Genomic DNA, 72,089 nt, shown 5'->3' on the forward strand with positions numbered 1-72,089 from the left:
GTTTGCATTCCCAATATTTATAGTACAATATCTGACAAATAGTAAGTGCTGGATAAATACTTGTTTATGTGACTTCATGACTTATGACACAAAGTGATTGTTTTCATTATTACAATAATTCTCAATCTTCATTTACTCCGAAGAGTGAATTTGGGGAGGAAAGAATTCTGTTTTGCATATAGTAAATTTAAGATGTCTCTGGAACAGAATTTAAACCAAAGAAAGACTGAATGTGGATGAATACATTTGAGTCAGCTAAATAGAGAAACTGATTCAACTTTTGGCATCTGCTGAATTAGATGAGAAAGTTTAGAGAAGGAAAAGAAAAGGACCTAGTGCAAACCTTGGGGGAATACTCACAGTTAGGAAAAGTGACATGAATGAAAAGTTCTCTAAAACAATTGAGAAAAACATGTATGTAGGTAGTAATAGAATCAGAAGAGAGTAGGGATGTGAATTTCCAGAGAGAGAGATTTCATGAATTTAGTCATTCTCTTTTTAATATTTTAAAATCCCACTTCCGGCCAAGAGGGTGGAGAGGGCACACATTGCTATTTAATCTCTGTCTTTGCTGTCAGAATTTATTTCATGACAAGGCCTCAGAATTAGTGCTTGACTGAAAAAAAAAACCCACAAATAATTACCAACAGAAGACATCTTTGAAATTCACCAGAAAAGGTTGTTTTCTGGGAGGGTTGTTAGCCCCGGCCCAGGCTGAGGGCAGCAACACAACACAGCAGACAGAGCATGGAGTTAACTGAGGGGGAGGTGGGGTGTGATCTCAGCTGTTTCTGCGGGGAGAGCTTTAACACAGTGTTGGCTACTTTGCCCTGACAGCAAGCCAATAGACAAACAGAGAAGCTAAAATCACAGGAGGTAAAGACTATAACCCTGAAAAGCCAGCATCTCTTGGGACCTGGCCACACCCACCCACAGTGTCTCAGTACTCTCTCACAGTCTCAGAGTCTCAAAGCACAGATGCAGCACAGTCATTACTGTCCTGCTAGTGCTTTACTGTTGTGCCCCCCCCCAGTCTGTAGAGGAAGCTAGGTAATACCATCCAGCCCCCCCTACCCCTCAAAAAAGCAGAATGCATTTTTTTTACTAGTTTGTTTCCTTTGATTCTTCTGTGACAAAATGAGCAAAAAATTAAAACGGACTCTAACCATTGATAGCTTCTATATGGATAGAGAGCAGACTTTAAACCCTGAGGACACTAAAAACAGACTGTCTCCAGTTGAATCCCTAAAGGGGGATATGATTTGGTGCTCAACAAAGAAGACTCTCATAGAAGAAATTTAAAAGGTTCTCACAAGAGAGTAGAAGAAAAATGGGAAAAGGAAAGGGAAGCTTGGCAAGAGAGTGTGGATAAGGCATCCCACTCATTTAAAGATAGAGTGATAAAGAAATAAAATCTTTGAAAAACAGAATTAATGAATTGGAAAAAGAAAATATCTCTGTAAAAATAAAAATGGAAAAATGAAAAAAATATTCCTTAGAACAAAACAATTCACTTAAAAACTCAATTGGACAATTAGAAAAAGATATAAAAAAGTGAGTGAAAAAAAATTCATTGAAAATCAGAATTGAACAAATGAAACTGAATGACTGGAGGAGACACCAAGAATCAGTTAAGCAAAACCAAAAAAAAAAAAAAAAAAAAAAAAAAAAGAAACAATGGGAAAAAAATATCAAATACCTTCTTGGGAAAACAACAGACCTGGAAAATAGATCCAGGAGAGACAATCTGAGAATTATTGGACTCCCTGAAAAATATGATGAAAAAAAAGAGCCTGGACACTATATTCCAGGAAATTATCAAAGAAAGCTGCCCAGAAATTATAGAAACAGAGGGTAAAATAGACATTGGAAGAATTCATCGATCACCTACTGAAAGGGACCCTAAAATCAAAACTCCAAGAAATATAGTGTCTAAATTCCAGAACTATCAAACAAAGGGAAAAAAATTTACAAGCTGCTAGAAAAAATAAATTCAAATATAGAGGAGCCACAATAAGGATTACCCAGGATCTAGCAGCGTCCACATTAAAAGATCAAAGGACCTGGAATCTGATATTCTGAACAGCTAAGGAACTTGGTATGCAGCCAAAAATAACTTACCCAGCAAAAATGAACATTTTTTCTATGGAAGAAGATGGACATTCAACGAGTTAAGTGAATTTCATCTATTTCTGATGAAGAAACCAGAACTAAACAAAAAATTTGATCTCCAAATATAGAACTCAAGAGAAACCTAAAAAGGTAAAAAGAAATCCTGGGAACAATATTTTTGTTAGAAACATATATAAAGAATATATGTATAATTTGTTCTAGAAACTAGAGATGGAAAGGAAATTGTACCAGAAAAAGAGTAACGTGGGGGTACTACATCTCAAGAAGAGGCAAAAATAAATCTCCATAAATCCTCAGCATTTTTATACATCACCAACAAAATCTAACACCAAGAAATACAAAGAGAAATTCTAGTCAAAATAACTGTTGATAGCATCAAATATTTGTAAATCTATCTACCAAAGGAAAGTCAGGAATTATATGAGCAAAATTACAAAATACTTTTCACACAAATTAAGTCAGATTTAAAGAGTTGGAAAATTCTTAAGTGCTTTTGGATAGGCTGAGCGATTACAATAAAGATGACAATACTCCCTAAACTAATCTATTTATTTAGTGCTATACTAATCAGACTCTCAAGAAACTTATTTTAATGACCTAGAAAAAATAACAACAAAATTCATATGGAAAAACAAAAGGTCGAGAATTTCAAGGGAATTAATGAAAAAAAAAAAACATCAAATGAAGGTGGCCTAACTGTACCTAATTTGAACCTATATTATAAAGCAGCAGTCACCAAAACCATTTGGTATTGGCTAAGAAGTAGATTAGTTGAGCAGGAATAGCTTAAGTTTGCAGAACAAAATATTCAATAACTATAACAATCCAGTGTTTGAAAAACCCAAAGATCCCAAATTTGGGGATAAGAATTCATTATTTGACAAAAACATGGGAAAACTGGAAATTAGTATGGCAGAAATTAGGCATGGACCCACACTTAACACCATATACCAAGATAAGATCAAAATGGGTCCATGATTTAGGCATAAAGGAAGAGATCATAAATAAGTTAGAGGAAAATAAGCTAGTTTACCTCCCAGACTTGTGGAGGAGGAAGGAATTTGTGACCAAAGAAGAACTAGAGATCATTATTGATCACAAAATAGAAAATTTTGATTACATCAAATTAAAAAGACTTTGTACAAACAAAACTAATGCAAACAAGATTAGAAGGGAAGCAACAAACTGGGCAAACATTTTTATAGTTAAAGGTTTTGATAAAAACATCATTTCCAATATATATAGAGAATTGACTCTAATTTATAAGAAATCAAGACATTCTCCAATTGATAAATGGTCAAAGGATATGAACAGACAATTTTCAGATGATGAAATTGAAACTATCTCTATTCATATGAGTGTTCCAAATCATTATTGATCAGAGAAATGCAAATTAAGACAACTCTGAGATACCAAATCATTATTGATCAGAGAAATGTAAATTAAGACAACTCTGAGATACCATTATACACCTGTCAGATTGGCTAAGGTGAAAGGAAAAACTAATAATGAATGTTGGGGGGGATGCGGGAAAATTGGAACATTGATTCATTGTTGGTAGAGTTGTGAACGAATCCAACCATTCTGGAGATCAATTTGGAATTATGCCAAAAAGTTATCAAACTGTGCATAACCTTTGATCCAGCAGTGTCACTACTGGGTTTATATCCCACAGAGATGCTAAAGAAGGGAAAGGGACCTATATGTGCAAGAATGTTTGTGGCAGCCCTTTTTGTAGTGGCTAGAAATTAGAAAATGAATGGATGCCCATCAATTGGAGAATGGTTGGGTAAATTGTGGTATATAAATGTTATGGAATATTATTATTCTCTAAGAAATTACCAGCAGGATGAATACAGAGAGGCTTGGAAATACTTATGTGAACTGTTGCTGAGTGAAATGAGCAGAACCAGGAGATCATTATATACTTCAACAATAATACTGTATGAGGATGTATTCTGATGGAAGTGGGTATCTTCGACAAAGAGAAGATCTAATTCAGTTCCAATTGATGAATGATGAACAGATTCAGCTACAGCCAGCGAAGGAACACTAGGAAATGAGTGTAAACTGTTTGTATTTTTGTTTTTCTTCCCAGGTTATTTTTACCTTCTGAATCCAATTCTTCCTGTGAAATAAGAGAACTGTTTAGTTCTGCACACATATATTATATCTAGGATATACTATAACTTATTTAACATGTATAAAACTGCCTATCATTTAGGGGAAGGGGTGGAGGGAGGGAAGAGAAAAATCAGAACAGAAGTGAGTGCAAGGGATAATGTAAAAAATTACCCATGCATATGTACTCTCAATAAAAAGTTATTACAAAAAGATTTTAAAATCTCTTTATGACTCAGTATATAGACATTGAGAATTATTGTAACAAGAAAAATAACCACTTTGGGTCATAAGTAATAAAGGTACATCAACAAGTATATCATGCATCTATCATTTGTCAAAAATTATTCTATAAATCCTGGAGATGTATTGCAAGGCAAAAAAGCTCAAGCCATAAAAATGCTTGTGATCTAATTGTCAAGTTTCTTTAAAATTGAACTGTATTGGTCCTTTGACAAGAGATAAAACAATATTTCATTGTTCTTGAAGCTGAAACCTCTATAACTGAAGAAAAAGTAAGATTTTGGGAGTTGGGTGGTTATATATGACTACCGGTACTGTCAAATCATATTGATCCTTGCTCTGCTTTCCATTTTGACATTCACACTTAACTATATTTTAAATAAGAGAATGTTAAGAGCTAATAAGATATGTTTATTAAGTAGTTTAAAAGACTAGTTCTAAAGAACATTTCATAATAGAAGTTTAGCAATGAATAATATTTAATTAAATTCCATTATGGTCCACTGTATGTTGTACCCATACAATGCTGTAGCTAGGTAGGAAAAACAAGGCCAAGAGATGAAAGAGTTTATTTACCAGTTCTAGCCATCATTATCTTGCCTAATTGTACTAGTAAGTTTATTATTTTTCTATAATTAACAGTCAAAATTAATTTTTTGTTCATTGTTTATGCTTTATCTTTTTTCAAATGACTTTTCTTCTAATCCTCATGTTCCATATTTGATAATCTCATCTTCTTTTTATCTGTTCTCCTAAATTTTTTTAGAGAAAAGGGGTCAAGTTGAAATATATGGTGATGACGTTTGTTTATCAAGTGCAACTCCCTCAGTAAATAACTATTCATTAATTTAAACTTTTATCTTATATATTAATTTTCAACTACAATGTGGTCCAAGTTATTTCCAGATGACAAAAATTGAAAAAAATTAACATGTAATGTAAAGAGAGGAAAATACTACTTTGTTTTTTCTCCTTAAAGTTGGTGTATACTTTATGAAAAGACAGATTTTCTATTTATTAAGTTTGTGAAATTCCTCCTTACAAGAGGTACTCCTAATAATAGAATTTGAGTTGTGGTATACAGAGTTTGGGATGGGGGGTGGTATTTATTTTTTTAAAGCACATGTATATTTATAGAAACAAGTTCCATTTCTCTAAGTATACATGAAAACTCTTTTGAAGCCTATTTTCTCTTAAGTATAGACTGCTTCCTGGGTGTAAAACCATTAAAAGTGAATTTAATTTCATCTTGTCTTTAAGCAAATAAATATTTACTTTCATATTAATCTATTTTTACTAAATTGGTGGTGTGTGGCCACTATCCCCAAAGCCATATGTATGGCCCTCTAAGAAAAAAAAAACTATAACTTTTGACATATTTTTACTAGTTATTTTTTTTTTTGTCAGAGACTGGTTAGTATTTTTTTTTTAAAAACTATAAAAGCTGATGATGTCCACATGCTTTTCAGCTCCACCTCATCTCTAACAAAAGCATGATTACTCTTTCAGAAGACATGCACAATCCCCCCAAAAATGACTTCAAATTGTGAAGGATACCTCATGTGCTTTTCAGTCAACATATGTTTAATTCTGTCCTTAGAGACATTACGTCATAGTCAGTGGAATAGTGACCCTGAAACTGACAAAGAAATCTCTGAGTTGTATTACTGGGGATGAGGATGTTTGCCACCAGAAGGCCTATGGTAAAACATTGACTAGGTCAACTCATACCATCTTGGCAAACATGAAACTAGGATTACATTCAAGTTCTATATCATGGCAGACAAGGGAAATTTGGAAAAAGACTATATCTTCCAGTTGACTAGGAACAAGTAAAAGTTGGTTAGAACATTGTTTTTGTAAGGGCAGGCTTTGATAACAATGGGGACCTTTTCCCAAATATTTCCATGGCCACATGCAAGATCCTCTAACATAAAAAGTGGAGGGAGGAGAATTGTCTATAAATTATTAATATTTATAACTGATTATCATGACAAGACAGAATGGATACATCAGGGAGATTAATCTCCATCTGTAGAAAAAAATAAAAAGTGCTTATTACATATGTAATGTCAGTCATAATATTATTGTACATGAAGGCTAGCATATTTGATAATCAATAATAATCAGTGATTAATTACAAGGAGAAAGTTATAGTAGGATCTTTTTATTTTAAACTTAAAGATATAGCTTGTATTGGGAAGAATAAAAAAAAATCAAGTAATAGGCAAATACAGTTTATTTTCCTCATGGAGATTTATTGCAATGTGTGTGGCCTAACTGATCAGTAACTATTCATTGAATAGGGAGGATATTTAACAGCTATGAGTTACAGCAGATAAAGAGCTGGACTTTGATTCAGAAAAAAAAGCCTATGTTTGAATCCTGCCTCAGGCTTTTTCTCTGTTGGTCCCCAACTATAAAATGGGGATACAAACAGTACATTCATAAACTTGTTATGTATGAAGTTGAAATAAGATAATATACAAAGGCATCATGTTAACTTTAGAATGCTTTGTGAATTCTAACTATTATTATTTTTATTATTAATCACTAAACTGTAAAAACTCTCATTTTAAAGATGAGAAAGTGAGTTTTATAATTTATAGTCTTTAGAGTCCCTTGACACAGCTAGCCTCATGATTAAGCCAAGGCTAAAATCCAGTTCTTGTTTTTAAGCAAGGTTGACTTTTAGTCTAAGTTTCAAGAAACTGAGAGAGTCCTCAGAATAAAGATTTCTTAGTTGCCATGCAACTGGAATAAGGGCTATGGTGATAGTAAGCAGGTATAAGTCTCACAATGTTCAATGCTACAAAACATCAAGAAACTTCCTCACAGATTATAGTTTATAGATTAAATAGAGGGGAATTTAGCTAAATAATAATTCCTATGTCATTATTTCTACCTTTTCTTTTGTAAATATGTTTTTCTAAACTGGGGGTGGGTAGTAAACTGTACTTAACCTTTGACTAGTGATATTAACATTTTCCCTTTTTATTTAGTCTTGTGATTTTATCTAGTTTGTTTTGCTCTGAACTATGAAATACATTTTTAAGGTACCTAAAATGAGGGTCAAGAGCAGTGGGGAGAATTATTGAATTTTTCTGTCACTGTTGTTTTAAAAGTGATTAGTTTTTGTATAGTTTTTTAAGTATTTTCCTTTCTTTCCCTTTTTTATTTGCTGGCTAAACAGTGGGCCATTGATATGATACCTCTAACATATAGAGCCATCTGAGTTTATTGAGGAGAGTGACAAGGTCAGGCTTGTACTTAAAGGAAATCATTTGGTCTGGCAAATTGCAAATTAGATTAGATGGAAGAAAGTGATTGGAATGGGAACAAGAAAAATAATTGCTTGAAAACTGAAAAAAAATAAAATTTAATTAAAATAAAAAGGACAGATTTTTTTTTAAAGCAAGATCTTTATTATAAAATAAGAAAAGCAAAGTATAAAGAGATAATTTTTAGATGTTTTCACAAATGGAAGGAAGAAGGAAGAATGACTATTTAAACAATAATAACATTGCTCTTTACAGTCTAGAGAAGCAACCCATTAGTAAGAATAATGGAATTGGAGTCAGACATACAGTTCTATAATCCCAGCTTGGAAATTTACTAGGTATGTGACCAAAGTTAAGTGACTTCTTTCTGAACCTCAGTTTATTCATCTGTAAATTGGCAATAATCTTACTGTTTACTTCTAAATCAGAACTAAAAAATAGAATGCAGTAGTTTTGAATTATCCTTTAGAGTATCAAAATAAGAGGCCTGCAAATTAAATGTGTAGAACTTAAACACACACATATATATACATATATTATGTAATGTATAAGATATAACTTTTTTCTAATTTAACAGCATTGATAAAAACACTTTATACTTAGATAAACTAATTAGTTAAAATAGCTAGCTACAAGATGAGGAGCTGCAGAATACTCCTCCCCAACCCTTTCCCACAATCCAAATGGAAATCTCTCTAGCAGTGGTCTCTTGATGACAAGTTTTGGGATGTCTCTGTTCCCTACCATGGGATGGTGTCCCATCCACTCCCACAAGTGAGAACATATTTTGTGCTGCTTGCCAAAAGTGTGGTTTCTGGCATTTGTACAATGGAGCAGAATACCTGTAGTTTGTGTTTTGAGGAGAGGGACAGAGAAAATTTTGAGGTACAGAAACATCTGACTATTCACAAATGGACAAATTTTATTTTTGATTAAGTTATGTCTCATTCTCATAACATCTTTTGAGATAAAACTTCCTAAGTGTATGTTTATTATTTTCTAAATGCTTTATTTAATTTAGCACACAAGCACTCATGAATGACATCCAATGACACATAAAATGCATTTGGCAGAAGGGAATGCCATTCCATGTATTTTTCATGAGAAAATGCAATAATATAAAGTAACTTGATGAATTTTACACTGAGCCAATATAATGTAAAGTTATGTTTAAATTTGTATAAGCAAAACGATTCTGATTTCCAGTTTTTTTTTTTAACTAGGCAGTCAACTCTTTGAATGTTGATTTTCTTTTTAATTCAGCACTATTATTGGAGCAACCTGCTAGTGGCTGCTGAATGTTATGGGAGCCACCTGACCGTGGCTTCTGGGGATCCAACTCAGACTAGTAGAATGACTCCCTTCATATGAGAGGATGATGATGATACAAGGAGACTGAGAGGCAGTTGCTTTCTCTGACCTCTCTCCTCTTCCTTCTTGCCTCCAATTTATTTAATTCCCAATCCACAGGAAACATCTGCGAAGGCCGCTTTGCAACTCATTCAAATGTTATGATCCACAACTGCAGAGACTCTCAGAGAACTGACCTGCCCCTTCACTTAAGCATGATCCTTTACACAGCACAAGTAAAGAATGTGCAAAAATCATAGATAATTAAACAACGTTGGTAATTAATAGCAAAATATACATTTTTACAACCCACACATTTGAGGACAGTTTGAGAAAAAAAATAGTTCTCTGGTGCTGGTATCAAACAAACAAACTATGGTATTAAGAAATGACTTCAAGAGCTTCCTTTCTTCTCTCTAAATCATTTTGCAACATATGGGACCAAATGATTTTCTTCAAGTGCAGGTCTAACCTTGATATTTTCCTCAATAAACTCAGGTGATCCCATATGTTAGAGGTGGTGAACCAATGGCTTACAGCCTGCAGTTTGCCCAAAAAAACTCTTGTTTGTCCTTAGGCATATCCAAATGTAATTAAGAAGTGTTTATCAAAATAAATAAAAATACAACATGGATAATGTTAATTTGTGCCTTTCTTAGTCAATATAGCTCCTGCTAGATATTAATTTTATCTGAGTTTGATCACTGATTTAAAGGTCTTTAAAATTTGTCCCTAAACTTCTTTTCCTTCTTTATTATGTATCATGCCCATTACATACCCTACTCTTTAACCAAATTGGCCTTTTTTTTCTTGCTTACACACGATACTCTATCTCTTATCTCCAAGGATAACTTTGAAGTGACTGTTCTGGATGCTTAGAATACACTTACACCTTTAAAATCCCTCCTTTTAAAATTCAACTCAAATACCAACTTTAATATAAAGTATTTTCTGAGTACTTATTTGCTAGTACCTTCTTCTAATCTCACCCTATTCATTTTGCATAATGCATTTGGTGCATTGCACCAAAATAAACCTCTTCCCTTTTAGATGTATATTCCTTGAGGACAGGAACTTTTATTTTTGATTTTGTATCCCCTTGCATAGTACTAAAGCTGTAGGTATTTGGTTAAATCATGTTTAGTCGTATCTGAATCTTCATGACTCCATTGGAATTTTATTGACAAAGCTATTATTTGGCCTTTCCTTTTCCAGATTATTTTATAGATGAGAAACTGAGGGAAAAAGCCTTAAGTATTTTACCAAAGATCACACAGTTACTAATTGATTAAGGCCAGATTTGAACTTAGATCCTACACACATCAGAGCTGGTACTTTACGCACTGTGCTTCCTAGATGCCCTTGTAGGTGTTTAGCAATTGCATAATGGTCAATTAATTGATTAATGTTATTTTGAACAAAGGTTCAGACTATACATATAAGAGAAAGGAACTATTTTCTTCACTAAGGCTGAAGAATGAGAGTAAAAGTAAAATAAAAGCTTCTTGACATCAAGGTATTATTTTCATTTTTTGTCTTTAATATCCTAAGGACATATAACACATGTCCATCAATATAATATTTTGGTGTCACTAGGCAACTCTAAAGCTATAAACTGTAGAAAAGAAGCTGACCCACATTGAACAAGTTTCCATATAGAAAATTCCCCATGACTGATAAAATCATAGTTCTAGATTATGACCCCTTCAGAAGAAAGGAGAAGAGGAGGAAAAAAGAGGTGAAGAAGAATGAGGAGGATGAAAAATGAGAATGTTGTAATATGTAGTGTGAGGAAAACTACATTTTTGCTAAATATTATTTTATTTTTTACTAATTACATGTAAAAATACTTTTTCACATTCATTTTTTTTTAAGATTTTAAGTTAAAAAATTTCTCTCTCCTCTTCCTTTCCCCCCTACCCAAGAAGACCAACAATCTGATACAGATTATACATGTGCAAGCATGGAAACATATTTCTATATTAGTTATGCTGCAAAAGAAGAAAAAGAACAAAAGGAAAAGCTCTGAAAATATTATGCATTGATATGTATTCAGACTCCAAAGTTCTTTCCTTGAATGTGGATAGCATGTTCTGTTATGTCTTTTGTAACTGTCTTGGAACATTGTTTTGTTGAGAAGAGCTACAGCAACCATCACTGAACATCACACAATATTGCTGCTACTGTAGAATATTCTCCTAGTTCTGCTCACTTTGTTTAGTATCAATTCATTTTTTTTTGGCAAGTCAGTTAGAATCAAATGCTTTGCCCAGTCATACAGCTAGTGAGTGTTAGGGCTGAATTTGAACTTAGTTGCTTATCGTATAACTGTCCCTGGCATTAGGTCATATAAGTCCTTCCTTGTTTTATTCTAAAATCTGCCTTTTCATCATTTCTTATTGCCCAATAATATTCCAGTATATTTATATACCACAACATTTAGCCATGACTTAATTGATGGAATTTCCATCAATTTCCACTTCTTTGCCAAAGAGTTATTATAATTTTTTTTGTATAAGCAGGTTTTTCCCTTTTCATGATCTCTTTGGGATATAGAGCCAATAGTGGTATTGCGGGATCAAAGAGTACATACACTTTGGATGCCCTCTGAGCTCTGTTCCAAATTGCTTTCCAGAATAGTCAGATTAGTTCACAATTCCACCAACATGCATTAATATCCCAATTTCCCCACATCTTCAATATTTATCATTTATCATTTTTCCTTTCTGTCACATTAATCATTCTGATAGATATGAAGTGGTACCTCAGAGTTCTTTCCATTTGCAATTCAGTAATCAAGTGATTTAGAGCATTGTTTTTTTATGTGATTATATGTAGTTTTAATTTCTTCATTTACAAACTTCCTGCCCACATCTTGTAATCATTTACTAATCTGGGAATGTCTTGTATCTTTAAGAATGTAAATCATTTCTCTATATACTTGGGAAATAAGGCCTTTATCAGAAAAAAAAAAAAAAAACTTTCTCTGAAAGTTGTTTCCCAGTTTTCTGCTTTCTTTCTAATCTTGGTTGTTTTGGCTTTGTGTGCAAGCTTTTAAATTTAATATAATTAGAATTATACATTTTGCATTTAATAATGTTCTTTATTTCTTTTTTAGCCATATTTTCCCCTTTCTCTGTAGATCTGATAGGCAAGCTATTTTTTGCTTTCTTAATTTGTTTATGGAATCAAACTTTATGTCCAAATAATGTATTGGTTTTGACCTTATCTTGGAATACAATGAGAGATGTTAGTCTAAGTTTCTGACATAATATTTTCCAATTTTTCCATTATTATTTCATAAAATAATTAATTCATATCCCAAGAACTGGAGTCTTTGGGTTTATCAAAAAGGAGTATTATTATAGTCATTTATTATGTGTCTTGTGTATCTAATCTAATCCATTCATCCACCTCTCTATTTCTTAAGCAGTATCTAATAGTTTTGATGACTATTTTAGTATATAGTTTTAGATTTGGTATGGTTAGATAACCTTCCTTTGCATTTTTTTCATTTATGTCTTGGACATTCTTGATCTTTTATTATTTGAGGTGAATTTTATGCTTTTTTATTTCTATAAAATATTTTTAGTGGCAAAACCAATTTAATATTACTTATGCTAACTGGTGAAATGGAAACACTACATTTTTCCATGCTAGCAATAAAATTATAAAAAAATCCATATGGATGTTTAATGAAATTAGAGTACAAAAACTGAAGTTGCAATGAAACTCTTAAATATACTCATTTTCATCTAATATAGAGTACAGCTGAGACAACTGTAGTTATTTATTCCTGAACTTTGTATACGGATTTTTTCTTTTTTTCCCTTAATTTTTATAAAGCTTTTTATTTTCAAAACATATGCACACATAGTTTGACTACATTGATCCTTGTATAGCTTTGTGTTTCAGATTTTCTCCTTCTTCCCCCCATCTCCTCCCCTAGATGGCAAGCAATGAAATATATGTTAAACATGTTAAAATATATGTTAAATCTAATATGTATAAATGTATTTATACAATTCTCTTGCTGCATAAGAAAATCAGATAAAAAAAGAAAGTAAATGAGTAAAAAACAAACAAACAACAAAAAAAAAGCAAGTGAACAACAATAAACAGAGTGAAAACATTATGTTGTGATCCATATTCAGTTCCCACAGTCCTCTCTCTGAATATAGATGGCTTTCTTCATCACAAGATCATTGGAAATGGCATCAATCATCTCATTGTCGGAAAGAGTCATGTTCATCAGAATTGATCGTCGCAAAATATTGATGTTGCTGTATACAATGATCTCCTGGTTCTGCTCATTTCATTTAGCATTAGTTTGTATAAGTCTCTGCAGGCTTCTCTAAAATCATTCTCCTGATCATTTCTTATACAATAATATTCCATAACATTCATATACCATAACTTATTCAGCCATTCTCCAACTGATTGGCATCCACTCAGTTGCCATGAACTTTGTATACATCTGCTTAGATTCTTTGCTACATTTTATGAATCTAGAATCTTATTTTCAATCAGCAATGTTGTTACAAATATAATGCTATTTTTAAATACAACGGTTCTGATAAGTCCTTGTTTCTAAAATATATAGAGAATTGACTCAAATTCATAAGAATTCAAGCCATTCTCCAATTGATAAATGGTCAAAGAATATGAATAAACATTATCAAATGAAAAAATTGAAACCATTTCTAATCATATGAAAAGGTGCTCTTCTAAATCACTATTGATCAGATAAATTAAATTTAGAGAACTCTGAGTTACAACTACACACCTCTCAGATTGACTAAGATGACAGAAAAAGGTAATGACAAATGTTGGAGGGGATATGGGAAAACTGGGACTCTAATACATTATTGGTGGAACTGTGAATGAATCTACCATTCTGGAGAGCAATTTGGAAATATGTCCAAAGGGTTATCAAACTCTGCATGCATACCCTTTGATCAAGCAATTTTTCTACTGGGCTTATATTCCAAAGAGATCTTGAAGGGGGGAAAGGGACCCACATGTGCAAAAATGTTTGTGGCAGCCCTTTTTTCATAGGGGCAAGAAACTGGAAACTGAATAAATGCCCTTCAGTTGGAGAATGGCTGAATAAGTTATGGTATATAAATGTTATAGAAATAAGAAACGATCAGCAGGATGATGTCAGAGAGGCCTGGAGAGACTTACACAAACCAATGCTCAATGAAATGAGCAGAACCAGGACATCATTCTTCACAGCAACAGCAAGATTATACGACAATCAGTTCTGATGGATGTGGCACTTCTCAACAATGTGATGATTTAGGCAAGTTCCAATGCTCTTTTGATAAAAAGAGCCATCTACACCCAGAGAGAGGACTGTGGGGACTGAATGGGGATCATAACATAGCATTTTTCACTTATTTTGTTGTTGTTTGCTTGAATTTTATTTTTTCTCATTTTTTCCTTTTTTGATATGCTTTTTTCCTGTGCAGCAAGATAATTGTATAAATATGTATACATACACTGAATTTAACATATTTTAGCATGATTAACATATATTGGATCACTTGCCATCTAGGGGAGTGTGGGGGAGATAGGGGAAGAAATTAGAATACAAGATTTTGCAAGGGTTAATGGTGAAATATTATCCTTGCATATGTTTTGAAAATAAAAAGCTTAAAAAAATAAAAACAAAAACAAAAAACAAATATAAAGGTAGTTTCATCCCTTTCATTTTTTACTGAGTTTCTTAGGTAGCTTCTGGTAATACACTGACTTTATCCTAAATAGCTCAGGTGCTCTGAAATGACAATACCAAACACAGTGAGAAAAATATCATGACTTTCCTTTTCAGGCTTTCCCAATATGGAACAGAGCTCATGTATGTCTAGAAATGTGAAGACACATTGCCCTAACAACAGTGACTTTTATTATTAATTTATTAGTCAAAAGATAAAAAAATACCCCATCCATACAGCAGTTGAACAAGGACAGCTGAAACTGCCATTATCACTTGTCAGCACACCTCTTTGAATCACATTTTCACCTGCATATATGGTGTTGGCTTCTAACTCGTGGTAAAGAGTTGGCTGAGTTTCAGAGAATTACAGCTTGAAAGCTATGTTATATGTATACTTACACATCATCTCTTCTACAAGTGGATTTTTCCATATCACTAGCTTTTTAACATTTGTCTAGTTTTATTTTTATTCCTTGAAATAATGTTGCTTGTCCTTCATTTTTGAAGAAAACCAATAACATTATAAGGTAATGTCTTGATTCCCACATGAATTGGCTTTAAGTGAGTAACAGCTGCACAAAGTCATCAGTCTTGTTCTTTCTTCCAATCTTAAAATTCTAGTAGGATGAGAAAAGTCAAGATGAGCTATCATGGCATGGAATGCAGTGCAGGATCTTGGCATCTTCAATGTCTTACTAAGATCTAAAAGCTGTAAAGCACCTGCTTCAGCCACCATAATGACCAATGGAACAAATTATTCTATCTACTTATAGCACCATAAAAAAATCACATGCTTGAAATAGACATTCTCACAACTCACCAATGTTTTGAGGTATGTTTGTTACCCTCAATCTGCTTTAACCTGTATGCCAAGATGGTTTAAACAAATGTGGCTTCTACACATGCTCTAGGTTCTTGGACCACAAGTGAGAGCTGAGTGGCAGGTGAACACCAAAGATGGATGAGCATCCCTGAACAGTTCTCAGCACGCCTTCACATCAAAGATATTAGTCCTTGCTGAACACATTATACGCCCCTGTATCTCGAAATGTATAACACAGGAAGGAAGGAAGGAAGGAATGGAGGGAGGGAGGGAGGGAAGAAAGAAAAAGAAAAGAGAGGAAGTAAGTGAGAAAAGAAGAAAAGAAAGGAAGAAGGGAAGGAGGAAGGAAGGAAGGAAGGGAGGAAGGAAGGAAGGGAGGGAGGAAGAAATTATGTTCTATTTGACTAAGAATCAATCTGATTCAGAATTATATATGAGGAGACTACTGCCGATGAAAGAGTATTTTAACTGAATAAATCAAAATGAATCAATGTCACCAAATACTAATTTCTATTTGGTTATAATTTTAGAATATTATTTAGCACAGGAGAAAGTCAGTAAGTCAAGCATTCAGAGAAGTGAGCATGAAAAACTGATTCTACCACAAATTATTGATATAGAATTAAGCAAGTCAGTTACACTCTCCAGGCCTTGGTATCCTCATCTGAAAATGAGGAGATGAGAGCAGATGACCTCTTATATTAAATACAATTTAAAATATCAACTTGATAATTTTATGTATGTCTGATTCTCTACTAAGAGTTTTTGTTTTCTTCCTTCTGTCTCTGACAAAAGCAATCCCTTTTGCCAACCTCCCTCCAACCTTCTCTCCAGTTCCCTCTTCCCACACACTGGAATACGCAACTTGTGGTGAAAAGTAGTTGATGCAATCAGTGAAAACAAGAGTACAAAATGTCTCCTGCTCCTTCAAAACAAAAATAAAAACTTCCCACATAAATATATTAGGAGTTTGTCTCTTTAAAAAGGTTTATAGCAAATGAATGGGAAGTAATTCTATCTCCATTGAGAAGTGAACCTACCTCACTATGGGTGGAGTTAGGTCACAGCAGTGAATACAGGCAGTCAAGGAAAGTGGACAACTTCAGGAAAGTACAAGGAGTACAGGGGAAAGGCTGATGCTGGATAACAGCCAAGTAAAACCTTGTTGAGGGAAAATAAATATCTCTGTTGGATGTTTTTCAGAGATACAGAGATTAGTGCTGGTGTTCCCCAACGTCTCTGTAATCCTGAAGATGAAAGTAACTTTGGTGCCTTAGCCAGTAAACCAAAACCACTTTCAAAACAACAACAACATGAACACTAATTTGTCTTTATATAAATAAGGCCCAGGTGCCTCATTAACTCTGTGAGTGCTGATATTCTGGGAGAAAAATGGTTTTGAAAGATTTCCCTCCCAAACTCTAGATTGTAGCTGATTATTTCTCACCTGAGCTGTCTTCAGTCTTTCCCGTCTTCAATCTCATTTTCCATAATGATGCCAAACTCATATAGTCCTTCTCAAAAAGCACTTATGCTCCTTCATTACTAACAGGATTAAAGGATGACTTCGCATACTGAACATCTGAAGTCCTTCACAATCTGGCTGTAAACTATTTTTCTATGCTATTGTTATTCTTTTCCACATTTTGTAGTAAAATGAAATTGGGATGGTCATAGATTCCCATATATTACATTACCTCTTCCACTCTATGACTTTGGTTTGTTTGTACTTTATATGCTAAATATGCTTCTTCCTCATTTTCATAACTTTCTTTAAAGCTAGGTGAAATGCCTCCTACATGAGACTTTTCCTGTGTTAGCGCCCTTTTCCCTCATATCACCATTACATTTATACACATTCTAATATTTGTTTCGCTATGTATATATTGTTCCCCCAATAATAAATAAGTTCTTTGAAGGCAGGGATTATTTCATTTTTTTCCTATCCTAAGTGCTTAACACAATGCCTAATTAATAAGAAATTAATAAATTCTTGTTAATTGATTGTTGGATTGATAAATTCCTTAAACAAATGAAAGAATCAATGGATCACATAAATCAAGAAAAAGAAACATCTGAAGGCACTTGAGTACATCAGTAGGATTTCATTGAAATAATAACATTGAGAAATTTTCATTGGAAAAATAAAATTTTATTCTCTAAAGCACAATTTCTTAAACTTTTTCCAATCACAATTCTTTTTTGCCCAAGAAAATTTTACATAGTACATAGGCATAACAATAAAATATTTACTACTAATAAACCATAATTTTATTACTCCTATCTTCATTTATTTGACCCCATAATGGGATAACTGTCAGCAGTTTAAGAAGTCTTATTCTAAAGGAAGAGCTTAAAAGGTGAAGATATAACCCAAATTATTATTCAATCATTTTTTAGTCATGTTGGACTCTTTATGAACCCATTTAAGATTTTCTTGGCAAACATACTAGAGCCTTTTGCCATTTCCTTGTCCAGCTCATTTCACAGAAGAGAAAAAAGAGACAAACATTTAAATGACTAATTAAGAGGCACAATAAGTAGCTGAAGTTGGATTTGAACTCATGCCTTCCTGATTTCAGGCCCAGTTCTTTATCCACTGTTTCACCCAGCTGTCCACACTGCTTTTGTTATAACAATCATTATATTTTAATAAATATTATATAATCATATAAATTTTGATCATTTATAATTTTATTTTTTATTATAACCAATTTATAAGTTCTTTAAATTTCTACTATATGCCTATTATGTATACACTATATATATATATATATATATATATATATATATATATATATACACCTATAGTTCTAGGGACCAATAATATATACTCTTCAAATAAGTGGGAATAAACAAGCAACTTACATTAAGCACTTTTTTTGGGGGAAAGGAAAATAAAGACAGTGGATACCAAAATGACCATATTTTAGTTCAATCTAAACTGTCCCACTAATGGATTCAAACTTTTCTTGCTCTCAGGAATAAATGTCCCTGTCAATTAAGGGCATGCGTGTGTGTGTGTGTGTGTGTGTGTGTGTGTGTGTGTATGTGTGTGTGTGTATGTATCAGCTCAAAATCTAATTAATGCCTAATCATGATTTTCAGAAGCTCAGTCTTCACACTTGTTAGAACAATTGGAAATAGGTCAACTTTACAGGTAGAGTAAAGAAGCCTCAGTTGGCAGTATTTGGCAGCCACCTGGGGCATTTGAGAATTTCAAAACAACAAAAAACAGTTTAAATCCAGGGCCTGCCTCAAAACATTGCAAAGGAATATCTTTTATCTCTCCTTGAGAACCCCAAAGCATTAAAAGAGAATTAAGTTCATTTCATTTCTGTATAATTGTACCCAAGAAATTGAAGTACATTAAATTTGTTTGTTTCCAAATAGTCATTTGATATAATGAAAGATGGTGGAGGAAGGACTCACCAGAGATCCCTAATTCACTTTCTGTCCTTGTCTCCATCTACTGATAAATGATTCATTTTAATGAAACCCTTGAAAAATTGATTTCTGGGGATAGCATTTGTTTTGGGATGGCATTTGTTTTGGTATGGTAACCATAGGTACAAGATGATCACAAAATAAATTAAATGAATAATTGGTGATCCATGATTTAAGTTTGTTTTACACTACATTGACTGATTGGTGAATTTTATATCATAAGCACCCACATGGTAACTGGAAAATAGGTGATAGGAGGTACTGGAAGTGCTGGAAGATTTAGTTAGATTTTTTCATCTATCCAAACAAGTGTTTCATTTTTTTTTTAAAGTAAGTAGGACATAATATTGGACTGTGTAAGATGACTGGCTGCTATATTTAACTCAGAAAAACACATAACAAATCATTATTCTGTAGTAAGGAGGCACACCTCATAGGCTCCTTTTTTCCCCTTATGGCCTGGATATAAGACCACAGTCAACCAAATAATCCTCCAGAAATAAACCAATGAAACAGTAAGACTGACAACAGACACTGCATTATACCTGCAGCTGGTAAATGTTTCCACAGTTGAACCACCTTTGAGTAAAAATTTTGTCCCAGGGGAAAGTCAGCAGCTAAGATTTTAACTGCCTTTTTTTTCAAGAGAGGGAAAAAAAAAGTTTGAAATATTTGGACCTTTTTGAATGTGACTATTTATAGCTTTTCCTCCTCTTTAGAGGATTTTCCCTCAACTTCTCATCAAGTAAATTAGAAGAATATATTAGGTACAGTCTGCCCTAACCTAACTGACTCTTTAATTGAGCTAATCCAACATAATTAACACAGTGTCTTGATGGGCATCATCCTAATGTGGCATTACAACAGATGGTTGTGTCATGTTTCCAAGCCATACACTCATTTAGAGACAAATCTATGAGGGTTGGGGGAGATGAAAAACAAAACAAAACAAAAAGAAAAACAAACAAACAAACAACAGCAACAAACTTCATTTTTTTTTAAACCAAATGCTCTTTGACCCATTAGGAGTCAAAACTGAGTCAAGAATTGCAAGGGAATTACTGAACAAAATGCAAATGAAAGTGTCTTTGCTATACCAGACCTAAAAATATATTGTAAAGCAATGGTCATTTAGTACTGGCTAATAGCTACCATTGGAAGAGGTTAGGCTTCAACACATAATAGTCAATGACTACATTAATCTAGCGTTTGATAAATCCAAAGACTACAGTTAAGAATAAGAGCTCACTATTTGACAAAAATTTCTGGGAAACTTGGAAAATAGTATGGCAGAAATTAAGCACTGACCAACACCTAATACCTTGTACCAAGGTAAGATTGAGATGGGTTCGTGATTTAGATATAAAGAGTGATAGATAGTATAAGCAAATTAGAACAAGGGATAGTCTACCTCTCATATCTGTGGAGAAGGAAGAAATTTATGGCCACAGAAGAATTAGAGAACGTTATTAAATGAAACATTATATAAAATTAAAAAGTTTTTGTACAAACAAAATCAATGAAGCTAATATTAGAAGAAAAGCCAAAAACTAGGGAATTTTTTTCATTCAAGAGTTCTGAAAAAGACCACATTTCTAAAATATATTAAGAATTGAATCAGATTTATAAGAATACAAGCCATTTTCTAACTGATAAATTACCAAAGGATATGAACACACAATTTTCAGACAAAAAACTAAACACATTTCTAGTCATACGAAAAAATGTTTTAAATTATTATTGATTAGAGAAATGCAAATTAAGACATCCCTGAGGTAATACTGCATACTTCTCAGATTGGCTAAGATGACAGAAAAAGATAATGATAAATGTTAAAGGAGATATGGGAAAGCTGGGACACTAATAATTTGTTGGTGGAGTTGTGAAATGATCCATCCATTCTGGAAAGCAATTTGGAGTTAAGCCTAAATGGCTATCATACCCTTTGATCCAGCAGTGTTTATACCGGGTCTTCCCCGCCCTCAAAAAAAAATAGATCATAAAAATGGAAAAGGACACACATATCTAAAAATGTAGCAGCCTTTTTTGTAGTGGCAAGCAACTGAAAAATGATGTCCATCGGTTGGGGAAGGGCTGAAAAAGTTATGTTATATGAATGTTATAGAATATTGCTGTTTTATAAGAAAAGATCTACAAAAATATTTCAGAAAGGCCTGGAGAGACTTACATGAACAGATATTAAATGAAGGTGATATCACTAAGAGCACATCATATATAGCAACAACACAATTAATCAATTCTGATAGATGTGACTCTTCTCAACAAAGCAGTGAATTAGGCCAATTCCAATAGACCTGTGATAGAAAGAGCCATCTGCATCTAGAAAGAGGACTATGCAGACTGAATGTGGATCACAAGATAATATTTTCACTTTTTTGTTGTTTGCTTGTTTTTATTTTCTATCTCATTTTTTTCTCTTTTTGATCTGATTTTTCTTGTGCAGTATGATAAATTTGGAAATATATTTAGAAGAATTACACATGTTTAACATATATTGGATCACTTGCTCTATTGGGAAGGAGATGGGGGAAGAAAAGCAGAAAAAAATTGTAAAACAAAGTTTTGCAAAGAGGAATATTGAAAATTATCTTTGCATATATTTTGAAAATAAAAAGCTATTTTAAAAATAATAAAGGATTAGAAAATATGAAATTTTTCTTTTAGCAAAAGGATAACAATTAGAATCCTTACAAAGTGATAAGTCAGTTGCCTAATTTAGCATGGTACTTAGCAAATTCTCTAGCTCATTAATGTATTTAAGTACTCATTGGAGTTCACATTTTTGGGAGATTCACAAATCAGAAACCCACAATCCCACTCTCTAAGAGGAGGAATCAACCTTTGAGTTCACTCCTCTAGAAGAGCATGAAAAGGAGCTGAGTTAGTGAAGTGAGTCAATTCAGAAGAAGCCCACTCTCGGAAACAGAACCAGATTCATTCATACCATCTCACACCATTGTGGTGGCAGGCTCTCCTTCACTTCTCCACTGAAAGATAGGCCTCTAAATAAGCTACTCAGGACCAAGGAAAGAGACAAGACTTGGAAGGAGAAAATAAACGTTTGGATTTTATCAGCTGGATGTATTTGAAGTGATTATTACTCTGAACCGAAACTAAGGCTGCCTCCAGAAAACCTCCGCAAGAAACCTGATCCCAGAGAGAACCATTATATTATACAAAAGAAGAGAACACCACAGATAATTATGAAAATAATCATTATATGGAGGAGTAAAAAGAGGCAATGTGGTCCAGTGGAAAGAATTCTGATATGAAATCAGAGGACTTATATTTGAATTAATTCATTGCAATTGTCTGAGGGGCTTCAAATAAATTATTTAATCTTTCTGAGATTCCTATTCCTAACTTCTAAAATGAGATTGTGGATTAGGTAACGTTCAAAATTCATTCAACCTCAAAGATAATAAGAGAATAATTCTTTACTTACCAAACAAAATTCTTCTTTAATTTCTTCAAGACTTGCCCTTTAAAAAAGGAAGTCTCTGGACTTCTGGGGGAGGAGCCAAGATATAGTAAAATAAAGAAGCTGCATGAGCTCTCCCAGTCTCTCTCTCAAAAAACAAACAAACAAACAACAACATGAAGCCAACTTTCTGAACAGAGACTGATGATAATAAACCATTCTCCAACACAAGATATACCAGAAAAACTTTAAGAAAGGACAATTTCCAGATGTGATGCTTTTCAACTATGAGGTGATCCAGGTCAGTTCCAGTGATCTTTTGATGAAGAAAGTCATCTGCCCCCAGGCAGAGGACTATGGAGACTGAGTGTGAATCAGACCATAGTATTTTCACATTTTTAGTTGTTATTTCCTTGCATTTTGTTTTCTTTCTCATTTTTTCCATTATTGATTTGATTTTTCTTGTGCAGCATGATGATTGTGGAAATTTGTATAAAAGAATTGCATATTTTTTGTCTTGTTTTTTATTATAACTTTTTTATTGACAGAACCCATGCCTGGGTAATTTTTTTTACAACATTATCCCTTGCACTCACTTCTGTTCCGACTTTTCCCCTCCCTCCCTTCACCCCCTCTCCCAGATGGCAAGCCATTTTATACATGTTGAATATGTCACCATATATCCTAGACACAATATATGTGTGCATAACGGAATAGTTCTCTTGTTGCACAGGAAGAATTGGATTCAGAAGGTAGAAAATAACCTGGGAAGAAAAACAAAAATGCAAACAGTTTACATTCATTTCCCAGTGTTCTTTCTTTGGGTGTAGCTGCTTCTGTCCATCATCGATCAATTGAAACTGAGTTAGATCTCTTTGTCAAAGAAATCCACTTCTATCAGAATACATCCTCATATAGTATTGCTGTTGAGGTATATAATGATCTCCTGGTTCTGCTTATTTCACTTAGCATCAATTCATGTAAGTCTCTCCAAGCCTTTCTGTATTCATCCTGCTGGTCATTTCTTACAGAACAATAATATTCCATAACATTCATATTCCACAATTTACCCAATCATTCTCCAATTGATGGGCATCCATTCATTTTCCAGTTTCTAGACACTACAAACAGGACTGCCACAAACATTTTGGCACATACAGGTCCCTTTCCCTTCTTTAGTATCTCTTGGAATATAAGCACAGTAGAAACACTGCTGGATCAAAGGTTATGCACAGTTTGATAACTTTTTTAGCATAGTTCCAAATTGCTCTCCAGAATGGCTGGATGTATTTACAATTCCACCAACAATGTATTAGTGTCCCTGTTTTTCCACATCTCTTCCAACATTCTGCATTACCTTTCCCTGTCATTCTAGATAATGTAATAGGTATGTAGTGGTATCTCAGAATTGTCTTAATTTGCATTTCTCTGATTAATAATGACTTGGAGCATCTTTTCATATGGCTAGAAATAGTTTCAATTTCTTCATCTGAGAATTGTCTGTTCATATCCTTTGACCATTTATCAATTGGAGAATAGCTTGATTTCTTATAAATTACAGTCAATTCTCTATATATTTTGGAAATGAGACCTTTATCAGAACTTTTGACTGTAAAAATGTTTTCCCAGTTTATTGTTTCTCTTCTAATCTTGTCTGCATTAGTTTTGTTTGTACAAAAAATTTTCAATTTGATATAATCAAATTTTTCTATTTTGTAATCACTAATGATCTCTAGTTCTTCTTTGGTCATAAATTCCTTCCTCTTTCACAGGTCTGAGAGGTAAAATATCCTATGCTTTTCCAATTTATTTATAATCTCATTGCTTATGCTTAGGTCATGAACCCATGTTGAGCTTATCTTGGTGTACGGTGTTAAGTGTGGGTCAATGCCTAGTTTTGCCATACTAATTTCCAATTTTCCCAGGAATTTTTGTCAAATAATGAGTTCTTATCCCAAAAACTGGGGTTGTTGGGTTTGTTAAACACTAGATTATTAAATTTATTGGCTGTTTTGTCCTTTGAACCTAACCTATTCCATTGATTAACTAGTCTATTTCTTAGCCAATACCAGATGATTTTGGTAATTGCTGCTTTATAATATAATTTTAGATCTGGTACAGCTAGGCCACCTTCATTTGATTTTTTTTTTCATTAATTCCCTTGAAATTCTTGACCTTTTGTTTTTCCATATGAACTTTGTTGTTATTTTTTCTAGGTCATTAAAATAGTTTTTTGGGAGTTTGATTGGTACAGCACTAAATAAATAGATTAGTTTAGGTAGTATTGTCATCTTTATTATATTTGCTCGTCCAATTCAAGAGCATTTAATATTTTTCCAATTGGCTAGATCAGACCTAATTTGTGTGGAAAGTGTTTTGTAGTTTTGTTCATAAAGTTTCTGATTTTCCCTTGGCAGATAGATTCCTAAATATTTTATACAATCAGTAGTTACTATAAATGGAATTTCTCTTTGTAACTCTAACTGTTGGATTTTGTTAGTGATATATAAGAATGCTGATGACTTATCTGGGTTTATTTTGTATCCTGCAACTTTTCTAAAGGTGTGGACTATTTCTAATAAATTTTTAGTAGAATCTCTGGGGTTATCTAAGTATACCATCATATCATCAGCAAAGAGTGATAATTTGGTTTCCTCATTGCCTACTCTAATTCCTTTAATCTCTTTCTCAACTCTTATTGCCAAAGCTAGCATTTCTAATACAATATTAAATAGGAATAGTAATAGTGGGCAACCTTGTTTCACTCCTGATCTTATTGGGAATGTTTGCAGTGTGTCCCCATTACATATGATGCTTACTGATGGTTTTAAATAGATGCTACTGATTATTTTAAAGAAAATTCCATTTAGTCCTTACTCCCAAGTGTTTTTTAATAGGAATGGATGTTGGATTTTATCAAATGCTTTTTCTGCATCTATTGAGATAATCATATGTTTTTGTTAATTTGGTTATTAATATGGCCAATAGTTTTCCTAATATTGAACCAGACCTGCATTCCTGGTATACATCCTACTTGATCGTGGTGTAATATCCTGGGGATGATTTTCTGTAATCTTTTTGCTAATATTTTATTTAAGATTTTAGCATCAATATTCATTAGGGAGATTAGTCTGCAATTGTCTTTCTCTGTTTTCAACCTACCTCGTTTAGGTATCAGCACCATGTCTGTGTCATAAAAGGAATTTGGTAGGACTCCTTCATTCCCTATTTTTTCAAATAGTTTATAATGGATTGGGATTAATTGTTCTTTAAATGTTTGGTACAATTCACATGTAAATCCATCTGGTCCTAGGGATTTTTTTTTAGGGAGTTGATTAATAGTTTATTCTATTTCTTTTTCTGAAATGGGACTATTTAAGCAATTTGCTTCCTCCCCTGTTAATCTGGAAAGCCTATAATTTTGGAGGTAGTCATCCATTTCACTTAGGTTATCAAATTTATTGGCTTAAAGTTGGGCAGTGTAACCCCTTATTATTTCTTTCATTTCCTCTTCATTGGTGGAAAGTTCTCCCTTTTCATTTTTAAGACTACTAATTTGATTTTCCTTTATCCTTTTTCTAATCAAATTTACGAAAGGTTTGTCAATTTTATTGATTTTTTTATAAAACCAACTATTAGTTTTATTTATTTGTTCAATAGTTTTTTTTTTACTTTAAATATTATTAATTTCTCCTTTTAATTTTAGAATTTCAAGTTTAGTAATTGATTGGGGGTTTTTAATTTGGTCCTTTTCCTAGCTTTTTAAAGTTGCAGGCCCAATTCATTGATCTTCTCTTTCTCTATTTTATTCAAGTAAGCCTCTAAGGATATAAAATTTTCCCTTATTACTACTTTGGCTGCATCCCACAAATTTTGGTATGATGTCTCATTCTTGTCATTATCTAGAGTGAAATCATTAATTGTGTCTATAATTTGCTGTTTCACCCAATCATTCTTTAAGATGAGATTATTTAGTTTCCAATTACTTTTTGATCTATTTACACCTAACTTTTTGTTGAATGTAGTTTTTTTTTGCATCGTGATCTGAAAAGAAAGCATTTACTATTTCTACCTTCTTGCATTTAATTTTAAGGTCTTTATGTCCTAATATATGGTCAATTTTTGTGTAGGTTCCATGTATTGCTGAGAAGAAAGTATACTCCTTTCTGTCACCATTCAGTTTTCTCCAAAGATTTATCATACCTAATTTTTCTAATATTCTGTTTACCTCTTTAATTTCTTTCTTATTTGTTTTGTGATTTGATTTATGTAATTCCGAGAGTGCAAGATTGAGATCTCCCACTATTATAGTTTTTCTATTTTTTCTCACAACTCTTTTAACTTCTCCTTTAGAAAGTTAGATGCTATACCACTTGATGCATCCATGTTTAATACTGATATTGCTTCATTGTCTATAGTACCCTTTAGCACGATATAGTTTCTTTCCTTATCTCTTTTAATTAGATCAATTTTTGCTTTTGCTTCATCTGAGATAATGATGGCTACCCCTGCTTTTTTGACTTCCCCTGAAGCATCATAGATTCTGCTCCAGCCTTTTACCTTTACTCTATTTGTATCTCCCCGTTTTAAATGTGTTTCCTGTAAACAACATATTGTAGGGTTCTGACTTTTGATCCAGTCTGCTATCTGCCTCTGCTTTATGGGAAAGTTTATCCCATTCACTTTTACAGTTAAAATGACTAATTCTGTATTTTCTGCCATCCTAATACCCCCAGATTATGTTTGTCTTTTTCTTGCCCTCCTTCCCCCCTTCCCTAGTATTAAACCTATTGTTGCCCCTTGCATCACACAGCTCTCCCTCTTTAGGATCCCTTCCTCCTCCCTTTCAATCCCTTCCCCTTTCTTGTACCCTTCCCTTATTTCATTTTCTTTTTTGCTCTCCCACTTTTTAATGAGGTGAGAGAAGATTCTCTGTAAAACAAATATGTTAATTCTCCTCTTTGGGCCAACTTTGATGAGAGTAGGATGCATACAATATTCCTCCCCTTCTCTAAGTTCCCTCAGATATGATAGGTTTCCTTTGCCTCATCATCACATGCAGTTTTCCTTTTTTATCTCCCCTTTTCCCTTTTTCTGACACTATCCCCTTTCCATTTCTACTTCCCTTTTTTATGTTATATCAGTAAAATCAATTTATACATGTGGTTTTTATGTATATCCACAATAGAAATACAGTTCTCAAGAGTTCCTTTTACCTTTTTCTACTTCTCTTGAGTCCTGTGGTTGGAGATCAATTTTTTTTGTTTGTCTGGTTTTTTTTTTTTTTTTTTTTTTTTTTTTTTACTTAGAAACAAATGGAATTCCTCTCTTTTATTAAATGCCCATCTTCTTCCATGGGAAAAAATGCTCAGCTTAGCTGGGTAGTTTATTTTTGGCTGTATTCCAAGTTCTTTTGCCTTTTGGAATATCAGATTCCAGGCCCTTTGATCCTTTAATGTTGAGGCAGCCAGATCTTGAGTGCCCCTTTTATGGCACCTCGGTATTTGAATTATTTTTTCCTGGCTGCTTGTAATATTTTTTCTTTAGTCTGAAAATTCTGAAATTTGGACACAATATTCTGCGGAGTCTTTATTTTAGGGTCTTTTTCAAAAGGTGTTCAATGAATTCTTTCAAAGCCTATTTTACCTTCTGGTTGTATTACTTCTGGGCAGTTCTCTTTGATGATTTCCTGTAAAATAGTATCTAGGCTCTTTTTTTCATCATAATTTTCGGGTAATCCAGTGATCCACATATTATCTCTCCTAGATCTATTTTCCAGGTTTGTTGTTTTTCCAAGTAAATATTTGACATTTTTTCCCAATCTTTCATTTTTTTTGGTTTTGCTTAACTGATTCTTGATGTCTCAATGGATCAGTCATTTCTATTTGTTCAGTTTTGATTTTTAGTGAGTTATTTTCTACATTAGCTTTTTTTTTTTAACTTCTTTTTTTATATGTTCAATTGAGTTTTTAAATGAGTAGTTTTGCTCTATGGAGTTTTTTTTCCATTTCACTAATTTTTTTTTTTAGTGAGTTATTTTCTTTTTCCAATTCACAAATTCTGTGTTCCTGCACTTCTTGGAAGTTTTTTACCTTTTCCAGTTCACATTTTAGGAAGTTGTTGCTCTCTTGCATAGCTTCCTTTCCCCATTTTTCTTCTAGTTCTCTTTTAAGGTTTTTAATAGTCTCTTCTAGGAGAGCCTTTTGTATTGGGGAATCAACAATTATCTGGAGACTGTCTGCTATTAGTCTCTTCAGGGTTGAAAAGCTGCTCTCTTTCTGTATAGAAACACTATCAATGGTCCTTTTGATTTTTTTACTTATTTTTTAAAGCTTGTAGGGTCTGCCTTCAGGGCCAGGAGGTTACCAGTTTCCTCTGCAGAGCAGTGATAGGTGTATGGACGATTAGCTATCCTGCCAGCCAGCTACAAAAAGCAGCGAGGTACTGGAGCACTCTGATGGGAAAGAGTTCCCCCCCCAGAAGTAACTCAGGCCTGCAGGGCAGAGCTGGGAAAGTGCCCTGCATATAACCCCCACTGTGTGGGATAACAACTGCCCTGGGGCTAGATGCTGAGCAAGGAGAGTTTCATTACCCCAAGCCAAATCCTGCCCTGGGGCTGTGGGTATTAGCAGCTGAACAGTGAATTAGTAGTCCCTGCAGGGACCGGAAATGTTTCTGCCCCTGGAAGCACAGTGCTGCTTGGGAAGTTCTATTGCCCCAGGCTGAGCCCCCCTCTGTGCAGATTAGAGGCTGCCCAAGCTGTGCCCCACTGCTGTGCAGATTTGTAACTGCCCCCGCAAAAGCCCCAAACTGCAGGATGTGGCTGCAGGGCTGTGTTAAGGTCTTCCTGAGTCACTTCCAGGTTTGAGTGGTTACCACCAGATCTTATTAGGTTCTAGCATTTTTTAGAGTACCCTCTGTTTTAGGCTTTAATTTCTCTGCCAGTTTAATGCTCTGTAATCAAGGCAGAGCAGTTAACCTATAGCAGAGTCGTCTCCATAACTTCTCTAGCCACAGAGATTACCCCCACCCCTGGTCTGCTCAGGACACTAGCCTCTCGCTTTCTGTGCTAGTCTGTTCCTGGCCCCTTGGGACCAACCTTTCTTGGTGATATTCCAGATTATCTTTGGCTGTTAAGTTATAGTGATTCTAATCTTCATGAATTTTAGCAGCAAAGAGCTATTTTTGAGGCTGAATTTAATAGTTGGTTGAGGGTATGAGAGGACCTTAGAAAGTCGTGTGGGCCTTCTCTGCCATCTTGGCTCCGCCCCCTCCAGTTCTTAAGAATTGCATATGTTTAATATAGATTGGATTGCTTGCCATCTAGGGGAGGAAATGTGGGGAAGTAAAGGAAAATAATTTTGGAATATAGCATTCTGCAAAGGTGAATGTTGAAAATTAACTGTGTATGTGCTTTGAAAATAAAAAAAGCTTTAATAAAAAAAAAGAAAGAAACATCAGTCTCACTGGGGTGAAAAGGGTTTTTAGTCAAATTCAGATAGACTCTAGGGCAGCTGATAATAGAGTTTTAATCTCAGCAAAACAGTAACCAAGATTCTCAGGCTTGGCTCAGTAGAAAAGCAAATCAGTGGGGCAGTTTCCAGTCTCAGTTTGGAAGGTAAACTCTGGGAAACTACGCTGTTTCAAAACTAATGCAAACAAGATTAGAAGGGAAGCAACAAACTGGGAAAACATCTTCACAGTTAAAGGTTCTGATAAAGGCCTCATTTCCAAAATATATAGAGAATTGACTAATTTATAAGAAACCAAGCCATTCTCCAATTGACAAATGGTCAAAGGATATGAACAGACAATTTTCAGATGATGAAATGGAAATTATTACCACTCATATGAAAGAATGTTCCAAATCACTATTGATCAGAGAAATGCAAATTAAGACAACTCTGAGATAAATTACACACCTGTCAGATTGGCTAAGATGATAGGAAAAAATAATGATGATTGTTGGAGAGGATGCGGGAAAACTGGGACACTGATGCATTGTTGGTGGAGTTGTGAACGAATCCAACCATTCTGGAGAGCAATCTGGAATTATGCCCCAAAAGTTACCAAACTGAGCATACCCTTTGACCCAGCAGTGCTACTACTGGTCTTATACCCCAAGGAGATACTAAAGAAGGGAAAGGGACCTGTATGTGCCAAAATGTTTGTGGCAGCCCTGTTTGTAGTGGCTAGAAACTGGAAAATGAATGGATGCCCATCAATTGGAGAATGGTTGGGTAAATTGTGGTATGAATGTTATGGAATATTATTGTTCTGTAAGAAATGACCAGCAGGATGAATACAGAGAGGCTTGGAGAGACTTACATGAACTGATGATAAGTGAAATGAGCAGAACCAAGAGATCATTATATACATCAACAATGATACTGTATGAAGATGTATTCTGATGGAAGTGGCAAATGTATGTGGCTGCTGCTCTTAGTCCAGTAAGAAAAGCATTTCCAAAAGTTATACTATTACATTACATGGATGACATATTGGGATGTGCACCTGAGGAACAAATGTTAGAAGTATGTCTACAAAAGATCTTAGAAACACTAAGGAACTAAAATTGTCTACATCTCCAGAAAAAATTCAAAGGCATGCTCCTTTTCAATATTTAGAACATGAAGTATATCCTAAGATGCTTATAGTGTAAAAGCTTTCTTTAAGAATACAGAACTTGAACACCTTAAATGACTTTCAGAAGTTGAGGAGATATCCAATGGATGTGTCCAGTATTAGGCTTAACTACCAATCAATTACAACCATTATATGACATTTTAAGGGGAGGCAATGCTTTAAACTCACCATGCCAGATTACAAAAGAAACTCAACAGGCTGTGAGAGAACTTCAACTGGCTCTACCCAATGTGGTTGAAAGAATTACTCATTGAAATGAGCAGAACCAGGAGATCCTTATACACTTCAACAACAATACTATATGAGGATATATTATGATGGAAGTGGATATCTTTGACAATGAGAAGATCCAATTCAGTTCCAATTGATCAATGATGGACAGAATCAGCTACACCCAGAGGAAGAATACTGGGAAATGACTGTGGACTACTTGCATTTTTGTTTTTCTTCCCAGGTTATTTTTACCTTCTGAAGTTGATTTTTCTTGTGCAACAAGGGAACTGTACAGATCTGTACACATATATTGTATTTAAGATGTACTTAAACATGTTTAACAAACATGTTTAACATGTATGAGGCTGCCTGCCATCTAGGGGACGGGGTGGAGGGAGGGAAGGGAAAAGTTGGAACAAAAGTAAGTGCAAGTGACAGTATTGAAAAAATTACCCATGCATATGTTCTGTCAATAAAAAGATATAATAAAAAAATAAAAAAGGAAGTTACTCAAAAACTTTTGGAAATATCAGTTTTTGCTACAAAAGAATCACCCACTGCAGTCCTTCATCAAGGACACAGTGTGATAGAGTGAGTGAACATCCCCCCACAACCAGAACAAAGCTTTACTCCTTATCCAGTGCTTGTGGCTAGAATTTTATTAAAGAATATTAAGCTAGTAGTACAACTGTCTTGGATAAGTCCTGACAAGATATACACCTTTTATACCAATGCACAAATTAATGTATGCCATGAAACCATCTCAGAGTGACAAATTTTATTGGCCACAGCTGCAAATTTTACACATGGGTTTCCATTAAAGATATCCTGGCTGTTACATAATTGGCAATGGATTTTTGAAGAAAAGCTTTCTAAGGTTCCTCTTAAAGGACCAACTATCTTTACAGATGCATCCAAACATAATATTTGTGTTGTATACTCTCATAACTGAACTATAGAGTAGTCAGAACTTCTTTTCAGTCTACTCAACAGAATGAATTGTATGCAATCATGCTAGCTCTTACTTATTCTCCAGGAGATGTAAATATAATAGCTGATTCACCCTATTCACTAGATATGATACAAAGAATTACCACAGCCCAAATATAATGTGTAGCTTCTAATATATATCAGCTCGTTAAGGAACTTCAAGAACAAGTGAGAAAACATCCAGGTAAGATTTATATTTTGCATATCCACTCTCATAATGTACTTCCAGGTCCTATTTTTTTATGGAAAGGCAGATAGCCTTCTAACCATGTTAGCCAATACTCCTTTATTTCAGGCAGCCCAAGTATCTCATTCTAAATGTCATCAGGCTGCTCAAGCTTGACGTCTTCAATTTGAGATAACAAAAGTGGAAGCTTGGAACATAGTAAAAGCCTATCTAGCTTGCCTTCCTTTCCATGCTCCTATGCTCCCTCCAGGGAAGAACCCTCATGGTTTGAGGCCCAATGAAATTGGCAAATGGATGTGACCCATTATAAATCTTTTGGTCATCTATGTTTTATCCATGTTGTACTAGACACATTTACAGGGTTTAATTTTGCAATACCAGCATCAAAAGAGGCAGCCCGAGTGGTTACTGAATTCCTTATACAAGCTTTTGCAATTATGGGTGTGCTGCAAGCAATAAAAACAGATAATGGACCTGCATATTTTTCTAAATATTTTGCACACTTTTTTGCACAGTATCATATTTTACATACCACTGGCATACCTTTTAATCCTCAAGGACAAGTAATAGTAGAGAGTAGAAACAGAGACATCAAGATGCTCCTCCAAAAACAAAAGGTGGAGCTATAGTTAACCCTAGAGAACTTTTAAATTTAACTCTTTATACTATTAATTTTTTTGATTTTTGATAAAGATGCATTGGCTGCGGCAAACGCATTTTATAAACTCCTAGAAGGGCAGTGTCCAGTGCAAGAAGCTTCACTATCTGTAGATAATCGCCTAGTGATATGGAGAGATCCAGAAAGTGATGAATGGAAGGGACCAGATAGGTTAACTGCTTGGGGGAAAGGGTTTACTTTTATCTCTACAGATGTTGAAGGAATCTGATGAGTGCCAACAAGCCATATTCACCTTGTCCATCAGAGAGAGATGAAAAAGAGAAGACCCTAGAAACAAAGGAAAAGTCCCAAGAAACATAGCATGGTTCCATTTCTAACAAGGTGTGCCACTGAAGGAACCTGGCAGTTAACCCAAGTGTATGTATTTGACTCAAGAACATAAAAAATTTTAATGAGATTGTTGCAAAACTTCAAAACTTGCAGTAATCATTGGATTCCATGTGAAGTGATGAACAATAGATTGGTTTTGGACTATCTCTTGACTGCTGAAGGAGGTGTATGTGTGATTATTATTTATAAACCCTCCTTCTAGGACTTATGGACTTGTATATTTATATTGTTTGTTATATCACTATACTGATTCATGTTGTTTGTTACAGCTCTACTAGCCTGAGTTATATTATTATGTACTTGTGTAATACCTCCCACACAATGGGATGGATTTATGTATACCTATTTCAATTTCAGCCCAGAGGAAACCTGCTAACAGTATCTGGTTTGACTTCTCATTTCCCTTTGGTGTTCTCACCTCTCTTCCTGAGAAGTCAGGGAGGGCATGACCACCTGTGTTCCAAAATAAAAGAAAGTGGGAGATGTAGAGAGCCAGAACTCTGAAAAGGTATACTTAAGATACTGACAGTAGGGTGCGTATGGTTAAACACCTACTTAGTGTGAGATAATGGTTCTCTAAACATATACTTAATGTGATATGATGATGTAATGGTTGTACATGCTCAGTTGCTGTAGTGATGTAATCATACTGAAGTATTTAAGGGCTGAGAGGACTGGGAAAGAGCCTCTCAGCCACAGACACAGAAGGGTCTCAGACCCAGACAGAGAAGATTCAGGACTCCATCTTTGACTAGCCTCATGGTGGCTTTCCTACCTTCATCACTTCACCTAAAGACCAAGGCCTGTCCTAAGACCCTCCAGAAAGCTAGCCTGGACATTACATTTTATATGCAAATATAATCTATGTATAGTGTCCCATTATCTCATCATATCCTATGTGTGTATGTATATATATATATATATATATATGTGTGTGTGTGTGTGTGTGTGTGTGTGTGTATACATGTATATATGTATATTCATCATACTTCTTCCTTTGTACTTCTCCTCTAAGTCTATTTAATCTATCCAGACAGAGGTGATATATGTGCTTGTATATAGCTTATGATATAAATAATTATAAAATAATAAATATTATAAATAATATTATGATATAAATATCATATTACTATTTTGATCATTATAGCTTCATTGCTCTCTTATTTATATACTAACATAATATATATATGTATGTATTTATACAAATATACACATGTATATTGTATATATAAATAAAAGTATTGTCTGAACAGAGAAGGGGGGTGGAGGAGAAAGTGGGATACAGAGAGAATAACTAATATGTATGTTCTCCTTTATGTTTGGTTACTGCTGACAGATGTGCACATTGCATTATAAATATCACTGTACCAGTTTTTTATCTATCATTCATCTAATTGTGCTGTCACTGGCCCAGAGAAGAAAGCACTTTTCCAGCTCCTTATTTTTAATGGTTCTATCTTTTTGTTTCAAATTGTCATAGGACTCAGCTTAAATCCCAACCTAATTTTTAAATCCCAACCATAATTCTTTAGTCTTATACTAAGTGAAGATAGAAAGAAATATTTCCTGAATTGCTTTGTCATTTTCCCCAAAATTTACCCCAGAGATTTTCTGCACCATCTTCCCCTTGAAGTTTTAATCTTATAAATTTATGATGCTTCATTGTGATTTGGAGATGACCTAAGATTCCCAATGACTATGCCTAAGGAGTGCAAGCTTTGGAGGGTTATACCATCCTGGAAAACACTGAAACCACATGTAATCAATGAACTTCTTTCCATTGACCAATTAAGCTAAATATTGAGTTTCCCCAGTAGGTTGTCTATATGGTAATGAATTCTTTGACCATGGATTGGACATATGTAGAAAATGTTTCCTGAGAACACAAGGAGTCATATAATATATTGTAATACAAAGATTACTAAGCACATAATGAGAAATAGAAATCCTTGGAGAAAACAAAGTATAATTTTGTGTAGCACAAAGAAGCACAACTGAGACTAAGGGGATTGTTTCTTGCTCAGAGTTCTAGGTTACTATGTAAATACTGATCCCAGTTGTTGTCTAGCCTAGTCTCCAAAATAGGGGCCAGGCTTTTACTCAATGTTTCTGCTTCTCCATGCCTTCCCTCTCATTTCCATAGTGGAGTCTTGAGCAAAGCTAATTAAACCTCACAAATATTTGTTAATTTTATAATAAAAAATCAATTCATGAAAACATGAACAACATTGTTATAAATCTGCTGATGGAACTGAGAGTATCAATGGAATTTCTGAAATGTCAGAAGAATCATACCAAGAAACTCTGTGGATATTTTCTTTATAGATTATTTTGCAAACTCTACAAACAAATGAGGGGGGGGAGTTTCAGCGTTACTAAGTCTGCTGAGAGTTTCTTAGGCTAATTTACTCATGTGTCCCTTTAGATATTTAGGTATTTAGGCTTTGGTTCTTCCACTTTTACTCCATAACACTTCCTCTATCTTTTAAGCCCTTACTGTGCTTAAGTTCTCTGCTCCACAAAACTTAGGAAATTACAGAAACTCAAGCCTTAGCTAAGTAATAACTCTGGTTCCCAGTATTTAGCAGCATAATTCCTAGGATGATCTTCTGTGGGCTTGGTATTCAAACATCAAAAAATGAGCCATTTTTGTGAGACTGGTGAATTAGCATTTCACTTTCATCTTTGTGTAAACAATTACTTCAATATCCTTGTCTTTTTAAATATCTATATATATGTATACATATATATATAATTTTTTCAGATATATGAAAAATAGTTTACAACATTCGATTTTGCAAAGTCTTGTGATTCAAATTTTTCCCCCAAGATAACAATCATTCCAATATAGATTAAATATGTAATTCTTCTAAACATATTTCCATATTCATCATTCTGCACAAGAAAAGTCAGATAAAATGAGGGGAAAAGGATGAGAGAAAAAAAAAACACTAGCAAATAAACAATAATAAAAAGGTAAAAATACTATGTATGCTCTGATCCACATTCAATCTCCATAGTTTTCTTTGGATGTGCATGGTACTTTTCATCAGAAGTCTATTGGAACTGTCTTACAATACCTCATTAGTTACAAAAGCTTTCTCCATCACAGCTGATCACCATTTAATCTTGTTGTTACTGTTTATAATGTTCTCTTGGTTCTTCTTACTTAACTCACCATCACTTCATGTAAGTTTTTTCAGGCTTTTCTGAAAACAATTTGTTTATCCTGCCTTATTAGAACAATAATGTTTTATTACATTCATATTTAAGGTTCTTGTCTTTTGGTAAGCAGAACCAGCAGTTGGGCTCCTTCTACTCTTAAGAGTTACTTTCTCCAAGTATTGAGTAATTGTAAAAAAAAATCCTCTCCTTGACAGTCTGTATTTGTGAAGGATTCAGAAGCTGTTAAGTTTTTGAATTTAAAAAGCTACCTCCAAAATTAGGATCATGGATTAGAAGATCATTATTCATCTTTCTGGATTCAGACAAAGAAACAAAAAGCAGAAGAAATATTCCTAGTATTATGAATCAGGATCACCTGAAAGAGGGATTTCCTCTTCCATCATTTAATGATGTTCTAGGAAAGCATATACATGTTCCTTAGAATGAACAAAATAGAGCAGAAATACCCATAATGTTATTGAATTGTAAGTTCATCCTGGCCCTGGGGCCAAGTTCTTAGTCACAGCTTTGTTGCATGAAAGAAATCATATATTTCTGGTTGTGTATAAAATATTGAAGTATCTTAGGACTAATTTAAATGGGAAAATCAATTATGTAGATCCTGTGCATGTTCTACAACCTATGAAATGGATTTTTATGAATTGTAATATTAGACAATTGGATATGGTTAGTTAACTATTGCTACTGTGCTTAATGGAATTCATTTGAACTTGCCATATACACTCTAGATCTTGGAGTATTTGCAGTAAAATGGGGTGACTGCCAGGCCTCAGACAGGGGAATTTAGACTGGGTCTATTTACTCTGATTCAATCTGCTTTTGGATTAATACTAGTCTTACAGGATATGAACTTATCTGAAAGTCTTTGGCCTGAAGATCAAACTCCATATCTCTTGAATATATTTTTTTTTCTTATGAGATCATAAGCCCTTTAGCTTTCAGCCATGTCAAAAACAACATGAGATTAAATTTTTGGAAGGTAGCAACGGTCTATCACTTTGGAAATCAAGGAGCACATTTTCATTCGTGGTTAAACCATCTCTTTGCTGAGTTAAAACTGATCCCTTGTGGATCTGTTGACTAATGTGTTCAAAGACTGAGCAAACTTAGAGAATGTGATTTAATTCATTATTTTCAAAATATGTTTGAAGTACAAAAGTTCACATCATCAGATGTTATTTCCCTTTATTCACTCCCACATTTTTTCCTTTCTCTTGATGCCTCTTGTTTTTGTCTGTTTTAACAAGATAAATGCTTCCTGTTAATCTTTGGTATTTATGTAGTCTAAATATGTATAGGTGGCCATCATGCAGTTTTTTTTTACTTAATAGCTTAGATAAGAAAAATATTTTGAAGTTATTTCTCTTTGTTCTTTCATTTTTATTAGAGTATCAAATAGTGGGCTTCATTGATTAGTTTGAAGAAAAAAAAAACTTTTTTTTTTTTTTTTTTTTTTTTTTTTTTTTTTTTTTTTTTTTTAGCACTGTCTTCTATGGAACCCAAATTGTGATTTAAGATGTGGATTTTGTTATCTAATCTTATGTTTTGCTCTTATGGGCATTGTAGATAAGCTCATGTATAGATAGAATGCACTCTCTTGGTAGTAGAATTTCACATTGTTTTGTAATCTTTTTTTTTTTATTTTTTTGGAGTAAAATAAGCATATCTATTATGTAGTGTAATTTTAAAAGAAGATAATTGCCCATTAAATTGCGAAACTTTTATGTAAAATGTGTTACTCCTTTGAAATATATAAGAAAATTACAATGCAAATTTCTTTTTGTTTCTTTCCTCCCTCTTATTCCTAAAATAGGTACCATTAGACACAAAAAGGTATAATATTTTACATATATAATACTGTTTTCATTTAGACATACCAAAGATTGCTTTTGGTAGTAAAACACTCCAGAAAGTAAAATTCTAGAAAACCAGATATCTGGCAAACATTCTAGCAAAGATTTAAAAGTACACATAAGATGATACAATGACAAGAAGAACAAAAGAATACACCAATAAGAGCCTACATTTAGTCAAACATTGGTGCTCAGAGAGAGAATTTCCCTAAAGAAGCAGGAATCAGAAACCAGATGACCTACAAAATGGCTCCTGAAGCTACTAGAATATCAGGTTTGACCTGTCAGAACAGCAATAAAGTCAGCTCATGAACACTGCAGAAATAAAGATTTATAAAGCAAGGTTCTGAAATCAAAGTTCCTATTGGAGTCACAGCAAGAAATAGGATAATATAACTAAGCAATACAAAAAGTATCCTTTAGGAGGCCTAAGACCACCAGGTTCCTATAATCTTTTTCATGGGCTCTCAGTTTTGCTCAGTGTATGTAAGTGTGTGTGTGCGTGGGGGTGTATTCCAACTTCTGGTTAGTGATTAAAGTTGAATATGACAAAGCCAAGAACAACATCCTCAACTAGCTAAGATGAGGTAGAAGTCAAAGACTGTGTCAGTAAGTCCAGCCTTCATATTTAAACTTCTGTTAGGTACCCTCATCTAGGCTTTAGAGATGATAGGACGAAAGGTGAGTCACCTCATCTCAAAATGAATGCCTCCTGGGTGTAGCATAAAGATTGAATCCAAAACTCAGGTTGAATATATGAATGAAGAGAGATTGAAGACATAAGTAAATAGGGAAAAGAAAAACTTTTAGCTACTATAAGGAAATATGATTAAGGAAATAATAAAAAAGAAACCCAGAAAAATTTAATTCTTCAGCAGAAAAATATAGGGGAAAATTATACCTTTTAACCCAGGAGTATCCCAGGAGGAGGGGAGAAGAAAGGAAGCATAAGATTAAGAAATGAAATTAGAAAAAATAATAAAATTTAGAAGAGGAAGTAGAAATCTTCACCTAATGGTAGAATCCCTAAACAATAGAATTGATCAAATGAGAACCAAGGATTCCAAGATAAATAAGTGTTAGGACAAATTCAAAAGACTGGGGGCAGGGCAGAACTGGAAGGATATTTAAGGTATTTATTATTTAAAACAAGCAGCCCCCCCAAAAAAACAAGTCGAGGAGAAATAGAAAAGACTTCAATTATCACTAGCTGTCAAAAACTACAGGGAAAGCAGGTTCTTAGAAATTAGATTCCAAATCACATATAGCAATAAGATGAAAGTAGGTATGTGATTCGGATATAAAAAAGTATATGATAAGCAGATAAAAAATTTGTGGAGGATGGTCCTACTTCTTTAGGTAGTAGAATAATCCTTGAGCAAACAAGAGATGGAAAGGGACACAGGAGAAGAAATGGATGATTTTGATTATTAAAAATTGATAATATTTATTAAAATAAAATTATATCCCTCACACTATTGTCAGATAGCCTCTTTTCAAATACCACTTCTGTTGCTTTCAACTTGTGTGATTCTGGTCAAATCTTTCTTTTTTATTTTTCTTTTTCTTAAATTTAGCATATTGTTCCCCCCCCCAAGTTATACATAAACATAATTATTAACATTCATTTCTAAAACTTAAAGTTTCAGATTCTTTTCCCTCTTCCCTCCCCATCATTTCCCCTTCATTGAGAATGCATGTGTAGTCATGCAAAACATTTCCATGATAGTTATGCTGTGAAGCAAAACATGGCTAAAAAGAAAAACCCTCATAAAAAAATAAAAGAAAATAGTATGCTTCAAGCAGTATTCAGCCACTATCAGTTCTTTTTGATGGCATGGATGATACTTTTCATCCTAAGTTCCTAAAAATTGTCTTTGATCACTGATTGATGAGAATTTTGTCATTCATAGCTGATCATCTTATAATATTATTGTAACTTTTTACTTGACATATTTCACTTTGCATTAGCTCATGCAAGTCTTCCCAGGTTTTTTAGCAAACATCCTGCTATAATTCTTTTTTTTCCTTTTTTATAACTTTTTATTGACAGAACATATGCATGGGTAATTTTTAACAACATTATCCCTTGCACTCACTTCTGTTCCTACTTTTCCCTTCCCTCCCTCCACCTCCTCCCCTAGATGGCAAGCAACATATATGTTAAATATGTTACACTATATCCTAGATACAATATATGTGCTCAGAACTAAACAGTTCTCTTGTTGTACAGGGAGAATTGGATTCAGAAGGTAAAAATAACCTGGGAAGAAAAACAAAAATGCAAACAATTTACAATCATTTCCCAGGGTTCCTTCTCTGGGTGTAGCTGCTTTTGTCCATCACTGATCAATTGGAACTGAGTTAGATCTTCTCTTTGTTGAAGATATCCACTTCCATCAGAATACATCCTCATATACTATTGTTGTTGAAGTATATAATGATTTCCTGATTCTGTTCATTTCACTTAGCATCAGTTCATGTAACTCTCTCCAGGCCTCTCTGAATTCATCCTGCTGGTCATTTCTTACATAACAATAATGTTCCATAACATTCATATACCACAATTTACCCAACCATTCTCCAATTTATGGGCATGCATTCATTTTCCAGTTTCTAGCCACTACAATAAGGGCCGCCACAAACATTTTTGGGACATACAGGTCCCTTTCCCTTCTTTAGTATTTCTTTGTGATACAAGCCCAGTAGTAGCACTGATAGATCAAAGGGTATGCACGGTTTGATAACTTTTTGGGCATAATTCCAGATTGCAATTCAGAATGTCAGGATTTGTTCACAATTCCACCAACAATGCATACTCATGCATGTCCCAGTTTTCCCACATCCCCTCCAACATTCATAATTATTTTTTCCTGTCATCTTAGGCAATCTGACAGGTGTGTAGTGGTATGTTAGAGTTGTTTTAATTTGCATTTCTCTGATCAAAAGTGATTTGGAACACTCTTTCATATGAGAGGAAATAGTTTCCAATTTCATCATCTGAAAATTGTCTGTTCATATCCTTTGACCACTTAGCAAATGGAGAATGGTTTGATTTCTTATAAATTAGAGTCAATTCTCTATATATTTTGGAAATGAGGCATTTATCAGAACCTTTAACTGTAAAAATGTCTTCCCAGTTTGTGGCTTCTCTTATAATTTTGTTTGCATTAGTTTTGTTTGGTCAAAGACTTTTTAATTTGATGAAATCAAAAATTTCTATTTTGTGGTCAATAATGATCTCTGGTTCTTCTTTGGTCACAAATTCCTTCCTCCTCCACAAGTCTGAGAGGGAAACTATCCTATGTTCCTCTAATTTATTTATGAACTTGTTCTTTATGCCTAAACCATGGACCCATTTTGAGCTTATCTTGGTATATGGTGTTAAGTGTGGGTCCAAGTCTAATTTCTGCTATACTGATTTCCAGTTTTAACAGTAGTTTTTGTCAAATAATGAATTCTTATCCCCAAAGTTGGGACCTTTGTGTTTCTCAAACACTAGATTGCTATAGTTATTGACTATTTTGTCTTGTGAACCTAACCTATTCCACTGATCAACTAATCTATTTCTTAGCCAATACGAAATGTTTTTGGTGACTGCTGCTTTATGATAGAGTTTTAGATCAGGTACAGCTAGGCCACCTTCATTTGATTTTTTCATTAATTCCCTTAAAATTCTTGACCTTTTGTTCTTCCATATGAATCTTGTTGTTCTTTTTTCTAGGTCATTAAAATAGTTTTTTTGGGAGTCTGATTGGTATAGCACTAAATAAATAGACTAGTTTAGGGAGTATTGCCATCTTTATTATATTCACTCAGCCTATCCAAGACACTTACTATTTTTCCAAGGTTTACATCTGACTTTATTTGGGTGGAAAGTGTTTTGTAACTTTGCTCACATAATTCCTGACTTTCCTTTGGTAGATAGATTCCTAAATATTTTGTGCTATCAACAGTTATTTTGAATGGAATTTCTCATTATATCTCTTGCTGTTGGATTTTGTTGGTGATGTATAAAAATGCTGAGGATTTATGTGGATTCATTTTGTATCCTGTAACTTTGCTAAAGTTATGAATTATTTCTAATAGCTTTTTAGGAGAATCTCTGGGCTTCTCTAAGTATACCATCATATCATCCACAAAGAGTGATAGTTTGGTTTCCTCATTACCTACTCTAATTCCTGTAATCTCTTTCTCAATTCTTATTGCTGAGGCTAGGGTTTCTAATACAATATTGAATAATAATGATGATAGTGGGCAACTTTGTTTCACTCCTGATCTAACCGAATTTTTCTAATATTCTATTTACCTCTTTAATTTCTTTCTTATTTGTTTTGTGGTTTGATTTATCTAATTCTGATAGTGCAAGATTGAGATCTCTTACTAATATAGTTTTGCTGTCTATTTCTTTTTGCAACTCTCTTAATTTATCCTTTAGGAAATTAGATGTTATACCACTTGGTGCATATTTGTTTAGTATTTATATTGCTTCACTGGCTATGCTACCCTTTAGCAAGATATAGTTTTCTTCCTTATTTCTTTTAATTAGATCAATTTTTGCTTTTGCTTGATCTGAGATAAAGATGGTTACACATGCTTGTTTGACTTCATCTGAAGCATAGTAGATTCTGCTTCAACTGTTTACCTTTACTTTGTATGTATCTCCCTGCTTTAAATGTATTTTCCTGTAAACAACATATTGTAGGGTTCTGGCTTTTGATCCAGTCTGTTATCCACCTCCGCTTTATGGGAGAGTCTATCCCATTCACATTTACAGTTAAAATGACTAATTCTTTATTTCCTGCCATCTTATTATTCCCAGATTATGCTATTCTTTTCTTGCCCCTCCTTACTCCCTTCCCTTGTATTAAACTTATGGACACCACTTGCATCATGCAGCTCTCCCTCTTTAGAATCCCTCCCACCACCTTTGAATCCCTTCCCCTTTCTTGTACCTTGTCCTTTTCCCTTTTCCTCTCCCACTTTTTAATGTGGTGAGGAAAGTTTCTCGTAAACCAACCATGTCAATTATTTTCTCTTTGAGCCAACTCTGATGAGAGTAAGATTCACAAAATTCCACCCCCACTCTAAATTCCTTTTGATATGATAGGTTTCCTTTGCCTCTTCATGGGATGTAATTTCCTTCTTTATATCTCCCCTTTTTCCTTTCTCTGATACTATTCCCTTTCCATTTCTATTTCCCTTTTTATATCAGTAAAATCAAATTATACATGTACTCTTTATGTATATCCACAACAGAAATACAATTCTCAAGAGTTCTTTTTACTTTTCCTGCTTTTCTTGAGTTCTGTGTTGGAGGTCTTTTTTTTTTTTTTAACTTCTGGTTTTTTCCTTAGAAACAAATGGAATCCATCTGTTTCATTAAATAGCCATCTTCTTCCCTGGAAGAAGCTTCCCTTCCCAGCTTAGCTGGGTAGTTTATTCTTGGCTGTATTCCAAGTTCTTTTGCCTTTTGGAATAGCAGAATCCAGGCCCTTCAATCTTTTAATGGGGAAGCAGCTAGATCTTGAGTGATCTTTATTGTGGTTCCTCGGTATTTGGATTGTTTTGTTTTGTTTTGTTTTCTGGCTGCTTGTAATATTTTTTTCTTAATCTTATAGTTCTGAAATTTAACTACAATATTCTTTGGAGTTTTTATTTTAGGCTCTTTTTCAGAAGGTGTTTGATGAATTCTTTCAATGTTTATTTTACCTTCTGATTCTATTATAACTTGGCTAGATGATTTCCTCTAAAATATTGTCTCAACTCTTTTTTTCATCATAATTTTCAGGAAGTTCAATAATCCTCAGATTATCTCTCCTAGATCTATTTTCCAGGTCTGTTGTTTTTATAAGTAGATATTTAACTTTTTTTTCTATTTTTTTCATTTTTGGGGGGGTTTGCTTGACTGATCCTTGAGGTCTCAATTTATCATTCATTTCTATCTGTTCAGTTCTGATTTTTAATGAGTTATCTTCTTCATTAGCTTTTTTTATGTGTCCAATTGAGTTTTTAAATGAGTTGTTTTGCTCTATGGAATTTTTTTCTATTTCACAATTTTTTTTACTGAATTATTTTCTTTTTCCAATTCATAAATCTTACTTTCTTGGGAGTTCTTTATCTTTTTCCATTCACAAATCCTACTCTCCAAGAAGTTCTTTATCTTTTCCAATTCACAAATCCTGTTTTCCTGGGAATTCTTTACCTTTTCCAATTCACCTTTAAGGAAGTTGTTTTCTTTTCTCATTTTATTAATTTTTTCTTTAAGTGAGTTGTAAGCCTTTTCTGTACTCTCTTGCATAGATTTGCTTTCCTTTACTCATTTTCCATTTCCTCTCTTTTAAGAATTTTTATTACTTCTTCTAGTAGAGTCTTGTTTGATGGGGACCAGGTTACATCCCCCTTTGGGTTTTGTCTGGAGACATTCTGCTATTAATCTCCTTAGGGTTGCAAACCTGCTCTCTTTCTGTATGGAAGCAATGGTCAGTTTGACTTTTATAAAATTCATCTAGAAGAACAAAAGATCAAGAATATAAAGGGAATTAATGAAAAAAAATATACAAAGAACAGTAGCCTAGCAGTACCAGACCTAAAACTATAATTTAAAAAAAGTAGTCATCAAAAATATATAGTACAGATTATAAAACACAGTGTTAGATCAATGGAATAGTTTAGATATGTATGACACAATAATCAATGACTATAGTAATCAAGTATTTGATAAATCCCTAAATTCAGTTTGTGGCAGCCCTCTTTGTAGTGTGCAGAAACTGGAAACTGAGTGGATGCCCATCAATTGGAGAATAGCTGAATAAATTGTGGTATATGAATATTATGGAATATTATTATTCTGTAAGAAATGACCAACAGGATGATTTCAGAAAGGCCTGGAGAGACTTACACAAACTGATGCTGAGTGAAACGAGCAGGGTCAGGAGATCATTATATACTTCAACAACAATACTATATGATGATCAATTCTGATGGACCTGGCCATCCTCAGCAATGAGATGAACCAAATCAGTTCTAATGGATCAGTAAAGAATTGAACCAGCTACACCCAGTGAAAGAACTCTGGGAAATGACTAAAAACCATTACATTGAATTCCCAATGCCTATATTTTTGCCCACTTGCATTTTTGCTTTCCTTCACAGGCTAATTGTACAATATTTCAGATTCCGATTCTTTCTGTACAGCAAAATAACGGTTTGGTCATGTATACTTATTGTGTATCTAATTTATATTTTAATATATTTAACATCTACTGGTCATCCTGCCATCTGGGGGAGGGGGTAGGGGAAAGGAGGGAGAAAATTGGAACAAGAGGTTTGGCAATTGTCAATGCTGTAAAGTTACCCATACATATAACCTGTAAATAAAAGGCTATTAAAATTTTTAAAAAAGAGAAAAAAAAAGCTATATGGAATATATATATATATATTCCATATATATATATATATATATATATATATATATATATATATATATATGAGAGAGAATGCTGGAGATGACTATGATAATGTAAAAAAAAAAAGGATACATCAGTAAAAACTATTTAAAAAAAAAGATAAATGCCCAAATTCCAGCTTCTTGGGTAAGATTTCACTATTTCCCCAAAATTGCTGGAAAAGCTGGAAAATAATATATTAGAAACTCAGCATATACCTATACCTCACACCCCACACTAAAATAAGGTCAAAATGGGCACATGGCTTTGTCATACAGGGTGATATTACAAGTAAATTAGGCGAGCAATGGATGGTTTATATTTTTGTATGCAGATGACACAATGAAAAATAAAAAAAATATATAAAAACTAAAAATGAGAAACTAAAACAAAATTTATTATGCATCAAGTAAATGCAAAAATAAAGCCAATAATCTCAGGAAAGAACTTGAGATTTGACAAAAAAATGTTCATTAGGGATTTATTATTGTTATTATTATTTAATATTTTTAATTAAATTAAATTTTTAATTTAATTTAATTTTTTTTTGCTTCAGCAAAAAAGAATTTATTGTTGAACATAAAGTAATATATCTTCTTAGCCTAATTTATGATAAACTAAATTTTAGCTTTTCAGTAGTTTTTATAAAATGAGAAGATTCTAACCTAGATAAGTCATTCTTTGGGGTTTATGAAATACCAGGATATTGAGGTCCATTTTTATTTCTGATTTGTTCATTGGTTCTTTTCTATTGACCATTACTTAATCTAGATCATATAGTTTCCTGATTACTGCTTCATAATATAGTTTGAGGTCTGGAAATATTATTAGGAGGTGAATAATCAACTGAACAAAAAAAAAAAATAAAGGCAATTACCCCCTGTAGGTGATTGAGTGGATGAATGTCATGGTAGTCTTTGAGAATGAAGGATAAACAACAACCTCTTTCAGTAAAGCTAACCCACAAAGTAGAATTGGTCACCTGGAAGACTTCCTTCCTTCCTTCCTTCCTTCCTTCCTTCCTTCCTTCCTTCCTTCCTTCCTTCCTTCCTTCCTTCCTTCCTTTTTCCTTCCTTCCTTTCCTCCTTTCCTTTCCTTCCTCTGTTTACACACAGTATCATACCATTACTTACAAATGCTCTTAAAATCTTTTTTTTTTTTGTCTTTTATACCTCTGTACCCTCCAAAGATATCTTGTGGCTAGATTTCTTTCTTTAAAAAAAATAAAGTTTTTACTTTCAAAACATATGCATAGATACTTTTCAACTTTCAGCCTTGCAAAATCTCATGTTCCAAATTTTTTCTCCTTCCTGCCCCCCCACCTCCTTCCTACATAGCAAGTAATCTGATATTTGTTAAACATGAGTAATCATTCTATACATATTTCCACAATTATCATGCTGCACAAGAAAAATAAGATCAAAAAGGGGAAAATTAGAAAGAAAACAAAATGCAAGCAGACAAGAAAAATATGAAAATATTATTTTGTAATGCACATTCACTTTCTACAGTCCTATTTCTGGATGCAAATGGCTCTCTCCATCACAAGACCATTGGAATTGGCCTGAATTACCTCATTGCTGAAAAGAGCCATGTCCATCAAAATTGATCATGTAATCTTGTTGCTATATACAATGTTCTCTTGGTTAACTTAAAAATGCCAAGATCTCTCATTTCATCCAGGGCATCTTGTTCTGTCATCTTGATCTGTATCTTACCATCAGATTCAGATGGCTGTAGAAGGGAAAGTGAAGCAGGTGACTGTACAGCGCTTCATCCTTTAAATCTAATTAACCTGTATATCATGTCATCATAACCCTGATATGTTCCTCTTCAATAATGAAGGATAAACAGCAATCCATGCTAGGAGTCAGGAAGATCTTAGTTCAAATTGTCTTACACAGTTATTAGCCATGTTCCACTGGGAAAATCATTTAACTCCTGTATGCCTCAGTTTACTAATCCATAAAATGGGAATGAGGATAATGATACTACCTTTCTTCTGGGGTCACTACAGGGATCAAAAGACATAAGTATAAAGTGCTTAGTGCAGTGCCTGGAACATAATAAGTGTTATATAAATTTTTGCTATTATTATTAACAAAATTGATGCATATTGAGAAGGGAAGTGATCAAATAAGGATGTGTGTATCAAATATAATCAATGAGGTTTTGATAGCCAAGATAGAAAACTAACAGCAATAATGGATATCAAATACTTTATAATATCTCACTGTACTTACAATTTTATGAATTAACATTATATGAAAAATTTTGAATGAGAGTTTGAATTATACATTCTTTGATTCTATAGATATTATTGTGTTTGGTTCAACTTATTTAATAATTTCAACACTGATAATAATTTACTTTTTACATCCATTGTTATTCTAACACTGCCATTCTGTGGCTTCAAATGTATTGTTTATTTTTTTTTTGCAAATGGGTATATATTTACTTTCAATGAAAAAAAGTTGTGTGATATTATATTATAGCATAGAGACTCTGGAAGACAAGCATTTAAGTCCCATTTTGAATATATATTTATATGTGACTCTCCCACAAAAGGCCTTTAAGTTCTTCATCCTAACCTACTGTACAGAATGTGCAGAACTGATGGCAATCTGTCATAGTAGGAGGAGTTTCCTTACCCAGGCCTTCTTGCAGTGAAATCACTTTTCTAGGCTCTATTACTGATGTACTAAACACGTAATTAACCCATATTTAGAGGGGTTGGATCTTTTGGAAATAAATATGTGATACATTTGATTTAGAAAAATATGGGATAAAGAGAAGCATGGAAACACTTCAACTGATGCAAAGTGAAATAATCCGAGACAAGAACTAGGCAGATATAATGACTAAAACAATGAAAACATAGGCAAAGAAATATTTAAAAAAATAATAAAAAATAATGTTGCAAAATTACAAAGAACAATATTGACCCTAAAGGAGAGATAGAGATTCAGGACTATATGAGAAAATGTTCCAAAATGCTAAGATAAATACAAATAAAACAACTTTCCTTTGCAGAGATTAGAGAGAGGTGTCATCGCAATATTGACATCGATATATTGTTTTGGCTTATTTATTTCTCTTCCTCCTTCCCCTTCTCTTCCTTCCACTCCTTCCATTTTCTCCTCCTCCTTTCTCTCATTCCTCTTCCTCTTCCTTTGTCTTCCTCCTCCTCTTTCCCTTCCTCTTTTTATTCCTCTTCTTCATCCTTTTCACCTTCCTTTTCCTTCTCCTTTTCTTCTTCTACTACTACTTCTCTTCTTCCTTCTTACACTCATTCCATTTTTCACACAAAAATGTCACTATTTAGAACTGAAAAGTAGGAGAAATACAAGGACCAATTTATGCAACATAAAAACAAAATGTATTAGAAATATGTTTATATGAAATCAGGCTGCTGTACACATGGAAGATAGTAAAGGGCTTTGTTAATTATTCATGAGTAACTATAATGGATTTGAAAAAAATAATTATCTTATCCATAATAACACTAATACTATTATTATGCTATTATATAATTGTGGACATTTTCTCTTTAGTTTTATACTCTAATATTGAATCAAATTTTTATTTAAGGTTATGCTAGAACTCAGAGAAATGAACAAAAATAACACATGGGCACACATGAATGAGAAAAGTCATGAGAGAGAGTCAAATACTGCCTACAAAAGCTGGCTAAAATGTAATAACAACATCGAAAGTAAAAGTTTAGCAAAGAAAAAAAATTATAGGAGACAAGGAAGTTAAAATGTGGAATTCATATTTTTCCACATGGCTGTCTTAGATCAAGAGTGGCAGTTCGAATGTTTGTTTGCGTTCAAGTGGCCTTGAGTCTCACAGCTTCATGATAAAACCATCTCCTTTCACTATAATCTATAACACTGCCAAAGGCTTTCTTAAATACTCTCCTCTACAGGGATGTAAACCAATCTCCCCTTTACTGTCTAGTCTGATATTTTTCTAAGAAGGGAAAGGGAGGGAATTACAATAATTTCCTCTAAGGGGAGAAGTTTAAAAAAAAAAAAAGACAGGCCAGTCTTTTGTTAGGCTACATTTTTATCCATATCTTTAATGATTTCCTTTGGAAAACAAATTGATAGATGGACCCTCATACTTTGAGGAAACAACAGAGGAAGCAGCCTGTTTTTGAAAGCCTACTAGCTTTGTGGCTGTTGTGTACTTTTTTTTCCTCATTGGATGAGGAAAATGGATAAACGTATTTTTAATAATAATAATTTTAAGCTCCCCTCAAAAAAACCACAAAACACAAAACACAACTTTCAAAAGGTCAGTAAGAGGAATACACCAGATAGGAAGAAAACTTTAAAGCCCACCATTCCTCTGTTATCCCTTTAACACCCTCTGACACCCAGTGGAGTTTTCTAAAATTCTAGTATTACAGCAGGGATTCAGCATGATTTTTGAATGGCTTCCAACAAGTTAAGAAATAATCTTTAGAGATTCTACTCAGTAATTCATCTTCTCTTCTTATTCATCATAGGAAAAGCCAAAAGATAATTCTAACAAATGAAATGAAGTAATATTTTTTGGAATAAAATTATGGCCTTTCAGATAACTACTAAGATTACAATTATAAGAAGAAAACTGGGATCCTTATGAATGGTTCTTATCTCTAAATTATTTGTGCTTTTTTAAATACATGTATATTGTATGTAAAAATACTTTTGGTTAAAATTTCACAGATTAATTAACTGTTTTCTTATAAAATCTCAAGATTTAGATATAAACATATCTTCAAAATTAATTTTAGTTCAAACTTTTAATTTCCCAGGTGAGGAAATTGAAGTTCTGAAAGGTTACCTAAATTTTACTATGGCTATACTGATACCATCTTCAAGAATGTAGCTGGAATTTAAGTTCAATTTTTTTTTCTAATTCTAAATACATTGATCTTTTCATTAACTGTACCTATTTGTATGCAACCACAGTTAATAATTTTAGTAAATAATTAATTGCCTTATTTGTTCTTTTTATGGGAATTGTTGGCTTCTGAAATGTTTGTGAATACTAAGAACTAGCAAATAAATAAATAAATGGGGAGATTGGATGAAACTGTATAAAGTTGCCTTCATTTTTTTTTTTTTAATTTTGTTACATCTTTTACCAGATATTCAGCTGAGAAAGCAAAAGCTCTTGAAGACAAGACAACAAGAAGCCAATTTGACTTCTTGGATGTTTTGCCTTGAGTTTTGGCTTTGCCACCTGGTTAGAATGACAGTTCATAATTCCTTCTTTATTGGGCATATATTATTTTGGGAACCAGTCAAAGACAGGACAAACACAGGACTGGGTCCAATTCTAAAGTCATTGTTTAGTCTACCAAGGTTAATATTCAATTTATCTTCTCTTGGCTTTTCACAAAAGCATAGTTACTATTAGTAAATCTAACACCTCTGAGTAGGTTATAGTTTCTTAACCATAAAAAAGAATAAAACCCCACTGAAAAATATGGAATGAAAGTATCTAAAATAATTAATAGGATTATATGGAGTTCTTGAAAAAAACTGGAGAGAGGAAAGGATACATATTCACATATACATACTTATAAATACACTCAACAAGGAAACAGGAGAAGAAAAAGAAAAGGGATGAAATAAAAGAGAGGGAAGATTAAGAGAATTATTTGTCTGAATAAATTCCAACTATATGAAAAAATACTTATTATCAATATTTTAGCATTGGCAAAGAGCTAGAAACTGAGATTGTGCCTATCAATTAAATAAATGATGGTATATAGAATGAATGTATAACTATAATTATCCAAATGTCTAAAGTGCAAAATGAATTAAGGCATATAAAATGCTCTTAAAACTCTAAAAGGGCAGTTTTAAAAACTTTGTTATTAATAAGGAAAAGGGAAAAAAGTATTTAATAAAATAATATAATTTCATCAAATATCAGATAACAGGTAGTATTAATCTAAAATATAATTTCAGATTTGGAAGCATATTCAAAGATGATCTCTTCCAATTCAATTCAACATATTTATATTCTCCCCAAAGACAAATGGATTTCAAACTACAAAAGTGAAACAAAAAACAACAACAACAAAAGCAACAACACCAACAACAAGCCTAGGAAGAATTGCAAAGTAAGAGAAATATGAATTTAGGAGAACATCTGGCTACTGAAAAGGTTTTCCTTGGAAGTTAAATAAACTAAGTTTCAGGGTAATAAAAATTGTTATCATATATCATATCTTTGTACTTTAAAAATTTTTTTGATCACAATTGTATTGATTAGTCTCTAGTTCTCTTTATTAAACATTTGGGAAACATTTTTGTGTATTATTTTATTTTTTTCTCATAAATATTCAGAATTCTACAAAAATTCTCAAAAAAATAACACAAATAATTCTCAAACAAATCAGTAATTTTCTTCAGCATATTAAATACAAGACCACTATTCTAATATGACTATTTATTATTTACTGTCTTCTATTTTTTCCCCATTTTACTATGGCTATTTTTTTTGTTTAATTTTCTATTGTAGGAGGGTTATTTTTATTGCATATTGCTTTGTGAATCATGTTAGAAGAGAAAAATCAAAGCAATAAAGAAAAACCATGGGAAAGAAAAAAATGGAAAATGAAGTGAGTATATCATATCAGGTATTCACTTGCATTCAGTCTTCTTAGTTTTTTTTCTGGATGCAGATGACATTTTATGTCCAAAGTCTTTTGGGATTGCTTTGGATCACTGAATTATTGAGAAGAACCAAGTCTTTCATAATTGTTCATCACACATTTTTGCTGTTATTGTGTACAAAGTATTCCTTGTTCTGCTAGTTTTATTCAACATCTCTTTATATAAATCTTTCCAAGCCTTTCTATAATCAGCTGGTTCATCTTTTTTTACAAAACGATAATATCCCATAACCTTCATATACCACAACTTGCTCAGCTATTCCCCAATTGATGAGCAACAACTTCTTTCCTAATTTTTTGCTACCACAAAAAAGAGCTGCTACAAACATTTTTATACATGTGGGTCTTTTTCCCTCCTTAAGGATTTCCTAAGGATACAGATATATTAGTGGCAGTGCTGAGACAAAGGGTAAGCATAGTTTTATAGCCTTTTGGGCAGAGTTCCAGATTACTCTCCAGAATGATTGGATCATTTCACAAGTCTACCAACAATACATTAGTTTTCTACCTGCCCTTCAAGATTTATCATTACCTATTCCTCACATCTTAGCCAATCTGAGAAGAATGAGGTGCTCCCTCAGAGTTGTTTTAATTAGCGTTTCTCCAATCAATAGTGATTTAGAACATTTTTCATTTACCTATAAATTCCTTTAATTTCATCTTCTGAAATCTGTCTGTTCACATCCTGTGACCATTTATCAACTGGAGAATTGTTTGTATTCTTATAAATTTGGTGCAGTTTTTAATGTAATTTAAAAATGAGGCCTTTATCAGAAATATGCAATTTTGTGTTTTCCTTTTAATTTTGTTTCTGTTGATTTTCTTTGTGCAAAAACTATTTAACTTATTGTAATGAAAGTTGTTCATTTTGCCTTTGATGATGTTCTCTAATTCTTCTTTAGTCCTAAATTTCTCCCTTCTCCAAAAATCTAATAATTTATCCTCTGTTCTCTTAATTTGTTTATGGTATCATACTTTATGACCAGATTATATATCCATTTTTATCTTATTTTCATATGGACTTTGAGATTTAGGTGTACCCTGAGTTTATCCTGAGTTTCTGACTTATTATTTTCCAGTTTTCCCGGAAATATTTGTCAAATAGTGAATTTTTATTCCAGAAACTGAAGTATGGGGTTTTATCAAATACTAGATTGCTATAGGCTTTGATAATTTTGTCCTAAGTATGTAATCTATTCCACTGATACACCATTCTATTACTTATCCAGTACCAAATGATTTTGTTGCCTTCTGATTTATAATACAGGTTTAGTTTTGATACTGCTAAGCCACCATACTTTGTATTTTTTCATTAATTCCCTTTATATTCTTGACCTTTTGTTCTTCCAGATGAATTCTTATTATTTTTTTCAAGTTCTATAAAATAATGTTTTGGCAGTTTGATTGGTATGATACTGAACAAATAGACCAATTTAGGGAAGAATTGTCTTTTTTATTATATTAGTTTGGCCTAGTCATGAACAATTAATATTTTTCAATTGTTTAGATCTGATTTTAATTATGAGATGTGTTTTGTTCTTGTGTTCATATAGTTCTTGAGTTTGTCTTCGCATTTAGACCCCCAAGTATTTTACTTTGTTTACAATTATTTTAAATGAAATTTACTTTCTATCTCTTGCTAATGGACTTTGTCAGTCATATATAGAAATGTTGATGATTTGTGTGGGTTTATTTTATATCCTTCAACTGTGCTAAAACTATGAATGTTTCCAGATTTTTGGGCAATTTCATAGGATTCTCTAAGTATATCATCATATCATCTGCAAAAAGTGATAGTTTTATTTCCTTATTGCCTATTCTTATATCTTTAATTTATTTTTCTTTTCCTATTGCTAAAGCCAACATTTCCTAAACAATGATGAATATACTGGTGATAATGGGCATTCTTGTTTCTTAATCCCTGATCTTAATGGAAATGTATCCATCTTCTCTCCATTACAACTAATCAACTAATATTTGCTATTGCTTTTTAGTAGATCTTATTTTAAGGAAAGCCCCCTCTTCCTTATGCTCTTTAGTGTTTTTTAATAGGAATGGGGGCTGTATTTTGTCAAAAACTTTTCCTGTATCTATTGAGATTATCATATAATTTCTGTTTGTTTGGTTATTGATATGTTCCATTATGGTAATAGTTTTCCTGATATTGAACCAGTTCCTTACAAATCCCATTTATCATTGTGGGATTCTGGCTTTTAATCCAGTCTTATATGTGCTTCTGTTTTATCAGAGAGTTCATCCTATTCATATCCACACTTAAAAATTTGTATTTTCTGCCATCTTATTTACCCTAAGATATGTTTTTCTCTTTCCTTCCCCCTTTCCCTCCTACCCAATATTTTTCTTCTGACCACCACCATCCTCACACAGCCCTCCCCTTTTAGAGCCCCTCCTTCTTTCTTATATCCCCCCCTACTACTTCTGTTTTTCTTTCTATTAGCCTCCCCTGTCCTTTCCCATTTCTTCTCTGATTTCCTATAAGGTGAGACACGGTTCTCTGTGATACCAAATATATCTGATATTTTCTCTTTGAGCTAAATATGATGAGAGTAAGATTCATACAATGTTCATCTTCCTCTCTTCTTTCCTTCATTTATAATAGGTCTTCTTTGCCCCTTTATGAGATAGATGTAAGTTCCTTCATTTTACCTCTTTTTCCTTTACTTTACCCTTTTTCCAATACAGTCCTTGATCTCGTTATTTTTTCATATTATTATAATAAAATCAAATTATACCCACATTCTCTAAGTGTACCCACAACTTTTTACCTTTTTATGTTTCTCTTGAGTTCTATATTTGGAGATGAAATTTTTTGTTCGGTTCTGGTCTTTTCATTAGAAACAGATGAAATTTACTTATCATCAAACATCCATCTTCTTCCCTGAAAAATAATGTTCATTTTAGCTAGGTAGCTTATTCTTGGCTACATTCCAAGTTCCTTTGCCTTTTGGAACAACAGATTCCAGGCCCTTCAATCTGCTAGTCCTGCTAGCAGGACCTGCTAGGTCTTGGGTAATACTGATTGTGGCTCCTCAGTATTTAATTTTGTTCCTTCTGGCTGCTTACAATTTCTTTTCCTTGCTGTGCTAGTTTCTGAAATTTAGCCATGATATTCCCTGGGGTTTTAATTCAAGGTCTCTTTCAGGAGGTGATCAGTGAATTCTTTCAGTGACTATTTTATCTTCTGATTCTAAGACATCAGGGAAGTTTTCCTTTATGATTTCCTTAAGGTAATGTCTAGTTCCTTTTTTTTTTTTAAATCATGACTTTTAGGAAGTCCATAAATCCTTAGACTGTCTCTCCTAGATTTAGCTTCCAGGTACTGGTTGTTTCTACCCAGTAGTAGATGTTTCTAATTTTTTTTCCATTTTTTAAAATTTTTGTTTGACTGATTCTTGAAGTCTTATTGAGTCATTCACTTTCATTTGTTCAATTCTAATTTTTGGTGTATTATTTTTAGTTACTTTTTTAGCTCCTTTTGCATTTGGCTAATTAAATTGTTTTGTTCATTGCACTTTTTTCCATTTCACAAATTTTGTTTTTCACCGAAATGGTATCTTTCATATCTATTTTGTAAGGAGTTGTATGCTTTTGTCATCTCATCAACTCCATTTTGTAGGAAGTTATTTACTTTTCCCATTCCTTCTTGCAATGATCTCATTTGCTTTCTCTATTTTTCTTCTAACTCTCTTTTAAGATTCTTTATTAAATCTTCCAAGAAAGCCTTGTGAAATAGGGACCAGCTCCAGCTCATATCTTCCTTTGCGACTTCATCTGGAGTTGATTTGCTTTTGGAAACCTCAGGAGTTGAGGTCTGTTCTTCTCTCTCTCCATAAAAGCTCACCATATAGTGAGAGTTCTCTTTGATTTTTTGCTCAATTTTTAAGGCTTGAGGTCTGCTCAATGCAAAGAAGTGACAGCTGCTTTAGTTTGTCCTGGGGCAGTTCTGCTGATTGATTTCTGGTGCTGGGTAATCAAGGCTAGGTCTAACTTTCATCCCAGGCTCAGTAGGTTGACAATCTGTCTTTTATAGCAAATCTTCCAGACTACCTACTTGCAACTAGAACAGAGTAGCCTAAGAGGCTCACAGAAGATGTCCAGTTTCATGGAAGCTGCAATTCTCTTACTCACTGCTCCAGCTCCTTGCCCTGGTCTCCCTGTGCTGTGGTCTGGGATCAACAGACTGTCCCCCTGCCTATTTGAAACAGACCTGTTCTGAAGTTCTTCCAAGATATCTTCTTTGGGAAATGTGTTGTATGCCAAATAATTGTGAGTTCTTTGACCCACCAGTTTAGAGGCTTAATATATTTTTGATTTGAGAGGTTAGAGGTCACAGAAAGTCATGTCTGGTCTCCACCATCTTGACTTAGACCCTTCACTTGGTCATTGTGTGCAGAAAAAGGTTTGTACTGAAAAATAAGGAAAGGATAAGTATAATGAGACAATTAGTTCACATGAAGAGGAGCAAAAAACTTATTACAATCTCCCATTTTCAATCCATTCCAAACTCATTTCATAAATATTATTTTTGCATACACAACATTTATAAAGAAAATATAAAGAAATACAAAGTTGTTAATGTTTTCTAATCCATTAGAAATTCTTTCAATGACGTGATGGAATTAGAGGATGGTGAACCACTGTCCAGTTGAAGGATCAACTATATTCCTCTACTCTTAAAATAAATAATTAAATAGAAAATAAGTGTATAGTTATATAGGTGCATAAATAAATATGTAAGCAAAACTCAAGTCATTTATGACAGTTGAAAAGAAAGTGAACAGTGAAGGAAAAATTGAATCCTTGAGTGTGAATCACTCTACCTTTTCCCTCTTTGCACCTCTTCCAGAATACAGTGAAATGAGAGAGCATTACTCTTCAGCACTTTTATCAATAATAAATTTTAGACAGCAGTCTATTCATCAGGACATACCATACTAATCAAAGAACAGGCTCAAGGACCTAACATAAATAGCCTCACAATGTAGGGAGAAGGCTCAATGAGAAAAGTAAAGATACCAGTATTTTCTACTGGCAAAAGCATAGTTGTTTTAACTACTTATATTCCTTATTCCCTACATATGGGAATCCACTTTTATGTATGTGTGTGTGTGTGCATGTATGTGCACATGCACTACTATTCTTCCTGTGCCATTTTAAGTATAGCAATTATTTTATAACTTGAGTTATTTCCCTTTAATGGGGTAGGAAGGTTGTTATTGGGACTATCCCTATTTTAGCTTCCTTGCCACTGAAAATTTAACTTATAGTAAATAGTGATATAAGTTCTAATGGATCTCGTGTTACAATCTGAAGAATGCTTTACTGTCCTAGTGTTCCTAGTAACCACGATGAATATAGAGGCTGAGGGAGTGTTCATATAATGAAAACTTTTATCTTTTTAATCTTAGAAATTATAACTATTAAATCATTGTTGTTAGTAAAGGTGATTTTTATTGTATTTTATGTTTCATGATATATTTATGTTCCATAGACTTTATTATATTCTATTTCTGTGTTTAAATCACTGTACTGAGGGAGAAGGGAAGGAAACAATTTCAAAAGGTCAGATGAAGAACAAAATGAAGTGAAATATTAATTTTCTTAGGAAAATAATACAGTAGAATAGATTGATTATAATTTAGTAGCTACAATTGATTAAATCTGTTTGGGACAGAAAAAAATATATTTTTACAATCTCTTTTCACAGATGTGTAATAATTTCCAAGGAGTTGGGACAGGTGGGATAGTAAGTCATTGCAGAAGAAAAGGAAAACAAACAAAATAGGAAAAGCATAATCATATAATCAAAAACATTCATTTAAGAATGCACAAAAGGGCTGAAATATAAGTAACAAACACAAATAAAACTTAGTATAACAGTGAATAATTTTGTTTTCTATATGCTTGAATATATAAAAACCATGCTTTGAAAAAATTCTGATGTCCTTCAATACTATTCTTATTCTCATAAAATGAAACCAAATTCTCATGTCCTTATAATTCAGCACAAATTTATTTCTTCATTTTCATCCACTTATATAACATTCCTTTTTTTCTCTCAAAATCTGTTTATTTTTCTAAACACACATTAAGATACTTTTCAGTATTCATTTTTTGTTCCAAAATTTTCTCCCTCTTTTCCTTACCTCCCTCCTGCCAAAGATAGAATGCAATCTGATATAGGTTAAACATTAAAATTCTTTTAAACATATTTCTGTATGTCATGATGTACAAGAAAAATCAAACCAGGGGAGCAGAGCCAAGATGGCAGAAAAGGCACACATGACTTTCTGAGCCTCTTGTATACCCTCACTATCAATTACTAAATTCAGCCTCAGAAATAGCACTTGACTGGCAAAATTCACGAAGATTGCAAGTACAACAACTCACCAGTTGAAGATCGCCAGAAAAGGTTTGTCCTGAGTGGTGGGAACAGGCAGGCAGGAAAAGAACCAGAGGCTAGCATTTGGAGCGAACTGGGAGCAGGGTTGTTATCCGTGGTTGAAAGCCAGAGGCTGACTGCTTTGCTTTTGTTGTGGAGTAGTGGACCAGCAGAGAAATTAAAGCCTAGGGTAGAGGGTACTCTGAAGGATGCCAGAGCCTAACAGAATCTGGCTGTTCCCACCCAGGACCAGAAGTGACTGCAGATCATAACATAGCTCTGTAGCTGCATTCTGCAGCTAGGGGCTTTCTCAGGGGCAATCACAAATCTGCAGCACATCCTGGGGCAACCTATAATCTGCACAGTGGAGGGCTTGACCTGGGACAGTAGAATTTCCCTAGCTCGACTATGCTCCCCAGGCAGAGACACTTTCAGTTCCATGAGAGATAGGGCAACTGCTAATATCTGAAGTGGGATTTTTTGGGGAGGGAGGGAGGAGTGATACTTTTGCTGCTAAGCCTCTAGCACCAAGGAAGTCGCTAATCTCCACAGAGGGGCTCCTCCCAGGGCACTTCCACAGCTTGGGCTATGATACCCAGGCTTAGTCACTTTCAGTGTGGAGCTTTTCCCAGAGCATCCATGCAGCTCAGCTGCTTTTTGCAGCCCATTGACAAGACAGCTGCTGTCTATATACCTATCCCTGCTCTGCAGAGAAAGCTGGTAACCTCTTTGCCCTAAAGGCAGACCCTAAAGGCTTTAAACAAAATGAGTAAAAAAAATGAAAAGGACAATCAATAGCTTCTATACAGAAAGTGTGAAGGTTTTCTGGAGGTAGCCTTAGTTTCAGTTATAATTGAATAATTACTCCAAAATGCAGCCAGCTGGTAAAAATGCAAACATTTATTTCTCCTTCCAAATTAGCCCAGTTAGTTGAGGCCTAACTCTCTTCTTGAGCTCTTGCAGCTTTGTGCTTGGCTTCTGCCTCTGCTTTCTTCAGCCTCCAGCCAGCACCAAGGTAGAAGATGCAATGAATCTCTTGCCTCGAAGATAGGGCTTGTGGGTTTTCTTCCAGAGTCTCCTGTTTCCTAAGTCCCATAAGAAGAACTAAGCTCAAGCTTCAAAAGTTCCCTATATATGTGATCTCCCAAAGGTTAACTCTGCCTTCTGGAGGGAGAGGGATTCTGGGTTATCTCCCAGAGTGCTCTCTGGCCCTAAGAACTTCAAGGGAGGTATGAATTCAGACTAAGCCAGCCCTGAATTCTCCCAAAGGTGTGAACTCCATTGAGTACTTAGATACTTATGATCACTCTAAAGGTGTGAACATAAGCACTGTTTCCATCAGTTCCACTTAGTACCTAGTTTCAAGTTCTGGCCCAAAATATCTTCTTCTAAGATCAAATCAACTCCAACGGTTTAACAGTTTGTAAAGATTCCAACAAGAAAGAGAGCAGGTTTTCAACCCCAAGAAGACTAATAGCAGAAAGTTTCCAGACAATACCCCAAAGGAGGCATAATCTGATCCCCAACACAAAACGTTCTCCTAGAAGAAACTATAAGAAACCTTAAAAGAGAGCTAGAAAAAAAAATGGGGAAAGGAAAGAGAAGCTGTGCAAGAGAATAACAACTTCCTGAAATGTGAATTGGAAAAGGTAAAGAACTCCCAGGAAGTGCGGGGAAACAGTATTTGTGAAATGGAAAAGGTAAAGAACTCCCAGGAAAGTGGGATTTGTGAATTGGAAAAAGAAAATAACTTAGTAAAAACAAATAGTGAAATGGAAAAAAAATTCCATAGAGCAAAACAATTAATTTAAAAACTCAATTGGGCATATACAAAAAGAAGTTTAAAAAAGCTAATGAAGAAAAAAATCATTAAAAATCATAACTGAACAAATAGAAATAATTGATTTATTGAGACATCAAGAATCAGTCAAGCAAAACCAAAAAAATGAAAAATTAGAAAAAAATGAAAATATCTACTGGGAAAAACAACAGACCTGAACAATAGATCTAGGAGAGATAATCTGAGGATCATTGGACTTCCCAAAAATTATGATTAAAAAAGAGCCTAGATACAGGAAATCAGCAAAGAGAACTGCCAAAATGTAAAAGAATCAGGAGGTAAAATAGGCATTGAAAGAATTCATCAAACACCTTCTGAAACAGACCCTAAAAATAAAAACTCCAAGGAATAGTGTGGCTAAATTTCAGAACTATCAAACTAAGGGAAAAAATATTACAAGCAGTCAGAATAAAAAGAATTCAAATACGGAGGGGCCATAATTAGGATCACTAAAAATCTGGCAATTTCTGTATCCACAGAATTTATTTAGCCTACCCCTTGTAAGGGAAAGATTTAAGAAAAGAAGAGGGACTTTAAGGGGGAAGGAGGGATTCTAAAGAGGGAGGGCTGCAGAGGCAAAAGGTGCTCATAAGTTTAATACTAGGGAAGAGAGAAAAGAGAAAAGGAAAGAGAAAAGCATAATCTGGGGATAACAAGAGGGCAGGAAATATAAAATTAGTAGTTTTAACTATAAATTTGAAGGGGTAAAGTCCCCCATAAAGTGGAAGCAGATAGCAGATTAAATTTAAAGCTAGAATCATACAATATGGTATTTACAGGAAACACATTTGAAGCAGGGCAATAGATAAATAATAAAGATAAAAGTCTGAAATAGAATCTACTATGCTTCAGGTGAAGTCAAAAAAGCAGGGGTACCCATTCTGACCTCAGAGCAAGTAAAAGCAAAAATTGATCAAATTAAAAGAGATAAGGTAGGGCACTACATCTTGCTAAAGAGTAGCATAGATAATGAAGCAATATCAATACTAAACATATATGCACCAAGTAGTATAGCATCTAAATTTCTAAAAGAGAAGTTGAGAGCTGCAAGAAGAAATAGATAGCAAACCTATAATAGTGGGAGATCGCAACCTTTCTCTCTCAGAACTAGATAAATCAAACCATAAAATAAATAAGAAAGAAGATAAAGCGGTAAATAGGAACACTAGAAAAGTTAGGTATGATAGAACTTTGGAGAAAACTAAATGGAGACAGAAAGGAGTACATTTTCTTCTTGACAGTTCACAGAAGCTATACAAAAATTTACCATATATTAGAACATAAAGATGTCAAATTCAAGTGCAGAAAGGCAGAAATAATAAATGTATCCTTTTTTCAGATCACAATGCAATAAAAATTACATTTAAAAAAAACAGAGGAAAATAGACCAAGAGGTAATTGGAAACTAAATAATTTGTCCTAAGGAATGAATGAGTGTAACAGCAAATAATAGACACAATAACTTCATCCAAGAGAAGGAAAATAATGAGACAACATACCAAAATGTGTGGGATGCAGCCAAAGTGGGAATAAGGAGAAATTTTATATCTCTAGAGACTAACTTGTATAAAATAGAGAAAGAGATGATCAATGAATTAGGCTTGCAACAACAACAACAAAAAAAAGAAACACTAGAAAAAGAGGAAATTAAAAAAAAATCAAACTCTGAACTTGAAATTCTAAAAATAAAAAGAGAGATTAATAAAACTGAAAGTAAAAATAATATTGGATTAGTAAATAAAACTAAGAGTTGGCTCTATGAAAAAAACCAACAAAATAGATAAACCTTTGTTAAATTTTAGTCGAAAAAGGAAAGAGGAAAATCAAATTGTTGGTCTTAAAAATGAAAAGGGAGAACTTTCCAATAATGAAGAGGAAATTAGAAAGATAATTGAGTTACTTTGCCCAGCTTTATGTGAATAAATTTGATAACTTAAATGAAATGGATGAATAACAGTATTTTGTTGTTGTTCTCAGGGTATTTTTATCTTTTCTCTAAATTCGATTTTTCTTGTGCAGCAAGATAACTGTATAAATATGTATGCATATATTTTATTTAACTTATACTTTAACATATTTAACTTGTATGGGATTACCTGCCATCTAGGGGAGGGAGTGAAGGGAAGGAGGGGAAAAGTTGAAACAGAAGTGTTTGCAAGGGTCAATGTTGAAAAATTACCCATGCGTATATTTTGTCAATAAAAAGTTATAATAACAATGCTCTTTTTTTAACTTTTTCTTTAATGCTTCTAAGAATTATTTTAGTTTTGTGTCCAAACTGCATTTTTCTTTGAGGCTTTGATTGCAGATTTTTTTTTTAGCCAATTTGTGTTTGAGTTTCCTTCTAACCATAGTAAATTGTCCTAAGGCTAGAGACTAAGCAGTGCAAGTATCACAACCCCAGGCCAAAGCCCACCTTGCAGTTGTGGGTATTAGCAGCTGACTAGCCAATAGCCTTGTTCAGACCAGAAGTATCTTTGCCCAGAAGCAAATCCTGCTGTGAAAGTTCTATTGCCACAGGCCGAGCCCTGCACTGTGCAGATTAGAGGCTGCCCCGGGCTGTGCCCCTCTGTGGTGCAGCTTTGCAACTGCCTCAAGGAAAAGCCCTGTACTGCAGGTTGGGGCTGCAAGGTTATGTTGTGATCTGTGCTGTCACTTTTTTTTTTAGAGTGGCTTTGAATTCTCTGTTGATCTACTGTTTTGTAAATAGGGCAGAGAAATCAGTCTATGCCACTGTCATCTCTGTAATTTTTCTTTCTTTCTTTCTTTTTTTTTTTTTTTTTTGAATCTTTTTTTTTTATTATGGCTTTTGATTTACAAGATATATGTATGGGTAATTTTTCAGCATTGACAACTGTAAAACTTTCTGTTCCAACACACCATTTCTTAAATAATAAAATGGAAGGGATATTTTTCTAACCATAGGCGTCACTCCTGCCCAGTCTGCACAATATGCTCGCCTCTAGTTCTTTCCCTGCTTGCATTGATCTTCTCCCCAGCCCCTCAGGACAAACCTTTTCTGCCGAAATTCCAGATTATCTTTAACTGGTGATTTGAACTTCAAGTCTTCATGGGTTTTACCAGTCAATCACTATTTTTGAGGCTGAACTAAATGTTGTTTGTGAGGGTATCAGAGAGACTAGAAAATAGCATGTGCCTTCTCTGCCATCTTGGCTCTGCCCCAAAGTATTATTCTTAAGGGCTTGGAGTGAGCATATTAATAAACATATTAAACTATCTCTTTAGGCTGTATAATCTAAAACTGTCAATAATGAGCACAGAGATATATAAAGACATATACATTAGTTTATAAACACCAAAAGAAACATATAAATATACACATATTGATATGATAGTAAATATATAATTATGTTTAGAATTATAGTATTTATGTTTAGTAAATGTAATGGTATTTTTTTCAGAGGGAGGGGTAGAAGTGTTGTAAGGACTGTTCTCACTCATGTAACATAAAGTTATTGTTTTGTGATTCAAAGGGAGCCAGAGCAGAAAACTCTAGCCTTTTCTGCTCATGCCCCTTTCCCAGGTAGAGAAACTCTCTAAAAAGAAACTACAGGTAGTCAGCTACACCTGTCCTCATAGAAATTTCTAGCCTGATGTTTTAAGTTAGAATTATATTGGTTCCCTTAAAATTTTATTAGTTTAGGGATTTAGTAATTTTCAGGTTCAAGTAAACTTCTGACCACTGTTTTATTAATAGGAAAAGAAATACCCCAAAACTTGACTCCCACCCTTCTCACCAGATATAACATTCACAATCAATTCACATAGCAGCTATCAAAGAAACATTACTATTCAATTCAATTAGCAAAACAAACAAAAAACAAACATACAAAAACAGAAATCAGATGAAATATGCAGAGAAGAATAAAGATCAGACAATTAGTAAAGCAAATTTTCCAGCAATTTAAAGCAAGGTAACTCATCAAGAGGTGGCAGAGACAGAGTGGGGGGGGGGGTGGGGGAGAAAGAGACCCACATTTCTCAGTAAGAGATTTCATGAAATCCCTACTGTAACAAACTAGAGATAGGCATACAGAGGAGGCTGTAAGTTCCTCCATGATTAGCTTCTTTCCAGTCTCTTTCTTCTGCTACTTGAAATGGGATTGGCATCTTTCATCTTCTCTTTGGATATTTGAAGCTAGAAGAACATAAAAAAATTAATATAGAGCCTCAGGCAACTCAGCTGACCAAAAGTAAACTCAAGCAATTCTCTCTCTTCTCTCTCTCTCTCTCTCTCTTCTCTCTGTCTCTGTTTCTCTGTGTCTCTCTCATCCCCTCACTTGCCCCCCTTGACCACTCTCTCACCCCTCTTACCCCCCTCTCCAGGCCCCTCTCTCTGTCTCTATATGTTTCTGAGCCTGTGTCTGTTTATCTATTTTTCCATTTGTCTTCAGTTCTGGTCCCAACCTTTACTATTTGCCATTGATGTCTACCAATGTAGACACAATCCCATACCAATAATTTTTTCATACTGAAATCATATCCCATTTATGTGATTCAGTTAATTGAGGAGCATTTATTAAATGATGACTTTATACTGAGCACAGTGATAAACACATACTATAGACAGCATACAAACATCAATGTATGAAGCATACATACATACATAGAGAGAGGGGGTGGAGAGAGAGAGAGAGAGAGAGAGAGAGAGAGAGAGAGAGAGAGAGAGAATAAAATAAATTAAGTATAGTCCCAGAGGGATGGTACTAAAATTAAGGAACACTGGGAAGGACTTCTTGCAGAAAATGGCTTTTTAACCTAAAACTTGAAGGATTCCAGGGAAGCTTGGAAATTGAATTGAGAAGGAAAGGGGAGTTCCAGGAATAGGAGATAGAGAATAAAAATGTTTGGAGTTAAGAGATGTTTGAGATGTGCAATGAATCCATTCAAATTTAAGGAAAAGAACTCTCAGATTTCTTCAGCAACTGAGAACTTCATCTCCTTCTTTTCACATATTCCAGTCAACTGAAGCAGGATCTAAATTAATACATAATGCTTCCTAATTTAAGAAGTTGGTGAGAAAAAACAAAATTTTATTTCAGCAATTAAGGAGACATTTGAATTCAAGTAGACTTGTCTCTTGGTGAAAGATCCTAAGACAAGAATATGATATACATACATACATATATATATATATATATATATATATATATATATATATATATATATAGTTTGGTCCTAGCAAGCTCTTTGCTGGGACTTGGAAATGTTGGGGATATAGAGAAATTTTTTTACTATAATCATATTTTCTATGATGGGATTTGGCTTGCAATTTTGAAGTATTTCTTTTCTTTAATTATACCATCAGGGAATTCAGCAGTTAATAACTTAGCTATATTTTCCATATTTTACCAGAAACTTGAAATTTACCTTATCATAGTTCTTATTCTTTTCAAGTCAGTTGACTTGAAAATTCATACAGTTGTATGTCCTAATACAAATGCCTACAATTCCATATTTGTCAATCTATCACTTAGCAAGTCCTTTCCCATTATTTCACAAGGAAAGGCCATTTCAAGGCTATAGGCTCAATTAAAGTTTTCTATGAACATTTAAGGCTTTTAGAAACATGTATAATTTTATTCTTTAAGTCATTAGGCAGCCAGCTTGGTGCTTTCATCTCTCTACCTTGGTACAATGCCTGAATGAGGCCTCTTAGAATGACTTCCTGTCTGGCCTGTGTAAACCATACCTCTCCCCTGTCTCTGAGCTGAAAGGAGAATATGAAGTCAACAAGTATAACATGAAAATAAATAAAATCCAGTTCAAACAAACCACTTTCCTCAGTCAATAGTTTCTGGCCCAAGTTCAATGGTACCCAGCAAAGCTTCTTAGATATCTTATTTTTTAAACTGCTTTAAGGTTAATTCTACAAGATAATCTTGGTCTTTAAGTACCAAAGGAGCACATGATAAAAAGACTCAGGTATTATCATATATTGATGATTCATGATGTCCTTCTGGAAAATGAAAACTAAAGAGTCTAATCAATAAAATCATTTCTAGGCTTTGAACTAGTTCCAGGTCAATTTTTCTTGGCAGTTTTTTGGCTTCCTGAAATATACTGACCCAAACCATGAATAATGATCTAAAATTGCACAATATACAGAAACCATCTGTTAGATAGGAACTGGAGGGTGATGTCATGGGGCCATTTCTAATCTGAATTTAATGTCCTGCCAGTGCTGATGTCACTGGCTTGGCAACACACTGGCAGAGTCTGACTTGTTATGGATGAATAGGTACTGGGATAAAATGGTGTCACTAAATGAAGAATTTCTTCTGTTTTTTTTTTTTTTTTTTTTTTTAAGGAAAGAACTAACAAGAAAAGGGAGTACCATTACATTAGAACTACAAATAAATTTTACTAACATGAATTAATGAATTTTATCATTCTTGCAATCGTCTCCCAGGAATGTATAAAAGTAACTGGGTATTTCAAGGCAGGAAGACTCACATTCTATAAATAAGAACAATCTCTTAAGGGAAGAAAATTAAATAAGGCAAATAAAAGCTAGAACAGAGTAGTTTCCATGTTTGTATGATCAAAGAAGATTTTTCAGTTACTATGATATTAGGATGTAACTATGTTTAGGGTTTCACAATGCAGGGTCCAAGACAAACCACCTCTACATTTAGAAATATGCTTGCTTTAGCATCCCATGCTTAATTCTTGATACAGAGAATATGAAGAGATTTCAATGGAATATAGCAAAAAATACAAATTAATTAGGAAGTTACTTGTGAAGATGCTATAATATTGGGGAAACAGGAGTAAGATTCTGTGAAGACACACAACAGATTTTGCTCTTCCATAATCTTTTTCCACCCTGACAAAAACTTTGACCCATAATGGGTAGATGATTCTGGGAAATTCACTTAATTTCTCAGTACTCTGGGACTCTAGACAACTCTATAAATATCAAAGAAGTTTTTGTCCTGCTTTTGCCAGTAGAATTTCCTTTCCTGAGAGATACCTAAATTTAAAAAAAAAAAAAAAACTTAGGTCCAACTCCTATCCTTAATGACAGTTTAAGTTTCCATTCTGTCAGCTAGGAGGTGAGGGAATATTTCTTCAAAAACTTGAAAGAGAAACGATTTTGACTTTGATTTTGATTATTATCATCCAGAATTTTTTTTTAAATTTCTTCCTATGTAAATGTGTTTCAAAATAAAAATTTAAATTGAAAAGTTCACTATTTTCATTGATGAATATGGAATGAGTGCAAAAGCAATGGTGCAGGGATGCTACTATCTCTGGGTTGATAGTTCTGAAACCCTATTATCATTGAATTATTAAAGGCTTTAAAGTCAGAAAGAAATAAGAAGGAAACAGGGGAGGGGGAAGAAAGTAAGAGAAGGAATTTTAGAGGAAACTATTCATATCAGATCTAAGTTATAGATAGAACAACATATACATGTAGAGGGTAATAAAAGACTTCTAAATTCATAAAGAAATAAGAAGATGAGGGGACAAAATAAAGGGTTGTATAGAAAGGTTGTAGATTAAGGGAAACAAGATAAAAGAGGGAACAACACATATGTTAAAGGACATAAATGTCTTTTTTATTAAGAAGGCATTCTTAAAAGAAAAGTAATAATAATAAAGTAATAATAGTAATATTAAAACAGTAATAATAATAAAAGTCTATTTTTATTAAGACAGAAACAGTAGAGCAAGGGGATAATGTGGGGGGAATGATAAGGAACCCTTGGAAGGGGTTTCTTTAAGCAAAAGGAGGGCAAAGAAGTGGGTAGAAGTAAAATAGACAAGTAGAAATAGGGTGAGGGTTAGAAGTAGAGTAGAGGAGTTAGGAGGAATAAAAATAGATTGAGAAGGATAATGAAGAAATTATGAAGCAGGAAAAAAACAGGTAATTATAGTTTAGGATGTGAATTTACCCATAAAATGTAAACAGATGAAAAATTTGAACTCAGAAATATGTTGGCTTTAGGAAATGTAAAAATGATAGATACCCATAGACATAAAAAAAAGATCATGAATATAATTTATTATGTTAAAAAAGCAAGGAGACAAGATGGTGGGATAATTGCAGGAACTTGCCCATCCTCTCCCCCAAACTGCTCCAAATTCTATTAAATAATTACTCTAAACAAATTATAGAGCATAAGAACACCTAAAAAGATGGAATAAAACATTTTCCAGTTGAACACAACTTAGAATTTCAGCTGAAAAGGTCTGTAACACCAGGATAGGAATACCATGCAGCCCTATCACCAGGGACAGTCCCTCTCTGGGCTGGATCTCTGAATTGGCAGCAGTACTGGTGGATTCCAGACTTCAGAAAGAGGCATCCAAAGACACTAGAGGGGACCTGAAAGGTAAGAAGAAAAGGTCTGGGGAACCAGAGTGGGACCCCAGTGTGCAATCCCAGCCCAGGTCTGCCTCACCTTGGCACTGACCTGGACCCCAGAATCAGTGAGACAGGACCTTTGAATCAGTAAGTGCTGGTAGATTCTGGACCTCTTGGCCTAGGGACAACAGGGAGCATTTGGAAGATTAATAGAGAGCATCTATGGCAATCAGATGAGAATCTGATGTGCAGTCCCAGTCCGGGCCATGCAAGTGCAGCTCTAGTCCCACAGTCCCAGCTTCAGTAAAGCAGGACTCTGGTGTTTTAGCACAATCGATATAGCTACAGTGGGACTGGAACATTCTTAACTTTTATAGACTAGGAAAAAAGGGCTTATGGCCAGGTCTTTAGAACGATCTCTGAAAAAACTGCACAGACTCTCTGAAGCTTGGGACATTATACTGTCCACCCTGGAAACAGAGCATACTTTATAACAAAGAGTTAAAAACTCAGTAATCAACTAGGAAATTGAGCAGAAAAAAAAGTTTCTGACCATTAAACATTATTATGGTGACAAGGATTAAGACACACCCTCAGAACATGACAACAAAGTCAAAGCTCCTACATCCAAAGCCTCCAAGAAAAATAAGAATTGGGTTCAAGCTATGAAAGAGCTCAAAACATATTTTGAAATTCAATTAAGAGTGATAGAGGAAATATTAGGAAAATAATTGAGAGTGGTAAAAAAGGAAAATCAAAAAGCTAATGAGAAGAATGCCTTGAAAAGCAGAATTGGTCAATTGGAAAAAGAGGTCCAAAAACTCACTGAAGAAAATAATTCCTTAAAAATTAGAATTAAGCAAATGGAAGCTAATAAGTTTATGAGAAATCAAAATACAATAAAGTAAAACCAAAAACATGGAAAAATTAAAAAAAAAAGAAATATCTCAGTGGAGAAATAACTGATTTGGAAAACAGATTCAGAAGAGATTATTTAAAAATTATTGGTCTACCTGAAAGTCATGATCAAAAGAGCCTGGACTTCATCTTTTAAGAAATTATCAAGAAAAAACTATCCTGATATTCTAGAATCAGAGGGTAAAATAGAAATGGAAAAAATCCACCAAATATCTCCTGAGGTTCCAAAACGGAAAATCCCATGAATATTATAGCCAAATTTGAGGACTTCCATGTCAAAGAGAAAATATTGTGAACACTCAGAAACAATTCAAGTATAATGGAGTCATAGTCAGAATAGCACACAATTTTTCAGCTGCACAAGATGTATCACCTTCTACATTAAAGAACCGCAGGTATTGGAATATGACATTCCAGAGAACAATGGAGTTAGGATTACAACCAGGAATCACCTGCCCAATCAAACTGAGTGCAATCCTTCAAAGGAAAAGGTGGTCATTCAATGAAATAGGATTTTCAAGGATTTGTGATGAACAGAGTTTAATGGAAAATTTGATTTTCAAAATCATAACTCTGGAGAAGCATTAGGAGGTAATCAGGAAAGTAATATCATAAAGCACTTAATAGTCTTTACCTGTTTACATTCCCATATTGGAGGATGATATTTGTGACTCACTAGAATATTCTTATTATTATGACAGTTAGGAGTATATACAGACATAGAGCTCAGGTGTGAATTGAATATAAAAGGATAATATCCTTTTTTAAAAAAAATTATGGAATTAAGGAGTGGAACAAGAATATATTGGGAGAAAGGAAAAGGGAAAAGTAGAATGGTGCAGATTGTTTACCATGAATTAAAAAAAAAAAAGCAAGAAAAACTTTTACAGTAGAGGGGAAGAAGGGGAAAAGAGGAGAAGTGAGTGAACCTTACTCTCATCAGAATTGGATCAAATAGGAAATAACATATATACACAATAGGGGCATAGACATTGATTTTACCCTGAAGGAAAAATAGGAGAGGAAGGGAATGCAGGAAGGGAGTGGTAACAAAAGAGAGGACATATTGGGGGAGGAAGTGATCAGTAGGAAAACCCTTTTGAGGAGGGAAAGGGTGCAAGAAGAGAGAGAATAAATGGGGGAAATACAATTAGCAATAGTAATAGTAAAAAAAAAAATTGAACTGAGTTTCTCCAATGGTCTAATTTTCTCTGGAAAATAATGAGAAGGATATTCTCAGGCAAAAAAAAAAAATCTGCAAAGTCCTCCATGAACAAAATGACATATATTGTATACAAAGTAATAGCAATGTTCTGGGATGACCAGCTGCAAATGACTTCATTATATTCAGTAGTACAATCATCCACACCTACTCTGAAGGACTTAGGTTCAAAAATCTTACCCATGCCCAGAAAAGTAACTGAGTGAGTCTGAATTGACGCATTCTCTATTACTCTTTGTTTTTATTTTTAATTTGATTTTTTTCTTGAGTGTTTTAATTTTCATTAGGATGGGAGATCTATGTTTTCTTTCATAATTTGGCTTTCATGCAAATATTTTGAATATCTTCACATGTGGTTTCTCATTTGTGTGTGGGGTTAAGGGAAAGGACATAAAACTTAAAGATTTTAAAAACAAATGCAAAAAATTTGTTTTTAATGCAACTGGGGGAAATAATAACTTTTAAAAGCATGGATGATAAGCATGATCTTAGAAAAAATGTTAGAAAACATTTGATCAGAAGAAAAAATAGGGAAACTATTATATATCAACAATATTAATCAATATTATTTTAGATTATTAAAATAATCAGACCT

The sequence above is a fragment of the Sarcophilus harrisii genome, chromosome 4 (genome assembly GCF_902635505.1).
Source record: "Sarcophilus harrisii chromosome 4, mSarHar1.11, whole genome shotgun sequence".
In the NCBI taxonomy this organism is placed as follows: Eukaryota; Metazoa; Chordata; class Mammalia; order Dasyuromorphia; family Dasyuridae; genus Sarcophilus; species Sarcophilus harrisii.